The following is a 72,089-nucleotide window of genomic DNA, read 5'->3' on the forward strand; positions in this document are numbered from 1 at the left end:
ATCAAGTCCCGAAGGGTACTCTATTCCTCCTTACCTTTTGTGTCCATTTAAAAAAAAAATCTATTAGACATGGAAAGACAAGAAGGTTGCAGGCAGTGGTTCTCAGATGTAAGCATGCGCTGGAATCACAGGCAGGACTTGTGATGGTGGGCACACACCCAGGGTTTCCAAGGCAGCTGATCTGGGGTTGGGGCTGAGAACTTGCCTTTCTAATCACTTCCTAAGAGGTGTTGATGTTGTTGACCCCCAGGCTGCATTTTGGAAACCACTGATGTGAAGATGTGTCCACTCCTATTCCTTCCCAGTAGCCTCCGGACCCTGGAGCTTGCTTTGGGAGTGATGCAGTTTTCTCTAGAGACTTGCTCCTCCATACTGTTCTGTGCCCCTGCTACTCTATCTTACCTTCACTCAATCTCCGCAGCTGAGCTTTAGGGAACAGAAAAGGGGTACAGATGACTGACATGATGATTGGCATGGATTGATTTTTTTTGGGGGGGGGGGTACTGGGGATTGAACACAGGAATGCTTTGCCACTGAGATACATCCCCACACCTCTTTTTTCACTTTTTATTTTGAGACAAGTTCTCACTAAGTTGCTGAGTGCTTGCTAAATTGATCTCAATCTTGTGATCCTCCTGCCTCAGCCTCCTGAATCACTGAGATGATAGGCATGCACCACTGCACTCAGCTTGGATTGATTCTTGGTAAAGTGAATCTCACCACTTCTCCCAAGGGAGCCCAAAATCCCAAACCACAGTTCTGCTGGGAAAATAGGAATGAATTTTTGCTAATTAGCATTCTCAGAGTTGATTCTCCTTTTCAAGGACTTCCCCCTTAATTCAATTAAACATGAGCCCATGTAATCAATGCAGCAATTCAATTCCCTGGTGGGAGCCACTTTGGGAGCAATGAGACTCAGACTTCAGTATGAAGATTATTAGACTCGGACTCCAGGTCCTTCCTGATGCAGTAGATGGGGAAAAGAGGGAAGACTTACAAGGAAATTGCCTTTTAATCTACAAGTCGCAGATGCTTGCAAAGCACATGAGCCTACCTGTACTTTGAGAAATGCTCCAATAGAAGCCTAAAGTTTTTAGGTTTTCTCTCTTTTCCTTCAAGTATTTTCCAAAAGGAGGCTGTCGAAACCATTCTATGGAGAGTCTACAAAACCCAGGGAATTTTTTCTTAGTAGAGCCTTGCTTGCCCCCTCTAGAACTCAAGCTGGGACTTCACACAGGGTCCCTAAGAATAAACTATTCTTTTCAATATAGCAAACCTTCAATACTGACCTATGTATTGGTTAGAATTGCATTCTCTGCTAGTGACAGAACCTCATGGCGATGGTTTACACAAAGTCGTTGTTTATTCTACTGTGTGCAAGAAGCAGTTGATCAAGACTGGTATGGGAGCTCCATCCATCCATCAGAGATCAAGGCTCCTTCCATCTTTTTTCTCACGGTAATAAGTGACTGCTGGGATTCAGCCATCATGTCTGTATTCCAGAAAAATGGGAAATGAGAAAATGGAGGGAGGAGAACCCTGTTCCCAGCTCAATCATCTATTAAACATTTTCCTGGATGCCACACCAACAATTTCCCCTTATGTATCATGGCCATCCCAAGATGCAAGGGATGCTGGGTAAGTAGCTTGCTATCTAGCATACTGATGTCCCAAAGAATGTCAAAATTCTGTAACCAAGGAAGAGCCAAGAGTAAGAGTTGAGTAAGGTGACTGGCAGTCTCTGCCACAGCTTACTAAATGCCAGGTGGAGCGAGACAGGGTGAGGAGGAAGGAGACAGAGCTGTGTAACCCTTCGTCCATAAGGGAGGATACACAGAGCAAGCCCATAAACAGTGTCACTCGGGAAACACCAAGTGTGCTAAGAGAGTCACAGAACAAGTGCTGCAAGGCCTTTGGAGCAGAGGGCAATGGAGCTGCTCTTGGATGGTCAGGAGGAACTAAAATCCACAGATTATGAAGAGAGCCACTCTGGGTTGAGGACATATGTTTAGGGCACAATTGAGCTCAATCAGAAGAATCTGCACAGAAAAAGTTTTCAAGGTACAAAGACCTTGTTCTTTCCAATCTTTTCCCGCAGAACCTACCCATCAATTTGGCTCCCTTTACAAACCGGCCAGCTACAACCCAAATCCCTCCTTGCCTAATTCCCAACCTCCACACCCTACTACTCTGCACTGACTTGAGCATGCTGTTTCTTCCTCTCGTAATCACCCCTCCCTGATTCTCCTCTTTCCCCTAGATATGAAAAGCTAGGGAGTGATTTCCCCATCACTGGAAGTATTAAACATAGGCTACATAATCACCTAAGCGGAAATTATAAAAGAGCTTCGTATTAGTCAGTGCCTCAGTTGCAAACAACAGAAGCCAAGCATTAGATGCCACCCCAACCCGAGGTTCTAGGATTCCTTTTGACATGAATGTCTTTAGCGTTCCTCCAGGAAGTCCTCCTTGACCATGTCTATTCACCTTGGTCTCTTTTCTCTCTTTTAATGCTAACACCTTCTGCCTGGCATTTGCTTTTTAACCTGTTTTATAGTTTCTTTTTTTCCCCTTATGTATAGATCTAATGTCAAAAACATAGGTTATCACTAATTCAAGAACCAGAACTAGGTGCTGGGGTTGTGGCTCAGCAGTAGAGCACTCACCTAGCATGTAAGAGGCACTGGGTTCGATCCTCAGCACCACATAAAAATAAGTAAATAAAATAAAGGTATTGTATCCATCTACAACTAAAAAATATATATTAAAAAAAAAAAACAGAACTAAGCCTTCTTCTCTTGTACATACACTATGCCTTGCCTGTGAGGTGACTAACCACCCCAATGTGCCTGGGCCATGGGACTTTCAGTGCTAAAAGTGGGAAAATCCTAGGAAAACAAGGATGAATTAGTCATGCTACTTGCCTCCAAAATGGGAAAATGCACCTGCTTGTTGATTGCTAAGTATGATAGACGATTCTCCACACTCCCAATATCTCTGATTCTCTTCTCCTTGTGGGCACACATTGCACTTCCCTGTTTCCTTGAAGTTGGGCATGCCTGTGTGAAACTTGCTTTGACTTAATTAATGTCACTTCTGAGTGGAAGTATTTAAGACCCCATGCACTATTCTCCACAGGACTCTGGCAAACCCTGAAGCCATCATGGGATGAGATTGTACCTCTGAGAAGCAGAACCTTCTTTTTAGCTTTTTCTCAGATAGAAACTTCAAAACATCAGTCAAAATTTCAGTTGGAAAGTGGAAAATCAAACGTGCTCTCCCAGGAGGCTCAGAGAACTTAAGGCAAGGCTCAGGAGCACAAAGCATCCAGAACAGAACTTGCCTCCCTAATTCCTACCCCTAGGCCAAGTTGTTGATCTTATTAATTTGTTTGTTTGTTTTGTTTTGTTTATTTATTTATTTATTTATTGCAGTATTGGGGACTAAATCCAGAGGCTCCGCAGCGCTATTTATTTATTTATTTTAAATTTTGAGACAGGGTCTCATTAAATTGCAGAAGCTGGCCTAAAACGTGAGATCCTCCTGTCTCAGCCTCCTGTATCATTGAGATTACAGGTGTGTGCCACAAGATCCCTAACCAGCATTCTTATTTATCCACACTTCTTTTCTTGGATATTTAAATAGTGTGGGGTTGGTTGGTTGGTTGGTTTGAAATCCTGAGCACCCTTTCAATAAACATTGTTAATTGAAGTAGACACTCTTTCCTCATTACCTGTTAAGCACATCCGGCAGCAAAGGGTTCTCAAACTTCAGCCTGGGTCAGAATCACCCCCGGAGAGGGGGTGGGAAGGTCCAGGGTGGGCCTGAGAATTGGTGATGCCTTGGGAGGTGTGAAACAATGTGAACCACCACCCGTATTGCCTGTTTTCTTCATTTGCTTTCTTTCTTAATGGTTTGTTTGTGTCGGTTTGTTTTGTTTTGCTTGCTACCAGGGATGAAACCCAGGGAATCTCAACCACTGAGCCCCACATCCCAAGCCTTTTTTATTTTTTATTTTGAGACAGGGTCTCACTAAGTTGCTCAGGGACTCACTAAGTTGCTGAGGCTGGCTTTGAACTTGCAATCCTCCTGCCTGAGCCTCCTGAGCTGCTGGCAGTTGATTTTATACTCTGTAGAGGGAGAAAGTCTTTTGAGGGTGCATATTCTTCTTCTATTCAGGACTCTAAGTCCCTTTCATCTGTCCATCTTTTCAAAAGTTGGGAGGCCTAATTTTCTAATATTCACAGATATATACACACACAATGATTTTCAAAACTGGTATCTTTTTCCTGCATTGCCTCTCCCAGAAACCTTGACTAGTAATAAAGTGAGAAGAGATAAAAATTTGTTTTGCTAGACACTGACGTTTTATGTCCATTATTGCATCACGTCTGACCTATGATGGGCAGAGTAGCATGTAACAACGTTTTGCAAGCTAGAAAAAGCTATCACCCAGCAGCAAGGAGGCATTACAATTAAGCTCAGTATCATCATTTATATGTACGAAAGTGGTTCGAAGATTAGGTTCCGGGTTCTGGAGAAGGCTCTAACTGGGCTCTGCTGCTTAGCTTAATCACCATATGCAACTCACTTTTCATCTCTCACTTTGCATTTTCCTCACCTGTACAATTGAGGAAATAATATCTTTGTTGCAAGATATGTTCATGCCAAGGAATAAACATAAGATGTGTAAAAATCTTGGTCACAAACTGCCCTTGATATATGGTTATCTGTTGTGTTTACCAAGTAATTGTTAAAATTGTTTATTCCGTAGTCCTAACTCAGCCGAGGGCCAGAAAAAAAGTATCCATTTCCCCGTACAGATCCGTTCTGCCCTAACCTGAGGTTCCTGTCATTTAGAGAGATTCTGGTCACCTGCCTCCTGCGCGGAGCAGAAGCCCTGCTCTTCGGGTATTTACGGCGCGCGGTCGCCCCAGCTCAAGCTCAAGTCTGCGCTTCCAGGTTCAGTTTCAGGGTTGAGCCGGCAGCCCTAGCCGGCGGGCGTGGAGCGGGCAGCCGTGCCCGGGACCCCGGGGTCCTCTGGGGGCCCCGGAGTGGGGAGGCGGCGTCCGGGAGCCCCCGGAGGAGGATGGGCTGCGGACGTAGCAAACTGAGCTGCTGCACAACCCGCAAAAAGGTAAAGGGCGCGGGCGGAGAAGTTTGCCTTCCGAGGGGCGGGGGGTGCGGAACCGCTCCGCGGCGGGGGAACTTTGCGCCCCGGCTCCCTCGGGTCCGCGGGGCACGCCGGAGAACGGGGAGAGGCCGTGCGGAGACCGGGGAGGCTCTGCCGGGAGGAGCTAGCTCTCCGACCCGGCCAGGGCTGAGCCGCCCCGAGCTGCGGAGTTTACAAACACGGCCCCCGGGCCCGGGAACTGCAGCGGACTCCCGCTGACTCGGGTGTGTGTGTGGGGGGGGGGGGTATGTCTAGTGTCTGTGGCAGGTGTCCTCTCCCTTCGATCTGGGGCTGCTCACTGTGTGGCTATGGACCAGAGGCTGGACCTCTCTGAGCCTTCGGATTTCCCACCCGTTTAGAGAGTCAGATGATCTCTAGGTCCACTGCCCGGAGTGGTCCACGGACTTGCAGCATCGGCATCACCCCGGACCTGTTAGAAATAAATGCAGGATCTCAGGGCTTTGCCCAGAGGTGCTTCAACTAACCAGTCGGTTAACGAGGCGCCCAGGGGGTTACTACACACTTTAGAGGCTGAGAAGCGCTGGTCTAGGGCCTCTCGCAGGCCCTGGAGCCGGTGCATGTGGGCTGCCCTTGGGGTAGGTGGGAGGGGCCAAAGAGGGAGGGGATCTACCGCTTTTTGCATCCCTGTCCTCCCTTCCTGTCCCTCCCCCAAGGGGCCTGGAGCTGGGTTAGGGCTCAGGGGACTCCACTCAGGTTTCTTGCAGTGGGACCAGCTGCCCCTTGGGGTCTAACAAGCCCGGAAGGTCAGAGCCTGGAGCCAGAAGGACAATGTCCTCAGTGGACGACAGGAGGCACTGAGAAAGAAAGGAGGATTCCCCAAGTTCTGGCCCCTTTCCCTCCTGCTAACTGTCCCAATCCCCCCAGCCCCGTGGGAATACACGGTCCCTAAGCTTTACCATCAGAGACCCTGAGAAGCCCCAAACTGTGGCAATATTTAATGATTTTGCAACGAACTTTAGTCCTCTCTCTTCTGCTCTGCTTGTGCCTAGCTTTCCTGCCTGTCAGGTGCTCAGGACTGTCCCCAAGCTACACGATTCTCTTCCCTGCTCTGCACCTAGTCCAGGGAGACAAGTTCTGGTGCCAAATATAATGCCTTCTGGTTTTTCTTGCTTCACGTCTATTCTCAGATCAAAAACATCACCAATCTCTGACCCAAAAACCCTTGCGTTCTTCCTGGTTAAAGACTAAGGGAAGGGGCTTGATTGAGGTCACAGAGCAACATAAAGCAAAACCCAGACATCCACCTGGCCCCGTGTTTTTGTTCCTTTTTTTTTGTACTGGGGTTGAACCCAGGGCGCTTTACCACTGAATTGCATCTCCAGCCCTTTTTATTTCTTTATTTTGAGGCAGGGTCTCATGAAGTTTCTAAGACTGGCCTCAAACTTGGAATCCTCCTGCCTCAGCCTCCAGAGTCACTGGGATTACAAGGGTGTGCCACTGCATCCAGCTAGTCCAATGTCTGTTCCTTCTTTCTGATAATGGGGATTGAACCCAGAGGCGCTTTTCACTAAGCCACATCCCCAGTTCTTTTAAAATTATTTTTAAAAATTTTGATACAGGGTCTTGCTAAGTTGCTGAGGCTGGCCTTGAATTTGGGATCCTCTTGCCTCAGTCTTCAGAGTCGCTGGAATCACAGACCTACACTAATATGCCTGGCTTAGCTCGGTGTTTATTTTCACGCTCCCCTGCACTTCCAGTGACTTTTTTATGGCTACAAAGTTCTTTGTCAAAAAAGACCCTCAGAAGGGCCTGCTGTGGCTTCCCTGCCTCAGCAGCCCCAGGTCCCTGTCCCTGTGCAGTTTGCTGAGTTCTGTGGCCTGTGGTGCCTGATGCCAGGACTTATGGACTGGTTTTATTTAAAGTTCATGGCTGTTTCCATCTGTAGCTTGTGCTCTTGCCTAATTTCTCACCCATGTGTCAACCCCTGGCTGAGCTCCCAAGTCCATCCCCAGCAGGCTATCAGCCCATTGCAGGGAGGGGGATTTCAAGGATGAGATGTTCAAAACTGAACTCAGACTACAGAAGGGTCAGGTCACGATAATAATGATTCACCCTGAGTGGTACCTCTCAGAGAACATTCACATCCTGCCCAGGCTCCCAAAAGCCCTGGCAGCTGGGCCAAGCTGTGGGACGAACCTTTCCCACTTTACTGTTGAGGAAACTGAGACTCGGTGAGGAGCGGTGTATCCAAAGTCAGAAAGCCAGCTGGGAGCGAAACTGAACAGTTGAGCCCAGGCTGGCCTCAAACTTGCCATCCTCCTGCCTCAGCCTCACCAGTCACTGGGATTACAGGCGCACACCAACTTTGAGGGCTTAAACCTTTCTTCTTGGCAAGAGACCATTGCTTACATAGTCACTTCCCTCTGGAGAACTAGGGAGAATGGCAGGCAGGGGGTAGAGGCCAGGGAAGCAAACCTCTGTGGGTTTACTTGGGAGGTGATATGGGGTGGGAGGAATTTCCCTCCCAAGAGGTTACTGGCCTCCTTTGAGCAGCAAGACAAGTGGATGTGGGCTGGGAGGCAGCTAGTGGCCAACCCCCAGTGTGTGCCACTAAGGTATCCAGTCAGGATGGCATTCTCCACTCCCCAGGGCTCTGACTACCTCACCACAGCCCCAAGCAGGGCCTCTGAGGCTCTCCCCACTGCTACCAAAACCAGCCTCAGGCAACAGGTATGCGGTGGGTCAGTCCTGCAGAGAACATTCCTGATCCCTTCCATGTAGCAGGCCAGGTGAGAGGGAAAGAGAAAAGAAATGACCCTGAAGAGACTGGCAACTGGCATAGGCATCAGTAATTCTGAAATGGACCTACAGACCCTAAGGGCACAGGCTTAAGATCTGAGTTCACATTATTATTATTGTTATTATTATTATTATTATTATTATTATTATTATTTAATTTGGCAAACCTTTGTGTGTCAACCACACCAGATTCTGGGTGAGATGCTAGTTCAGTCCTAGCTTCAGTTGATCTTGATCTTGGCAATGACTTGGCTCCTCCATGCCTCGGTGTCTTCATCTGTAAGATAGGCATGATGTTCGCTCCTGGGTTACAGGAAGAGTCTGTGAAAGAATGCATGGACAGTCCCCTGGTGGCCAGACTTGGCAGGTGGTGTACACTTGAAAGGTAGTGAGGCACAGACTTAAAGTTAGACTTTAACGGAATCACTGCCTGGATTGTATCCAAGGAAAGCAAACAGGGATGTGGGAGACCTTATTCTTGGACAGGCACAGGAGATGCAGCCTAAAGTCAGGCCATCTGTTGTCAAGGTGCATGGGAAGCAGCCTGTTCTCTGTTGTTCTAGAAGGCAGGACTGTGGCTAGTTGGGGATGGGGGTGCTACTTCTTGTGAGGAAGAAGTGGCCAAAAAAAGACCTCAAAAGGTAGTGAGTTCCCCATCATTGGAGGGGTTCAAACAGAGGTCACATGACATTTTGGAAAATATAGTAAAAGGGACACAAGCCTAGGACTCGTAAATATTAGGATTCTTTTTCAGAAATATAATTATTCTGATTATTGTGCTTAAAGGCAAAATTTTTAAATTCAAAAAATTATCAAACTTACACATTACCAGGCTTGGTGGTGCCACAGTAGTTTATACCTGTAATCTTGCCTAATCCAGAGGCTGAGGCAGGAGGATTGCAAGTTCAAAGTTAGCCCGAGCAACATAGTGAGACCCTGTCTCAAAAAGAAAATAAAGGGCTGGGGTTGTAGCTCAGTGGTAGAGCACTCACCTAGCACAAGTGAGGCACTGGGTTCGATCCTCAGCACCATGTAAAAATAAAATAAAAAAGATATTGTGTCCACCTATAAATTAAAAATATATGTTAAAAAGAAAAGAAAAAGGGCTGGGGCTGTAGTTCAGTGGTAGAGCGCTTGCCTAGCACATTTTCTTAGCCCTGGGGTTCGATCTTCAGCATTGAAGAAGGAAAAAAAAAAAGACTTTTTTTAATTGCTTCTAACCTTACCACGAGGAGATAGCCACTGTGTACATTTCAGTGTCATTCTTTCTACTGTCTTTCCTAAGTATATTATATGCATGAGTATGAATATTTTATAAAAGTGGGAATGTGTGGTTATCTTCTAGTTACTTAGTATTCTCGGGCAGCATTTCCCATGTTAAACAGTCCATGGAAATGATGTTTTTTTAAATGGCTACCTGCGGTGCTCTGGCTGTTCCCCAGCTTCGTTAGCCCATTTGGTTGTTCATACTCTCCACTCCTACCTCTGAGCATCCTTGTGTTTTCTTCCTAACCTGGGACTAGAGTGACTCTGGGGTCAGGGAAAATCACCGTACTGATGGCATCTTGGCTGGGTTTTGGAGATGAGTGGGGGTGAGGCCGTCATGGTGGGGCAAGGATATGTGGGAGGGTGTCCTAGGCAGAAGGATATAGGAGCAGGCCCTTGACACCCCATCTGAACTTTTAGCTGGGTTTGCCAAGTGGGGGACAGTCAGGGACTATGGGAGGAGGCTGCCTGTTCAGTCATGCAGAGGCAGTGAGCCCTGTGCCCCAACCATCATGAACACATTGGCATGTGCATGACCTCTGAGCTAGTAGTTTTTGCCCAACCCAGAAAAATGCCCACAGTGAGGCTAGACTGGGGCTCAGTGGCAGAGCGCTTGCCCAGCATGTGTGAGGCACTGGGTTTGATTCTCAGCACCACATATAAATAAATGAATAAAATAAAGGTCTATCAGCATCTAAAAAAATTTTTTTTAAATGCCCCCAAATCATGCCAGCTAAAGCCAATAAAGGCTTCCTTACACATGGTACTCTGAAAGACAGGAGGTTTCGGCCACATGTCTTTGTTATAAGGGGACACCTTATAAATGCATTAGGAAAATTCCTAACTCTGATCATCTTTGAGACACAACATTGGTGACATACATTTTGCACAGTTATTTTCTCAGTGCTGAAGATTGGACCATGGTAGAAAAATACTTTGCCACTGAACTATACCCTCAGCCCAACAAGTTTGTATTTTTATTTTTGGTACTGGGAGTTGAGCCCAGGGGTACTCTACCCTGAGCTACATCACCAGCCCTTCTTTTAATATTGGATTTTGAGGTGGTTTTTATTAAGTTGCCCAGGCTGGCCTTGAACTTGCAATCTTCCTGCCTCAGCCTCCCGAGCAGCTATGATTACAGGGGTGTGCCATTGCACCTGGCTTCCTCCTGCTACCACCCTGATCTGGGCTCCTGAAGAACAGAGGGTAGTATGAAGGGATCCGCACCCAGGCCCTCCTAAGCAAGGGCCCCTCCTTTCCTGTCCTCCAGAGAAGCCTTCTCCATGACAGGAGCTGACAGCTGAGTGTGTCATGGCCAGCCCCTGCCCTGCCCAGAGCAAGGGAGCTTGACAGGTTGATAGAGGGTGAGATAACAAGATGACCTCACTCTGTCTCTTCTTCCCCATCTGTGGCCTGACAAAACCATAAGGGCTCTTACAGTCCCCATTGCCCAACACCATGCCACACAGAGGAGGAAACAGAAGCCCAGAGAGGGGAGGGTGCTCACCCAAGGTCACAGAGCAAGCAAGTGACAAGCCAGTGTTTCGACTCTGGATGCCTAGTTTGCCATTGGGTTGGGGAGAGAGATGGATATATGGCACTGTATCTGGGCCTTCAGCCTGTCTCTGCCCTGCCCGCCCCCACCCCAGCCACTGATACTATTTTCTCTCCAGTTCCTTCAGGGTGGGTCCCTCTGATGGCAGGGCTGACCCAAATGCAGAAATGGTATTTAGTACTTTTGCCAGCTCCAGGCCCCCTGTGGTGACCAGAACTGGCAGACCCCTGGGAGACTGATTTGGGACAAGAAAAGGTGAATTTGAAGAGGAAGAAAATAAATATCATATATTGGAAGGCCTTTCTGTAGGCCTCAGCATCCGGGAAGTGAGGCCCTGATTGGAGGCCTTCCCAGCTCCTATCTCTGTCTGGGGGTGGGACAGAAGCAACAGTTCTTTCCTCCCCTGAGGCCTAGTTCACTACTCTGTCAGATAGGAGCTCCAGAGACCACATCCGTCCTGTGCTTGTGATTTTCTGGGGGCCCTGGGGATCTTCAGCCCAGCGGTGCCAGCTGGCCCTTATAACTTTAAGTTGGTTGTATAGTCACCTAGGATCACACCCTCGGCAGGCCATGGGTGATGTTGACCACATACTGGAGAAAAAAGTGAAGGGACCCAACTAAACTTTTAGTGACCCTGGGAGTGTGGAAATGAAATCAAACTCAGGCATTACTTTGGCGATATATTTCTGCCCATCTCAGAGATGTAGAAGCTAAGGCTTGTATTTATGGTGTTCTTCCAACTGAGTCTCTCTAATTTGGTTGTGAATGGCTGAAATTTCTCAATAGCTCTCAACAGTTTAAACCCCACCCTTCCTCCCCCAAAGGCCCTGGAGGGGGCCTCTTGGGCCTCCACCCCCACTCCCTTCCTGCTTCTACCCTGGGCCAATGGGCTCTGCCTACAGTTGCTCAGATCTGAAACTAATGATGCTGGGGCCCCACCCAGACAGAGTCCAAATGCCAGGAAGGCTGCTCTGACGCTGTGGAGGACTGTGACCTGAGTCCCTGGAGACTGGGAATCACCTCTGCCCTTCAGGCCCAGCTATTTGGATAAATCTGATATATATGTGCCTGGGAGAAATGGAAGTGAGTGGCTCCTGGCTCAGCTGTGAATCTGGGTTCTCCTCAGGACTTTGTTCCCTGCTTTGTGGCCTCTGGCCAGGTATCTGCCCAGCCCCACCTGTAGGCCTTAGATTTTCCATCTGAAAAAAAAAAAAAGAAGTGGTTATTGAGATAAACCACCTCCAAGGTCCCTTCTAGCCCTTTTTTTCTGGTCTCCTATAACCCTTCTTCAACTAAGATAGGTGGCATAGAATTATGTGATCAAGGAGAGCCAAGACAGTGGTACATGGGACGAAGGAGGAGCCAGATGGAAGTCTTCAGGGCCGTTTGGATACTGAATTCTCTAATTAGGATGCAAAGCACTTGATCAGAAACACACAAAAGCCTCAAAGGCCCCCAAAAGGACGGGCCTCTTTGAAGCATGGAGTGGTGAAAGAAGGGCTGGGCCACGTGTCTGCAGGAAGGCTGTGGCCTCCCAGACCTCCCAAGGGGGGGAGTAGCTGGCCACCTTCTATCCAAATTGCTTCTGCTTGATTCAGCCTTGCCTTACAAGGATCAAAATTTGGGGGGAAAATTGAGACTACCCCAAAGGCTTGAGTATAACACTGTGCCCATTCACCCCAAAATACCACCTCCTGAATAGCATTCAGCAGAGTACTCTGAGGCTCTGGTGACACTGGTGGTCTTTATGTACCACCTACTGTAGCTGACCACTTTGTGTTTACCAGAGGGCCTTACTTGCTGAACATCAGGCACACTTTATAGAATTCCAGACAGTTAGGGTGGAATGTCCTCAAAGATCACTCAATCCAACCTGAAAAATAATTCTCTCCTTTCCAATTCTTCTTGCATGTGCCTAGTGACAGAGGGCTCATTATACCACCATACCCCACCCTCCAATGAGGCAACCTTGTTAGAGGGACAGTTTTGCAATTTTTCTATGGAACTGAAACTTTTCCTTGAAACCTCTGGTACTTGTCCACAGTTCTGAAATCTGAGGCTGTAGAGGGTACACTAGCAGCTTCTGTCCATGACAGTTCTGCTGAGATGAAGAGAGCAGTCAAGGTTTTTTTTTTTTTAATTATTTTTTTGTTTTTTTGCCTTTTTGTTTTGTTTTGTTCATTCATTTATAGTACTGGGGCCTCACACATGCCAGGCAAACTCTCTACTCCTGAGATGCAGCCCCAGTCTTTTTAAAAATTTTTTTCTTACATACATGACAATGATGGAATGCGTTACATTCATAATTATCCATTCACAGCATAATTTTTCATAACTATGTATATAAAGTATGTTCACGCCAAATTATGCCATTACATATGACTCTCTTATTGATTTTTTTTTTGCATTACAATTCTTAATACACTTTTATACCACAATTTATCGTATCCTGTTTGTATATAAGGTATGTTGACACCACATTCACATCTTCATACATGTATTTTGTATAATGATGACCGTCTCCTTCCACCATCCTTGCTATTCCCCTTCTCCCTTCCTTTCCCTCCCATCCCCCAGTTGTTTTTGAAGTTTTATTTTGAGATAAATTCTCACTAAATTGCCCAGGCTGGCCTCAACTTTGCAATCCTCCTGCCTCAGCCTCCTAAGTACCTGGGATTACCAGTGTGCACCACAGTGCCCAGTTTCTTACCTGCTCTTGAAGCTGACTGATTACTGTTCTGTTATAAGCCTCTCCTGTGATTTGGTTTTGAGTCTCCTTCCACATCCTATCAGGTTTTTTCCTTGGTGTGGGCGGGGAGGGGAGACCCCTCTCAACTGGTCCATTTTCTCTCCATAATGTGAGCCTATTCTAAGGGGTCTTACCAGGCCCATTCTGAGATTGTTGGTCTTCTTCCCTGCTCTGGGCGCTGCCCAGTCATTCTGCCTGATTCCTTGTCTGCTTTGGACAGTTGCACCCTGCTACAGACCAGAATTCTTCCATGAGAGGGCCCTGGTCTGTTCCACAAGCAGCTGGGCTCAGAGCCATGTGTGTACCTAGGTCCAGGAGCTTTTTATCAGTCATCATAGGAGAAAGGCTGAGGAAACCCTGACCCTCGCAGATAGGGAAACTGAGGTCTGAAGAAGGCAAATAACTTATTTAAGTCACACAGGCAAACTAGAACCAGATCCCCTGGGCTGCCTCCTTCCAGGGTTCCTCCCCCCCCCGCCCCGCCCCCGCCCCGCCCCCGCCAGCTGCCTCCTCTGCAGCTCTCTTGCTCCTAGGTTTCCGGTGACTCAGGAAGCTGCCATCCATCTTCAGAGCTCAGCCCGGATGCCCTACCCTAGTCCCCGGCCTCCCCACCCACCCCACTTTGGAAGGTGAAATTCTCCTGTTCCCCTCACAGCTCCGGTCCTCTCCCACCACAGAGTACACTCTGCTCCTCAGAGGAGGAAGTGGCCCGGTCCCCAACCTGAGGGGTTTTTCCACTCAGTAGTTGCTTAGTGAGTTCTATTTAGTTCAGGGCCATTTGTCCCTAGGCTTTTGAGAGCTTCAGAATCACCTGGATAGATTCCCAGCATGCACATGTCCCCTTGGATTCCACTGGTCTAGATCTGGGGCTGGGGATCACATGAAGCAGTGGTTCTCATCCAGGTCTTCCAAGGACCACATTCCTGGGCTGCGGCTGTAGCTCAGTGGCAGAGCACTTGCCTAGCATCTGTGAGGCACTGGGTTCAATCCTCAGCAGCACCATATACAAATAAATAAAATAAAAAGTATTTTTTTAAAAAAAGGACTACATTCCTGGAAATTCTGTTCCAGGCATCATACCAGATACTGGGCAAAACCAAAGGGGGCTTCAAAAGTGGTCCCCATCCTCAAGCAGCCCCTTGGGCAGACAGGAGAAACAGACTGCCAACCAGGTATAGGTCTCTTGTGGGAGCCTGGACTGACCCAGCCCTCAGGAAGGCCAAGAGAGAGCCCAGAAGCCTGAAAAAGAGTTGGTGTGTGTCATGGTGGGATGGATGGTCCTGAGCAGTTTGAAATGTCTTCCACACATGGATGTATGTGTTGGTCCAGGAGTTCCACAGGTAGCCCTGAGTTGTTTGGATTTGGTTTTGACCTAACAAATTCTCCAATGATTGTAAGTAAGTGATAATGTAACATTCCATGCTGGCAAAGTTGTAATGAAATTGGCTGACTGGTGTGTCATTTGTGGGTGAGTGGAGTGGTAGACTCTGAAGGGTAGAGCTGGTAATATTAGATATGTACAAAATTTTATTTACCTTGTGTGTGTGTGTTGGGGATTGAACTAGGTCTTCCTACATGCTAAGCACATGCTTTACCACTGAGCTGCATCCCTGGCCCTAGACAAAATTTTATTAATGAGTATGTTCATGAAAGCATAATTTGCAAATTAAAAATGGAAGTAATCTAAACACTCAACAGTAGATTAAATGACTAAATTTATCCATAAAGATATTCCACTTGAGTCATTAATTTAACGCATTTGCTGCAGTTTGATCAGAAGAGAGATTTAGATGTGGTGTAAGGAGACGGCACGGTTGAAATGCATACCCGTGCTTGCAGGCAGTTACTGCAGATTCAATAAGGGATGGCGAGGGGAACAGTCTTGTTGGTTCTAGGAAGTATGCATAGGAGATCAGAAATCCCTTCACTTTTTTCTTTCATTTTTTCTTCTCTTTTTTAATTTGCTTTTTGTAGCCCCAAGAACCCATGTTCACCTTTTCTTTTTTTCTTTTTCCACTTGTCAGCCTATGCCCAGACCAAAACTCAGGCTCAGGAATGAGACTGTGATACAAACCCACTGCAAACTCTAGGTTGTGACAGGTTGATAGCAGGTCTTTTGAAATTCGTGGTCTAGAACTATGCCAGCTCACACATACCACCTACAGTCCAGCATAGTTTATTCTGTCCAGATCTCAAGCACCAGGATAGAATTCTCATAGACTTTTCAGACCCACTTCAGCCATGCTGGAGATAGGGCTGGGGATGTAGCTCAGTTGGTAGAGTGCTTGTCTCGCATGCACAAGGCCCTGGGTTCAATCCCCAGCAACACACATACACACACACACAAAAAAAAAAAAAAAAGCCACAGAAACCCTGGAGCTTCCAGGTTAGTGCCAGAGGAGTTTGGGTTGAGGTCAGTGTGAAGAGGCACCAGAACATGAGTTGGGGGAAGCTTTGGCAGCAGAAGGCTAAGCTAGAGAGGTGAAGACCTAAATATAGAGCTCCCCTGTCCAGTGTGGAGACAGCTGGTGTGGTCATTACCTCCAGCCCAGAGACTCTCAAGAGTTCACAGTCAAGGCCTGGGCATTAACACTTCCCAGGATCTTATGTGATCCAAAACTGAAAGACCCAGTAAGAAATCCCTCCATCTCAATCAAATATCTGGGTAAGGAGTAACTTCAGACTCTTCCATGTTAGCTTTTTTTATTTCACTGATTTTACTTTCTTTGTGTTGATTTGACATGCCCCCCCCACACACACACACACACACTCTTTGACATTGCATACCTTAATCCAATTTTACACATATTTTTTCTTTACTGTTGTAAATTGTTAATTTGACTTATTCACTGTATTATTGTTCTCTTTTTTTTCTTTCCCTCATTTTTCTTTTTCTGACTCCCTTCCCTCCCCCATCCCTGTTTTGCTTAAACATATAAAATATTAATTGGATTTGTTCACTCTTTTTCTCCTTCCTCTTTTCCATACTCTCTCCTCCTTTTTTCTTTCTTTGATGTCTCTTTTTCTCTTTCTCCTTACTTCTCCCCCAGTTTTTTGAATGCAGAATGTGCTAATTGGATTTATTCATTCTTTTTCTTCTCTTTTTGGTTCTCTCTCCCTTTTTTTCTTCTCTTGCCTCTCTTCCCTCCTTGACTCCCTGTTTTTGTTTTTTGTTGTTGTTGTTGTTTGTTTGTTTGTTTGTTTGCTTATTTTTTTTCCTTTTCTGCTTCTTGTTTCTTATTTTTATGCTCTGTATAGTTTAATAAAAATTTTATTTTCTGTAAAAATATTTTTTTGGCCTTTGTGGAGTATTATTCTCCTTTCCACTTCTGAAATAGTGGAGTTATAGAGAACATTTTAAATATGTTTCATGGCTTATTAGTATATGATATGCTCTCACCATAGTTAGTTACAGGTGATCATCATCTCCTCTCATAGTACTGTGAACACCTTGAGTGGGTACTTTGACATGGACATATGTATACCCCTGACCCTAGACAGATAGTAAAGAGAAAGCAGCTCACTAAAATGACTCTCAGAGAAAAGGGAAGAGAAGGGTAGCATAACATAAAGGGAAGATCAGTGTAGAAGGAGTCAAGAGGCAAGAGTGCAGAGATAGGCAAGGGGATGCCATGCAGAATGAATTCTAGAAAATCATGTTTTGTGCATATATAAATATACCACAGGAAACCTCACCTTTATGCCCAGGTAGAAAGAGCCAATCAAATTAATAGATGAGCAAAAGGAAGTCTAGTAGAATAGAGAAAGGAGAATGGGAGAGGGGAGGGAAAAGAGGGTAAATTTGAACTGGAACTAAATTCCATTCATGTATGAGTTTATCAGGATGAGCCGAACTACTATGTATAATCATAAAGATCTAATAAAAAATAAAATTGAAAAAAGACCTTCACAGGGCTGAGGATGTAGCTCAGTAGTAGAGCATTTTCCTTGCAAGTAGGAGGCCCTGGGTTTCAGAACTACCAGCAAAAAAAATGTTAAATTTGCCCATTCTAGCAGATGGGCAAATATCAATATAGAAACCCAAGTAACATGAGAAAAAAGAAATTAAGATATATCTAATAGTCCATGACTCTCTAATGACTGAACTCATGAATATCAAAGAAGATGAAATGCTGGACCAAGAATTTTAAAAGATGTTTGTTAAAGTGATCAGTGAATTAAAATAAAATCTAAAGAACTAAGGAAGAAAAGAAAAGATATGAAAAAGCATTTCAATTAAGATACAGGTATTTTGGAAAAGAACCAAACAAATCCTGGAAATGAAAAACTCAAATACAAAATTCAGTTTAAAGTCTAATCACTTGATTAGCTCAAGCAGAAGATACAATTCAAGCCGTGAAGGCAAAAATATATGAATTGGAACATTCAGATGGCAATAAAGAAAAATAAGAAATCAAGATCAGTATATATAAGAACTCTGGGACATAATTAAGAGATCTAAGTTAAGGCTTACAGGTATTGAAGAAGAAGCAGATATACAGGCAAATGACATTGATAACCTATTCAGTGAAATAATAATAGAAAGTTCCCAAACCTGGGGAATGAGATGGACACTGTGGGGGCATTTACAATCTCAAATAGCCAGACCAGAAAAGAACCTCTCCAAAATGCCAAAACTGCCAAAATTTCAGAACAAAAAAAAAAATTAAGCTATTAGAGACAAATACCAGGTCACTTAAAAAGCAAACCAATCAGAATTAAAGCAGATTTCTCAACAGAACTGCTATCATTCAGGATGGCTCAGAATGATGTATTTTGAACAATGAAAGAAAATAACTGCCAACCTAGATTAGTAATTCAGCAAAGTTATGTTTCAGAATTGAAGTAGAAATAAAAACATTCCAAGACAAACTAAAGGAATTCATGACTACTAAACCAGCATTACAGAAGATGCTTAAGGCAATCCTACATACAGAATAAAAAGTTTAAAATAACCAAGAGATCTCAGAAAGGAATAAATATCATTAGAAGAGTAGATAGGCAAATGAGAATTAGGGTTGAACCAAACATTATAAGTAAAACAAAATGTCAGGAAGTAATTCATAACTCCATAATCACACTGAATTTAAATGTTCTAAGTTATCCAATTAAATGACATACTTCTCAGATTAGATTTAAAAACACCCAAATATATGTTGCCTACAGGAAACACACCTCATTGACAAAAATATGCACAGGCTGAAAGTAAAAGGATGGAAAATGATAGTCTATGCAAATGGAATCTTAAAGCAAGCAGGAGTAGCTACTCTCAAATTCAGCAAAGCAGAATTCAAGCCAAAGTTAGAAAAAAAAAAAAAGTCACTACATATTGGTAAAGGGAACAATTCAACAAGAAGATATAATGACTGTAAATGTTTATGCCCTAAATGTCAGTGTACCTAATTTCATAAAACAAGCACTATGCAATATAAAGGCTTAGATACGATCTAGTACAATATTAGTGAGTAACTTCCATACACTTCTCTCACTGATAGGTCTTCCAGATATATAATTAACATAAGTACTACAGAGTTAAAACATACTATAGAGCAAATGGATGCAACAGACATCTACAGAATATTTCATCTTACGACAGTTGAATATACTTTTTTTTTCCAACTCCTCATGGAACTTTTTCCAGAACAGATCATGTTACCGTAGGCCATAGAGCAGGTCTTGGCAAATACAAAAAAATAATAATAATAATTAAAATAATTCCTTGTATCTTGTCAGATCCTTAAAGGAATAACGTTAGAAATCAACAGCGAGAAAAACTACAGAAACTATACAAACACATGAAGATTGAATCTAATGAACTAAGGGAGAAAAGAAAAGATAATTCATAATTCAAAAGTGTACTATTCAATCTTCAAAAATTCTTAGAATCAAACAAAAATATAAATACGAGATACAAGAACCTATGGAATATAGCAAAGGCAGTTCTAAGAGGAAATCTTATGAGTGCCTATGTTAAAGATTAGATCTCAAATAAACAACCTAATAGTGCACCAAAGGTTCTTAGAAAACAAGAACAAACCAATCCCAAAACCAGTAGAAGTAAAAAAAAAAAATAATGAAGATCAGAGCTGAAATTAATGAAAAAGACAATTTAAAAATACAAAGTTTTAATAAAATAAAGAGTTGGTTCTTTGAAAAGATAAACAAGATTGATAAATCCTTAGTAAGAATAGCTAAGAGAGAAGAGCTGAATTAATAAAATTAAAGGCAAAAAGGGGGAATATTTCAAGAGATACCATTGAAATCAAAAAGTTTGAAGCCAGCCTGGGCAACTTAGTGATACCCTATCTCAAAATAAAACAAAAGGAAAGGTGTAGTTCAGTGGTAGAGTGATTCCCTAGCACACACAGGACCCTTGGTTCAAGCTCCAATACCACAGAAAAATAAAAATAAATAACCATATTACTAAAAGTGATCCATAGATTCAATGCAATGCAGTCTTACTGATTACTAGTGATATTCTTCACAGAACTAGAAAACAACAGTCCTAAGATTCATATGGAAGAGCAAAAGATATATAAAGATATAGATAGCCAAAGCAATTCTGAGTAAAAAGAACAATGCTAGAGGTATGACAACACCTTATTTCAAATTAAACTACAGAACTATGGTAATAAAAACATCAAGGTACTAGCATTAAAAAAAAAGACACATAGAATAGAATAGAAGTCACATCAATGGAATAGAATAGAAGTCACACCAACAACCTAACACAAATACAGTCATCTGATTCCTTACAAATGTGCCAAAACATACATTGGAGAAAAGACAACCTCTAAAATAAATGGTGCTGAGAAAACGGAATATCCATGTATAGAAGAATGAAACTAGATCCCTCTCTCTCACCCTGCACAAATGTCAACTCAGAATGGAGACCTAAGACAAAGATCATAAACTTTGCAACTGCTAGAAGAAAATAGGGAAATATAGGCACAGGCAACATCTTCCTCAATAGGAACACCTATAACTTAGGTGTTATATAATGCCAGGAATTAATGGTTTTAGCAGGATGGCATCAAGTGTAAAAGCTTCTGCACAGCAAAGGAAATAATTAGCAGCATGAAGAGAGAGCCTGCAGAATGGAAGAAAATCTTTGCTAGCAACAACAGAGGATTAATATCCAGAATATATAAAGAACTCAAAAACCTTAATATCAAAAGAACAAATAGCCCCAATTCAATAAATGGGAAAATGAACTAAAGAGACTCTTCTCAAAATAAGTATAAATGGCCACTAAATATATGAAAAAATGTTAGATACCTTTAGTTATAAGGGAAATACATATCAAAGCTACACTGAGATTCCATCTCCAATCAGAATGCCAATCATCAAGAACACAAATAACAAAATGCCAGTGGGAATGAGGGAGAAAAAGAACCCTCATACATTGTTGGTGTGAATGTAAATGAGTATAACCACTATGGAAATCAGTATGGAGGCCCCTCAGAAAACAAAACCACCATATGGTCCAGCTATCACACTCCCTGGATGTATTCAAAAGAATTAAAGACGGGCTGGGAATGTGGCTCAAGCAGTAACACGCTCGCCTGGCATGCGCGGGGTGCTGGGTTCGATCCTCAGCACCACATAAAATAAAATTAAGATGTTATGTCCACCGAAAACTGAAAAATAAATATTTTTTAAAAATCTCTCTCTCTCTCTCTCTCTCTCTCTCTCTCTCTCTTTAAAAAAAAAGAATTAAAAACACTTACTTTAGAGATACATGCATTGCCATGTTTTTAGCAGTACAGTTCACAAGGGCCACATTATGAATCCAGCCTAGGTGTTGTCAACAGATGCACGGGTAAAGAAAAGGTGGTATATATACACAATGTAGTTCCATTCAGCCATAAGGAAGGAATGAAATTTATCATTTGCAGGGAAATGGGTGGAACTGGAGAGCACCATGCTAAGTGTAATAAGCCAGATTCAGAAAGACAAGAGTCATGTTTTCTCTCAAAAGTGGAAGCTAGAAAGAAAAAAAAAGGGGGGATCTTGTGAGAGCAGAAGGGAGACTATTAGGGCAGAGGAAAGGGATCCGGAGACTAGAGGAGGGGATGGCAAGGGGAAGTACCAGAGTGAAATTGATCAAATTGCGTCACGTGCATATATGAATATGCCAGAATGAAACTCACTATTCTGTATAATTATTATGTACCAATAAAAAAATCAATAATTTACAGAATAGTTAAATCTGCGTAGTGAATGCACATAATATGTTTGAAAAAAGTAAGTTATAGAAAAGTAGATGTTAAATTCCAAAATTGAATATAGATACATAGGTAAAGAATAGATGCCACCCTTCTCTGGGATTATGTCTATGTATCGAGATTTTTATTTTTATATTTTTCTGTATTTTCCATACTTTCTACGACAAATGATGTGTGGAAATATTTACTTTTTAAGAAAAATTACAGGGGCAGTCAACTGAGGAAGGACTGTGATGAGTCTTGAATGTCATTCTGAGGGTGTTTTTCTGGGGAAGATTTGCTCAGCCTCTGGGGGATTAGAGCACAGGGCCTCATACTGCCTGTGGCCTAGAAACTGTTTGTGGGGAAGAGTTCTCCGCCATTCTGTGCTGGTTCTTATTTGAGAGAAGTTTCCTGGTTTATGATCTTATTTCAGATAATACAATGTGAGACCTGGTGGCAGCCCAAGAGATGTGCCAAAGCTCTGTGTGATCTTTGTTCTTGCCATGTTTATCAGAACCTTCAGCTATATTTAGAATGTGCTAGATGATACAGGTGCATTATTTAATTGGATCCTACCACAACCTCATAAGGAAACTGAGACCTCGAGAAGCAGTGCAGTCACATGGTGCTGGGTTAGGATTGATTCCAGATCTGCGTGATTCTAGAATTCCAGCATTCTGAACCACTCTGCTCTGTGTTCTCTTAGTATTCTCACACCTGGCTTGAGTACTCACTTGGACACAGAAGCACCAGGTGATAGTTTCTTCAGCCCCCACAGTCTCAGTTTCCTTGCTTATGATAAACTTTGCCTCCCAGTGCTGTTGAGAGGAACCCAGATCAGACCCTTAAGAGAAGTTTCCTGAGCTTATGATCTTATTTCAAACCTGAGTTAAACTACCAGATCTCCTCACCTCACTGAACAAAGTGGGGAAGCAGATGCCCTGGGGCAGGGGATGGGGAGGTGGTACTTGTCCTCATTTGTAGAAGAGCCAGGACTTGGATCCAGGTATTCCTCCCCTTGTAAAAACGCTCTCCAGGTTCAACATAAGCAGTGGTTGCAACAGGGAAGGGACAACCTCTGGACAACTCTTCCTCCAACCTAGGGTGGGGAGGCTGGCTCCTGTCACTTCCCCAGATTCCTGTGCTGACAGCCTCTCTGGCTGGTGCCTGGGCCAGCCTCTGCTTCCCCGGGAAGAGAGGGTGGAGTTTTCAGGGAGCTGCACAGTCAGACCTGCCCAACCAGAGCAAAGGAGGCAGCCAGGGCCTGGGGGAGGCGCCAGGCCTAGCTCAGTGGGCCCTGCCTGGTACTAGGGGAGGAGCACACAGTCCTGGAAGCTTCCCCTGATTACCATCCCTCCTCAGTCAGAAGTATGCTCCTCCCCACACCCCCCCCACCCCCCAGCAGTGTTGCAGTGGGCCTGACGTTCATGAAATTTCTAATAATTTTTATTCTAATCTCTACCTTTTACAAATCTGTTACCATGGTTGAAAAGTAATGTTTTTCTTTTATCGTGATCATTCACAATGGAATATTTCTGTAATGTTTTCATGGACTGCCTTTTTAAAGTGTTTCTTAAAATGGGGTCGAGAATATCTCCCTCCCTTTTCTTTTTAGACGGTCTTGAAAAGCTACAATAGGGCTCACACACATACCCCTCCGACGCCCCCATCTTGGTCCAGTGACCAGAGCCAGACCCTGACCAACTTTTCCCTTGTCTTGGCTGAAAGGAATGATTTAAAAGTGTGTGTGTGTGTGTGTGTGTGTGTGTGTGTGTGTGTGTGTGTGAGAGAGAGAGAGAGAGAGAGAGAGAGAGAGAGAGAGAGAGATCTTAAGACAGCATCATTTCCCCTTCCCCTACCCTGGAAGAATTATTCTCAATTTTCTCTTATTGTGTTTTGGAAGGTTAAAATGCCCTTCATTTTATAAAATGATAGTGACAATCTACAAATAATTTCTTTCAATCCTTGCTTGCCAACCCCTGTCAACTCTCCCATTTAAAAACTGCTTGGGGGCTGGGGGTGTGGCTCAACCGGTGACGTTTGCCGAAAACTAAAAATAAATATTAAAATTCTCTCTCTCTCTCTCTCTCTTAAAAAAAAAACTGCTTGGATTGGGGTGGAGCTCAGTGGTAGAGTGCTTCCCTTTCATGTACAAGGCCCAGGGTTCCATCCTCAGTACTGGAAGAAAGAAAAAATAAAGAAAAAAAAAAAAACTCATTCATGCCATCTGGGCCGCACTGGCACTGCAGTGTGATGTAGAGAACCCTTTTGCATCAAGAACTTCTTGATCTCAGATTCAGCCTCCAATTGCCAAGGGTGGCTAAAGTGTCTACTAGGTGAGGCTCAGACACTGGGACCTGCCAGCTGTCTCCTAAGCCACCTTGACCAAGTCATAACCTCACTCAGTCTCGGCCTCTCGTTTTTAAATTGGTGATATTCATACCCTTATGTTCTAAAAATTAAGAGAGGATAGGCAAGACAGCACAGCATCCTGAGTATCATATCTCACTCCCACACAGCAAGGTAAGTAGGATGCTCCCCATTTCATAGTGGCAGAAGCAGCCCCTTTGGATGGAGAATAAGCACAGGGTGTGGGTGTCTGATGCTCTGCCTACAATACCACATCACTCTGAAGGGAACTTGGATAGCAGCTGAAGTAGCCACAGACCCTGAGAGGATTGGAAGTTTTAGGACACCTTAAGACAATAGCTAGGAAACGGTAACAGCCAAATCCCAGGAGAGGGAGGACATGGGCAAGGCTGTGCCTCAGGACAGCAGCAGGACCCAGGCTGCAAGAATGAGGGAAGGTCAACCAGCATTCTCACGGAGGGCTGCCTGGGCAATGATGAGAAATCACACCCCAGAAACCCCTCCCGGGGCCAAGGGAGCACCACCTGAGGTTTGTGAGGAAGGAAGGAGCCTAAATGGACCAGGCATGGGCAGGGTCTACTGTAATTAGGATCCTGTCCTGTCCCTGAAAGACTCTCACTGCAGTATCCATCCTCACATTGACCTCCCACTCAAGACCCTCAGCACAGTGTCATCTCATTTCTTCCAGAGGCACCAAGAACCAGATCATCCACCCAAACCAGAACCACAAGAATTGGATCTCCTTAATAAGGACACAGGTGAGTCGCCAGCCCCATAAATGCTCCCACTGACACTCATGAGTTATCTACCTTATAATCAACAAAGCCGATCAAGCTACTTAAATAGCCCATGAGATCCTTGGTAGGTGATGTTAACAGGAGTATCCATCTAAAATCAGGGAGTGATAATTCTGATCTGTGTTTTCCTGTCCTTAATTGTTGGAACCACACCTAGCATGCTATGTGCATTTCTGGAAAATAAATTTTCAGAGGGATTCAGGTAAATTGGAGGGAATATAGTGGAGCAAAATTAGGCTGGTAAAGAATCTGGAAAATATGTCTTGTAAGGAACAGTTGAAGAAACCCAGAACATTCCACCCTTAAAGAAAACAATAGTTTTCCCAGTTGTCAGAAGTGCCCTGATAGAGAAGAAAGATAAGCTTTGTTTAGTGTGAGCAGAGGTCAGCACTGAGCCTCGAGACTGTAACATCATGCACAACAAAATCAGCCCAGTGTCAAAGAATTGTTTGTGTGGTTGTTGGTTTAAAACCCTCAGAGCTACCTGGTAATCTGATGAGCTCCCCATCTCTGAGGTGTTTAATTACAGCGTGGAGGTTGTTGGTGATACTGTGGATGAAGTTTGAGTACCAGATACACCACTGGACCAGACTTCAGAGGTTCTACGATCTGACTCTATAAAAATAAGCTGGAGAACATCAAAGAGAAAGATTCTGTGCACTCCCCACAAATGAATCAGAATCTTGGGGCTTGGAGCTGAAGAATCTTTAGTTTTAATAAGAGTATTTTTTTAAACTAAGTTTCTCTCCAGCTGGGGCCTAAGATTGAGCTCATGGACCAACATATGAGCCAGATGTTTCGAGGGAGTCTGAACTGTTTGACCTTGACCGTAGATTTCAGCTAACCCCTGTCTGTCTGCTCATGGTCCTTGCGGCTCAGGTCTGAGGGTCACCAGCTCCTCCTTCTGCCCTATTGGATGTGACCACAGCATTCGCTTCCCCCTGGTCCTCACATTTCTAGGCCTGCGCTTTGCCAGACCCTGCCTGTGAAGTTCTCAAAAAAACGGTGCTGCCAGGCACAGTGTCACATGCCTATTATCCCAGCAGCTCCGGAGGCTGAGGAAGATCGTGAGTTCAAAGCCAGCCTCAGCAACTGCGAGGCACTGAGCAATTCAGTGAGACCCCTATCCCTAAATAAAATACAAAAATAGAGCTGGGGATGTGGCTCAGTGGTTGAGTCCCCCTGAGTTCAATCCCTGGTACCCAAAAATAAAAAAAGCAGTGCTAATAATATTAACACTGACAACTTCAAATGCTTGTCATGAGCACTGATGAGCATTTAGGGAAAACATCTAATGAACAATAAATAACATTCATTGATCACCTCCAAAGGGCCTGGCAATTACATTTTTGTGTGTCTCAGCAGGCACAATGTGGTTGTAGTAGAAGCATTTGTGGTGCAATCAGATTTTGCAGGTTTGGACCCCTGCTTCCCTGAATGTGAACTGGCTGGTGTTGGGCAAGCTGCATGACTTCCATATGCCTCAGTGTCCACTGTGTAAAGTGGGGACAATAATTGTATCCACTACATCGGTTGTCATGAGAATTAAGTGAGTCGTACCTGTGAGATGCTTGGGATAGGCTGGGTTTGGTCAGCTCTGGGACTCCTTACCTGCTTTTATTATTTGGGTAGCCATTGTTTTATGACTTAAGGATCTCAATAGCTCCATGAGGTAGTTACCATTGTTATCCTGATTTCGTGTATTGGGTAGCTGAGGCAGGTGGTGGGCTCTGCCTTAGGTCGTGGCCAGCCTGTTGGACTCCAAGTGGCATTAGCAGCACCTGTTTAGGAGTTTCCCTGAGCACAGGATAGGCTTCCTGGTTATACCTCCTTCATGCTCAAAACTGGTCCACCTAGGGAGATGCCAAAGGTGGAGGGTCACACACTAAGATGCTCACAACCCCCAACAGGTAAACTGAATGACAAGGTAGCCCCTTACGTGCATCCTAAGTAGGGAAAGCTGAAGAACAGGGCAGGCTGCAGAGCCACAAGCTATCCAAAGGAAAGGACAGCCAACCTCGGCTCCAGCCCCCAACGGACATGAAGCCATGCATCGTCAGTTCTTTGGATTGTTCGGGGAAAGCTGGAGAAAAATATAAGATTTATATAATTTATATAAGATTCTATATAAATTATAAGAAAAAGCTTCCCAATTATTAAATCTTGGCAACTACTGATTTTCTACTTTAGGTATTAGTTGGAGCAAATGGAACACCTCTATGGGCCAAACTGTCCTGTGAGCTGTCATTATTATGGGGCAGATGACCACTGGCTGCTACTTTGAAGGAGGGTCTCCAAAGCCAGGCATCTTGAGGGGCTGCTGTGACTCCACTCTTGAGGTGGAAACTCTGGTTCTCATCATTTTGCCCCAGCTTTCCACACCTGCCCTGCTGGTCCTGACTCTCTCTACTTTGTGTGGACTTTTTTTTTTTTCTTCAGCTACAGCCACTGCTGTCCAGCCATGTGCATCTGAGGAGGCTAAGCAGCATCAGAAAGACATTACCAGAATTCTCCAGCAACACGAAGAGGAAAAGAAGAAATGGGCAGAACAGGTAAGTCCCAGGAACCCCAGCCCCACTCTTTCCTGCTCTAAATCCCAGGCCTACTTTTGGCATTTATCATTATAAGTGTCCTGTACTCTTTGCCAAGAAGGGAGTCCTCGGTCGCCTGAATACATGTTTATTTCAGCCACGACATGGCAGGCACATTGGCTACGGCAGTCAGAGCAGGCAGCTGCATTCACGAAGCTGACCATTAATTTGATGAGTCAAAGTCATTGGTGCTTCTGGATTATTTGCCCCTCTAGGACTGCCTCATGGTTGGACAGGGCCATTGAACTAGCTCTAGTCAATGAGTTGTGAAAGGATGAACCAGGCTGAGCATTTAACTGTGGGTTCAAGACCCTTGAGGTCTTTCTGTTTGACTAGTGGAAGGAACTGGCATTGTTTGAAATTGTGGCTCTCCGTGGACCTGGTTCTTTCATGCTGATCCCTGGATAGCAGAGCACTGGACCACCCAACATGGACAGAGACATGTGAGAAGTCAACCTTTTCTTTTCATCAGTTACGACTTCGCCCTGGTTTGTTATGGCAGCATAATTTTTTCTTGGACTGAGACCAAAAGTCAGATATGAAACACACTCCCCAGAATCATTTTACTCCAATTATAACTGCTATGAAAAGTTTAGAGGGTTGTGAATGTACATAATAGAAGCACTTAACCAAGTCTGGGCATCAGACTTTAAAAATTATTTGAAGGGCTGAGGTTGTAGCATAGCGGTAGAGCACTTGCATAGCACATGTGAGGCACTGGGTTCAATCCTCAGCACCATATAAAAATAAATAAATAAAGGTATTGTGTCCATCTACAACTAAAAATATTGTTTAAAAAAATGATGCCAGGCCAAGCACAGTGCCACACACCTATAATCAGGAGGCTAAGACAGGAGGACACAAATTCAAGACCAGCCTCCATAACTTAGTGAGAACCTACCTCAAAATAAAAAAATAAAAAGGGCTGGGGGTGTACCTGGGTTCAATCTCTGGTACCACAAGAAAAAAAAAAAATGGAAATGAAACTTGAAGGATTTCCTAAATAATTACAGGCGTATAATAGTCAACATGTTAAGGTCACAAAATATGAGGAAAGACTGAGGAACAATTCCAGGTTTAAAAAGACTGAAGAGATGTGACAACTCAATGCAACCACAGTCCAGGACTTCCCCTTCCTGGTTCCCATCTGGGCCACTAACCCTTCTCCTCTCTCTGCCTCAGTTTCCTCCTCAGTGGGAAGAGGTAGAGAAAGATCTTAGGATGGAGTATACATAAAGTTTTCTCTAAATCTCTCTACTGCTTATCTTTAATTATACATAGAAAACATGCCATGTACATACAAATCTTCCAAATTCTGAAACTTAAGTCTCTTTTTAAAAGTGGTTCTACATTTATGGACTAATTGCTCCATTAAATTATAAGATGATTTGTTTCTAAGAAATTTCCCTCTGGGCTTCACATTCATCCAGCAGACTCACTGGGGACGACCTCTGTGCAGGAAGGGGACTGCCTCAGGCAGTAGGAGAGGTATAGGGGGATCCAAGTCTGGAGCCTGTCCTGCAGGTGCTCCCTAGTTTGGGTGCAGTGAGCACTTGATTTATGAAAGTGGATTCACTTACATGTCTGTGGGTCTTTGGTTTGTTTTGGTAGAGTAACATCCTTAACCACAAGATTAGTAAGTGTCCCTAGGAATCATCAAGTTGGGTCTCCTCCTGATACACACAGTGAGCTAGTTAATGCCTGAGGGGAAAAGGATCTGGTCCCAAGGCACAGAGGAACTGCAGCAAGGCTGGGACTGGAAGCCCCTTTCAGCTAGGCCTTGCCTCAGGGTGTGTCCATCAGCTGTGCCCTTACAAAAGATAAACTGGAGAACATCTCAAGGACAGGACAGTGAGAATGGCCCAGAGTGTTCAAAGCCTGGAGAAGGGAAGCCTTGAGAACATGGCTATTGTGCTCAGATCTCTGAGGGGCTGCCTGGGCTCAGGAGCAGTCTGGTCCCGTGTAACCCCAGGTCTGGGACCTGATGGCAGAAGGTAGAGGTGACTTGTAACAGTGAGGCCTACCCATGGTCAGAGTATGTGGCCTGGAGAGTGAAGGAGCCCTCGCTTCATTATACCCAAGCTGAGGAAACAGCGAGGAGCTCCCCACATGGAGTAAGGATCAGGATTAGAAGCCTTCCAAGTCCGGTTTTTCCACCTAGATAATTCTCTGGGAATACTTTCTCAGCCCTAAAGAGGGCAAAATCTGCCCTGTCTCCAGCCCCGGAAGTCTTCTGCCTTCTCTGGCCGTCTTTTCCCACCTTTCCAAGGAGGGAGTGGGACTCTGATCACCAGCTCCATACAGCTGCAGGATGTGAGCGGCTCAGAGATGCAGAGTGAACCCGCTGGGTCTCACTCCTGCCCGGGACCCTCTGTCCCCAGGTGGAGAAGGAGCGGACACTAGAGCTTCAGGAGAGGCTGGAAGAGCAGCGAAGAGTCCTGGAAGGAAAACACGAGGAGGCCTTGCAAGGTGAGGATGGAGACGGTCCAGTGGGGAGGTGGCTGGGAGGCAACGCGTGGTCGTGGCCACGCCCACTGCCTTCACCTGGGGCCGCACTGGCCCCCTCTGCTCCTACCTAACAAGCAGTTAGGTTGTGGCAAAGCTGGAGTTTATGGGGTTCTTGGCCCTAAAGAGATAATGGAGTTTTCCTTTGGGGCGTGACTTTTAAAGCCTGGCCTTATGCTTTATGCTTTACTTTGCCTTATTTGAGAGGTTTTTTTTCCTTTCCATTTTAAAAGTGATGCATATTCATTAAAGGAAATTTTAAAAACCTAGGCAAATAGGAGGTTTTTAAAACATCCATGTTACATTTCCACACTGATGACATTTCTTACAATTTATGGTTAGCTTGAGTATTTTTTATAAATAACTCTTCTTATATAACTAAATGTGATCATCACAGAAAATTTAGAATCTATGAATTAAATGTAAAGGTCTTAGAACATAGAGATTAAGCTCTTATTCTCCAGAACCAGGGTGCTGGGTTTGAATCCCAGCCAGGTCTACCACTTACCACCTGTGTAACCTTGAAAAAAAGTACTTCACCTTCCGCACAAGGTCTTTGTGAGAATTAAATGGTTTAATGATAGACACAGAATTTAAATCAGTGCAAGATACTTGGTAAGTACTTATGAGCACTTATTATTTTATTACTAAAAAATTAAAAATTTGATTTTTTTTCCAGAGCTAGCTGTTGTTATCTCTTTGAGACAGATCTCTTTCATTTATTTTGCTGTACAATTTTGCATAGAATATACATATATACACACAGAGACTTGTATATCTGTTTTTTTCTTTCAATTGCATTAGCATCCTGTCGTTAAACTCTTCCATAAGTTTTAATAATTACATAGCATTCCAATTAATTCCCTTATTCACTTAATTGATTCCCTTTATAATATTCAGGTAATTTCCAAATTTTTGCCATTGTTTGTGATAGTAATGATACTTACACAGTGAACCTCATTTTGTAAAATCTTTGTAACCCCCTAGTAGAATTGGAGAGGAAAAGTGTGTGTGTGTGTGTGTGTGTGTGTGTGTGATGTTGGTAAAATAAACATAAGATTTACCATTACTGAATGCCATGCAAGCATCATGCTATCTAGTTCCAGAACATTCTTGTCACCCCAGAAGGGAACCCCACACCCACAAGCCCATTACGTCTTATCCTCCTGCCAGCCTCTGGCAAGCAATTGTCTCCTGTCTCCATGGCCTGGTCCATTCTGGGCACTCTTAAAATGGAATTGTGCAACTTGTAGCCTCTTACATCTGGCTTCTTTCGCTCAGCATGGGGTTTCCAAGGCTCATCCATGTTGCAGCAAGCATCTGCTCCCCATTGCTTTTCAGAGCTGAATGTTACTCCATTGAAAGGACACACCATACTTTGTTCATCCATTCATCAGTTGAAGGACATCTGGGCTGCCTCCACCCTCCAACCACTATAAATAGTGCCCTAGTGCAAGCACCTGCTTGAACGGCTATTCTCAGATCCCTTGGGTGTACACCCAGAAACAGAATTGCTGGGTCGTATGGTATTTCTACACTGAACTTTTTGAGAAACCACCAAACTGTTTTCCACAGTGGCTATACTACTTTTTGTTCCCACCAGCAAGGAGTGGGTTTCAATTGTTCTGTGTCCTTCCCAACATTTGTTATTTTCCATTGCTGACACCCTGATGAATGTGAAGTGGTATCTCATTGTGGCTTTGATTGGCATTTCCATAATGACTAATTTTGTTGGGCATCTTTTCATGTGCTTGTTGGCCATTCATATATCTTCTTGGAATTTTCCATTATTATTGCCATCCTAGGATGTCTGAAGTGGTATCTCATTGTGGTTTTGATTTGCATTTCCCAGAGGGCAATTTCATTGATCATCTTTTCATGTGCTTGTTGGCAATTTGTGTGTCTTCTTTGGAAACAGCTATCGATATTTTGACAATATTAAAATTGACCTTGAAAATGCCATACTGATTTTTTATTTTCATCATCAGTATTTGCATAACATTTCCCCAGAATTAGCTATCCTTTTCTTCTTTTGAGAAAGAGGGGTCCCAATTTTTTGACAAATTTCTTGACTGAGGTCTCCACATTTGATGGTATTAAGGTCAAAAAAATTTTTTATTGGTGCATATTAATTACCTAGAATAGTGGGTTTCATTGTGGCATATTTTATATATAACATAATTTGTTCAATCTTCTTCCTCAGTCCCTCCCCTTTCCTTCCCTTCTCCCTCCCAAATCCCCTTTTTCTCCTTAATGGTCTCCCTTCTATTTTCATGAGATAACTTCTTTTTCTTTCTTTCCCTCCAGCTTTCACATGTGAGAGAAAATATACAACACTTGTCTTTCTGATTCTGACTTATTTTACTTAAGATGATATTCTCTAGTCCCATCCATTTTCCTACAAATGACATGATTTCAAGTCCTTCTTTATGACTGACTAAAACTCTATTTTGTATATATACATTTGGGAATTGAATCCAATACCACTCCCCTACGGCAGAGCTATTTCTCCAGCCCTTTTTATTTTTTAATTTTGAGTCAGAGTCTCACTAAGTCACTGAGGCTGGCCTTGAACTTGCATTCCCCCTGCTTCCAGAGTCCCTAGGAATACAGGCATGTGCCACTACACCTGGCTATATATACATTTTATTTATCCATTGATCTGTTGACTGATACCCAGGCCAATTCCGTACAAGTACACTGCTTTGAGATCTTTTGAATAAATAATGAGGAATGTTTTATCTGAATTATATGGCAGTTGCATTTTTAGTTTTCTGAGGAGCCTACATACTGATTTCCATGTTGGCTGTACTAATTTACATGTACACCAACGGCATATCAGAGCTCCTTTTTCCTGCATTCTCACCAGCATATACTGTTATTTGTATTCTTGATGATTGTCGTTCTGACTAGAATGAGATGGGATCTCAGTATGGTTTTGATGTGCATTTCCCTGGTGGCTAAAGATGTTGAACTTTTTTTCACATATATTTGTTGGCCATTTGTATTTCCTTTTTTTTTTTTTTTTTTTTGAGAAATGTCTCTTTAGTTCATTTGCTCATTTATTGAATGGGTTATTTGTTCTTTGATTTTAGGGTATTTGAGTTCTTTATATATTCTGGATGTTAATCCTCTGTTGGGACAGTACCTAGCAAAGATTATTCTCCCATTCTGTAGGCTCTGTCTTCACAGTGTTAAGCTTTTTCATCTGATGCCATCCTATGTGTTACTTTCTAAGCTTGTAAGAGTCCTTTTGAGAAAGTTGTTGCCTGCATCCATGTGTTAGAATGTTTCTCCTGTGTTTTCTTCTAGCAGTTGAAAAATGTCTGGAAACATACACACACACACAAACACACTTTTTTTCCTGAGACCTAGGCTGGCCTCAAACATATGATCCTCCTTCCTGAGCCTCCTGAGTAACTGGCATTACAGGCGTGCAAACCACCATGCCTGACTAGAATCATTTATATGTAAATTTTACATCATGCTCTTTTCATTTAACATTGTATCAAATGTGTTTCCAAGCATGCTACTACTGAAATGTTTATAAAGCTTCTTCTCAGCAAAGGAAACAATTAATAACTGAGGAGAGAGCCTACAGATTGGGAGAAAATCTTTACCACATGCACCTCTGATAAAGCATTGGTCTCTAGAATATATAAAGAACTCAAAAAAGTTAACACCAAAAAAACAAATAACCCAGTCAATAAATGGGCTAAGGAACTGAATAGATACTTCATAGAAGAAGAAATACAATTGATCAATAAATATATGAAAAAGTGTTCAACATCTCTAGCAATTAGAGAAATACAAATCAAAACTACTCAAAGATTTCATCTCACTCCTGTCAGAACAGCAATCATCAAGAACACAGACAACAATAAATGTTGGCGAGGATGTGGGGAAAAATATACACTCATACATTGCTAGTTGGACTGCAAATTAGTGCAACAACTATGGAAAGCAGTATGGAGATTCCTCAGAAAACTTGGAATGGAACCACCATTTGACCCAGCTATCCCACTCCTTAGTTTATACCCAAAGGATCAGTATACTGTAGTGATGTAGCCACATCAATGTTTTTAGCAGCTCAATTCACAATAGCTAGACTATCAAACCAACCTAGGTGTCCTTCAATAGATGAATGGATAAAAAAAAATGTGGTATATATACTCAATGGAATATTACTCAGCTTTAAAGAAGAGTGAAATTATGGCATTTGCCAGTAAATGGTTAGAATTGGAGAATATTATGCTAAGCGAAATAAGCCAATCTCACAAAACCCAAAGGATGAATGTTTTCTCTAATATACAGATCCTAGTTCACAATAAGGCGGTGGGCACTAGGAAAAAGTAGCACTACCTTAGATTAGGTAGAGAGAAGTGATGGGAGGGGAGGAGAGGGGATGTGGGAATAGGAAAGATAGTAGGATGAAACAGACATTATTACTGTATGTTTATATGTGACTACATGACCAATATGATTCTATAACATGTACACTCAGAAAAATGAAATTATAACCATATATTTATGATATATCAAAATACATAAATGCATTCTATTGTCATGTATAACTACTTAAAACAAATTTAAAAATTAAAAAAAAAGATTAGACCATAGCACTCATGGTTTTGCTTATTTCCTGTGAGTCTGGACATCTAAATTTTAGCTATTATAAATAATACTGCTCTAAATATCTTTTACATAAAGACATGCCTTCATTTCACATTAAATCCTTAGATTTCCCCAAAATCAAGTAACTAGAACAGAAGTCGGAAGAATTTTAAGAATTTTGAAATATATTGCAACATTAGCGCAAAACATCTCAAAATGGGATTGAAGCCCTTTCTTGGGAATTCAAAGCATTTTGTTTCATTACTAACCCGGCGTGAAATAAACTGGGATTGTCACTCAGCTTCCTTGAATCTCAGTTCCATTATTCCCTAAAATTTACTTTCTCTGCCTTATAAGGTTTTATGGGAGAAACTTGTTCTCCAAACATTGCTTTGATATTAGTTTTATGACTATAAATCTGTGGAATAAAAATTTGCCTAGCTGAGCATATGGCACACACCTATAATCCCAGCAACTCAGGAGGCTGAGGCTAGAGGATTATGAGTTCAAAACCAGCCTCAGCAACTTAGCAAGGCCCTAATCAACTCTGTGAGACCCTGTCTGTAGATAAAATATACAAAAGGGCTGGGGATGGGGCTCAGTGATTAAGCACCCCGAGTTCAATCTCTGGTACCCACACACACCCCCCCCCCAAAAAAAAAATAGCCCACTCCAAAACTCAGAGGGAAAGGGATTTCCTGTCTTACATTCTTCCCATCAGTCAGAATTCATTAATAGTTATTTTTTTTAATATTTATTTTTTATGTGTAGATGGACACAACACAATGCCTTTATTTTTATGTGGTGCAGAGGATCGTACCCAGGTCCCAGCCATGCTAGGAGAGTGCTCTACCGCTAAGCCACAATCCCAGCCCCTAATCATTATTTTTAAATGGTTTGGCACATATTAAGTGCTACATAAGTGTATATTAAATGAATAAACAAAAGCATGGCTTGGGGAAGATATGTGGGAATTCATTTATTTGGGGGGAGGCAGAGACTAGTGATTTTCTACATTCAGTGATTCTTTTTTTTCTATTTTTGTAATTATCATACAAGAAATTTGACTTTTTTTGGTGTACAGTTCCATAAATTCTAATGCATATATTGATTCATGAAACCATCATCACAATTAGGATATAAAACAGTTCTATTACCCTGCCCCCAAGCTCTCTGGAACTACCCTTTCATATTCACATCCTCCCTGTCAGCACTGATCTGTTCTCCATCATTAGAGCTTTGTCTTTGGGGAGCTATTGTATAAATGAAATAATACTATATGACTGTTTTCATTGGTTTCTTTTGCCCATCACGATGCCCCTGAGGCTCACTCCAGTTGCTGTGCATTGTAATAATTCTTTATTTTTCTTTGCTGAGTTGTGATCCACTCTTCACACCTTCCCATTGCAGGACACTTGGGTTGTGGCCAGCCTGAGGTGATTAGGAATAGAGCTCTTTTAAACTTTCATGTCCAGGTCGTTGTATGGATGTCAGTATCCATTTCTCTGGGGTAAATACATAGGAGTGGGATTGGTAGTTCATATAGTAAATGTCTGCAGCTTTACAAGAAATGGCTGAGCTGGTTTTCAGAGTGGCCACCAGTTGACACTGCCCACCAGTGAAGGATCAGGTGCACTGTTCCTTCTTGCCAGCCTGTGTTGTTGTCACCGGCTTTTATTTAAGCTGTTGTAATGTTAGTGCAGTGACATCTCATCATGGCCTTAATTTGCATTTTAATAATAATTTTGCTGTCTGCATGTCTTCTTTGGTCAAATGTCTGCCCATGTCTTTTTCCCATGTTGTTAAATTTATTGGTTCTTACTGTTGAATTTTGAGAGACCTCCTTATATTTTGAATGCAAGTTCTTTGTATTTGCAAATATTTTCCCTTACTCTGTAGGGAGCATTATTCTTCTCTCAAAAATGTCTTTCAAAAAGCACAGCTTTCAATTTTGTTAAAGTTCGGTTTTTTATTAGTTTTTCTTTATTTTATTTTTGATGTCATGTCTGTGAACTCTGCTAAAATCCAGGTTAAAAGATTTTTTTTTCTATGTTCCTTCCAAAGTTTTATGGTCTTACATAGATCTATGACCTATAATAAGATCCTGTGCTTTTTCGCATTTAGACCATATTAGCATATAGTGATTGAATTGATTTTCAGATATTTAATTAGTCTTGCATAAATCCCATTTTCATATTGCTGAATTCGATTTGCTAATGTTTTATTGATGATGTCTGCTATATTCATGAGACAGATTTGTGTGTAGTTTCTTATTTTGTCTGTTTGATTTTGGTATCATGATAAAGCTTGCCTCATGGAATGAGTTGGGAAATACTCCCTTGTCTTCTGTTTCTAGAAGAGATTAGATAGAATGTGTTTTTAAAAACATGCAATTTGTGTTATGTTATTTTTAAATGTTTAGTAGAATTTGCCAGTGCTTGGACATTTCTTTTCCAGAATGCACTTAACTACAAATTCAGTTCTTTTAATGATTTCAGGAATGTCCACGTTATATATTTCACCTTGGGTGAGTTTTTAGTAGTTTGTAGCTTTAGAGGAATTGGTATATTTCATCCACGTTGTCAAATTTATGTGCAATAAATTGCCCACAGTATTCCCTTAACATCATTCCAAACGTCTGTTGTATCTGTAGTGATGTCCCCTCTTCTATTCCCAATGTTCATAATTTGTGTTCTTTTTCCTTTGCAGTCTTTCAAAGAAACTCTTTTGGCTTCATTGATATTTTCCCCCTCTTTGTCCATTTTCAATCTCATTGATTTCTGTTTTTATTTCTTTCTGCTAATGTTTAGTTAGCCCTTCTTTTTCTGATATCTTAAGCTAGAAGCTTAGATGATTTATTTGAAACCTCCTTCATGTTTACATTTAATACTATAAATTTCCTTTACATACCGTTTATCCACATCCCACAATCAATATTTTGTATTTTTATCTTTCAAAGTTCAAAACATTTTCTAATTTTTCTTGAGACTTCCTCTTTGGCTCATTGAATATTTAGAAGTACATTTCCAAGTCTGAAGATTTTTCAGGTTCTTGATGTGTTATTGAGTTCCATTTTTTTCCAGTACAGTCAGAGAATAAGAACATTGTTCTTATTTTTTCTACTTTTGTAATTTGTTAAGGTTTATTTTATGATTCAGGATATAGTTTATCTTATGAAGCTGTCATGTGTACTTAAAAAGAAATTATATTCTTCTATGTTTAGGGTGAATATTTTATAAATCAATCAAATAGATTAAGTTCAGTTGATGGTAGCATCCAGTTATATATTCTTGCTGATTTTCTGTCTGTTTTCTACTGGATACTGAGAAATGCTGAAGTCTCTAACTATAATGGTGTATTTGTCTATTACACCTTTCAGTTCTTTGTTTAAAATTAATACAGTTACTACATCTTTATTAGTAAATGCTTCTTTTTCCACTCTTTTAACCTGCCTATGACACGTATTTCACATATTTCCAGTGGGTTTATTTTAATTCTGCTTGGTTTGGCTCTTCAGTGTCCTCCTAAGGCCCATGTGATGAAGGGTTGGTTCCCAGCCCACTGAGCTACTGGGAGGTGGTAGAAACTTTAGGCCTACCAGAAGGAAGTGAGGTCATTGGGGTGTGCCCTGGAAGGGGATATTGGGATCCTGGCCCTTTTTCATGTATTTGCAAATACAAATTTACATCTTGGTACCATGCTTTCCAACCAAATTCTCCTCTACCAGATGCTCCTACCATGACATGCTGTGCCACCACAGGCACAAGGCATTGGGGCAAAGCTACCATGAACTGAAACCTCTGGAACCATGAGTCAAAGTAAACCTTTCTTTCTTTTAGGTTTAATATCTCAGGTATTTTGTAACAGTGATGGAAAGCTTACTAAGATAAGCATAGCACTTTTTTTTTGTTTTTAATCCATTCTGATATTCTCTTTTATTTGGTGTATTTAAACATTTAATGCTTGTAATTAGATCTTTCATTTTAATACTTGTTTTCTGTTTGTTTTCTTTGCTTTTAACCTGTTTCCTCTCCTGCTTCATTTTGGAGTATTTCAGCAACTTTTAGTACAGTATTCCATTTTAATTTATCTATTGCTTTTCTTACTCTGTCTCTTTGTGTGTTTTTTAAGTGATTGTTCTAATGATTACAATACATTTACTTGTCTACTTCAAATTCATATTTTACAACTTTAAATAGTATGTAGAAAACTTACCATCATGAAGTTTCCTCTGTCCTCTCCCTTTTTGTTGTAGTACCCCCTTATCCATGGGAGAGCTATTTCATGACCCCCAGTGATGCCTGAAACTATAGGAAGCATCAACCCTGTATGTACTGGTTTTTTCCTTATGTATATATTTGTGATAACATTTAATTTATAAGTTAGGCACAGTGAGATTAGCAACAATACCTATAAATAAAATAAAACAATTACAAAAATGTACTGTAATAAGAGTTACTTAAAATGTCTGAGTTGTTTGTTTCTGGAATTTTCCATTTAGTATTTTTGAACTGTGGCTGACTACAAGTAACTGAAACCATGAGAAGTGAGACCCTTATAAGGTGGGCCCACTGTTCCTGTCTTGCGCTTTACATCCACAACACCTGGAATACTCCATCACAAAAGCTTATCGTTTTTTGCTTTTAAATCATCAATCATATTTTTTAAAGGCTCAAAAGAAGAGAGTCTATTGTATTGACCCAGGTATTTACCAGTTCTGTTTTTCTGCCTATATTCCTGAAGTTCCAAGTTTCCCTCTGATATCATTTGAAGAATTTCCTTTAGTCATTCTTTTAAAGCAGGTCTATTGGTGATGAATAGCTTTTGTTTTGGTTTTTCCATCTGAGGATGTCTTTATTTCACTTCCTTTTCTGGAGTATATTTTCACTGAATATAGAATTCAGTGAAATTTTTTCATGTTCTTTTATTTCAGCAGTTCTAAAATCTTTCTTTTTCCTTATAGATTCCAAGGTCTTTGTTGTTGTTGTTTGGTTTTTGCTTTTGTTTTTAGTTTGTTTTTTTTTGGGGGGGGGAGGGTTGTTTTGTTTCAGTGCTCGACCCAGGGCCATGCTAGGCTCTAGGCAAGGGCTCTACCACTGAGCTACAACCCAGCCCCTACTTTCCAAGGTTTCTGATAAGAAATCCACATTCATTCAAACTGATGTTCCCTATAAGTAATGGACCATTTTTTGTGGTTCCGTTCCAGATTTACTCTTTGTCACTGGTTTTCAGAAATGTGTATGGATTTCTGTATCTGTGTGTGGGTTTCGCTTGGTTTACTCTGGGGTTCAGTGAGCTGCTTTCATCTGGAAAGGTCTATATTTTGCCAGATTGCTTCTTTCTTCAATAATCTTTCCATATCACACTCTTCTTCTTCGACTCAGGTGATATAAAATGTTAGACATTTTAGGATTATCTTACAGTTTCCTGAGTCTCTGTTCATTTTTTCCAATATTTTTTTTTCCTCTGTGTTGATCAGAAGGGATCATTTCTATTGATCTTTCTTGAAGTACACTGGCTCTTTTTTATATCATCTTCATTCAGTTATTGATTCTCCTCTTTGAGAATGAGTTCTTTCATTTATCACATTTTTTACTCCTAGAATTTTCTTTTGTTTTATTCTTCATCTTCTATTTTTTTCCTAAGAATTTCTTGTTTTCCATTCTTTTCAAGAGTGTATTCACGCTTGCTTCTTGGAGCATTATTATAAGGGCTGTCTTTTTTTTTTTAAAGAGAGAGGAGAGAGGGAGAGAGAGAGAGAGAGAAAGAATTTTTAATATTTATTATTTTTTTTTAGTTATCGGCGGACATAACATCTTTGTATGTGGTGCTGAGGATTGAACCCGGGCCGCACGCATGCCAGGCGAGCGTGCTACCGCTTGAGCCACATCCCCAGCCCATAAGGGCTGTCTTAAAGACTCCGTTAATAATTCTAACATTTATATCATCTCAATATAGGCATCTATGGAATGTCTTGTAGACAAGTTGGTATTTTTCTGTTTTTTAGTATGCTAAACAATTTTGGATTGTATTCTGGACATTTTCAGTATTTGAATACAAGAGATTCTGGATTTTGTTTAAATATGCCAGTTCATTGGTACTTCAAATTCTGATCTTTGGCCTAGTCGGCTATAGCCATTTGCTTTTTTTTTTCCTTTTTGCAGTACTAGAGATTGGACCCAGGGGTGCTATACCACTGGGCTACATCCCCAGCCATTTTATTTTTTATTTTTTTTTATTTTTAGACAGGGTTCTACTAAGTTGCCAAGGCTGGCCTGAAATTTGCAATCCTCCTGCCCCAGCCTCCCAAGCTGCTGGGACAGTGACTCAGTTGTGTGCCCACCATACCCAGCAACCATTTATTTTTCAGAGTCTGCAAATAAGTGCTCCATTCATTCTGTCCAGATTTTATGGCTACATAGTTGGACAGACTGGATGGAATGTGTTTCTTTGATCTTACTTTATCCTGTCTTAATAGGCAACTTAACAAATTAGGTCCATCAATTTAAAAAATTAAGGAATTAGTTCTTATACAACTGGTCTTACCAATTTTTGACAGCTCTATCACATTCATACTACTGATCAAACATTCTTTTTGATGTCGCTACCATCTTCTTTGGCCCCTTGGTTTATATTTGTGAACCCTATTCAACTGTGCATGCCAACTACACTGAGGCCAAGATCCAAAGTTCTTGCAGCAAGCTTGTCTCCTGGTACCATATCAGGCCATGAAAAATGCATAGGACCAATGTTTTGTAAGCTAGGTTAGCCAGATCACAAAGTCATTAAATTATTGCTTGTCAATCAAAGAACAAAGTATTAAACTTCCCATTCCTGTCTTCTCTGTTCTGTTCTTTTTTTTTTTTTCTGGCCATTTACCATTTCTCTGTTGTCTTCTTTCAGCTGAGACAGGTTGGAATTTTTCAAAATGAACTTTATAGGGAAGATGGATGATAAATATAACTGTACCGATTTTGAAAGTGATAACAAATCTAGATCTGTACAACCTTGCCCCACCTGGAAAGCTCTTACCTGTCCTTTTCTATGTGATCCTTGAGTCCGCCCCTGGAGACAACCAAGGCAGGCTTGTTGACCCATTTCACAGTTGAGGCAAAGGACTCTTAGATGTTTGATGTGATTTTCTCAAGGTCTCAGTTTTGAAGAAGCAGAGTAAGGACCAGGTAGACTTCCAGGCCACAAATCCAGTGTATGGGCCATAGCTTTTACTTTGATTGACAGGCAATCATTTAATGACTTTGTGATTTGGCTAACTCAGTTTACAAAGCATTGGCGCTCTGAATTTAACATGACATAGTACAAGGTAGACAAACTTGCTATGAGATCTTTGGATCATAGCCTCAGTGAGGTATGGTTGGCATGCACAGTCTGGTAGAGTTCAAGTCATGAACTAGGATATAATTTGTTTCCATTTCCATGAACTTTTATTAAATACCTATTATATTTCTGGCACAGCTCTCAAGTAAACCTAGAAAGTAGAAGGATGGATCAGGTCATTCCCCATTTCTGGCCCAAATGTGACCCAGGAGATCATTTGCATCTTCCTGACCCTAGGGACTTGCCAGAAGGCTTTGAGGAGAAGTATCTGAGCTTATAGAGATCTTCTTTCCCCACAGTCATCCAGGCCTCATTTGAAAAGGAAAAAGAAGCCCTTACCCACTCCTTCCAGGAGGCCAAAGCTGCCCTTCAGGTGAGAAGGGCTGGGCCATGTTAGTGTATAGTGGGGTTAGGGAAGGACCCAAACCAAAGGCTTCCAGGTATAAGGGAGCCAAAGTGACTATCTTCCATGTGTCCAGGCCCCTTAATGTGGTGACTAGATTCTTAGCTAAAGATGTGATTAGGGTTGTCCTGTTTTTCCAAGGACTGTTGGGAGGATCTTGGCAACTGAATGGACTATGGTTTGAGTAGAGCCCTGGTAAATGCCCAGGGACCTGTGAAATCTTCGAAGAAGACTCTCACTGACTGCTTAGGGAAGATTTCTTAGAGAAAATGAGATCTTTGCTGGAACTTGAAAGATAGGTTAGAATTCTTAAGTAAAGAAAGATAAGAAGTGAGTGTGCCTTACGTAGAATAAAGCAATTTTTTCAAAAAGCACAGAGGAAAAGGGAGAGAGTGTGGAACACCTGAGGAATTGTAGGAAGTACAGGATGCCTGGGGTGTAGAGTTTGGGAGAAAGGCTGAGGCTGAAGAGGAAGGAGAAGGCCAGGAGGTAGGAGCCTGTAAGCCATATAGGAGGCTATTCTATGCTGAAGGCAATGGTCAAAGTCTGGGGGGAAGAAATTCTTGGCAAGGGAAAAACTGGAGACAAGAATGTCCCTTGCGGTTGAAGGAATGATATGATGTGTGGCCACAGGAAAAGCAGAGATCGATAAGGCTGGAAAAACTAATTGAGCCTGGTTTGGATGGGCTTTGAATGCCAGGCTCACTGATCTTTGTCCCAAGGGTTTGTGGAGCCACAAAAGGCTATATAGCAAGAGTTGGGGGTGGGATGTTTCAGGCAGTGGTTGAAGAAGGTTACACCTGCATCATTGTATAGGTTAGGCCAAAGAACCCCAAACTTTTCTTTCTCCGGGGTCTGATGACATCCACTTTCATGAGCCCAACTTTGATCACCTCCTTCCTGCTCCTTTCTCCAGGAGACCGTAGCAGGACTGACCTCACAACTGGAGGTCTTTCAGGCCAAGATGAAGAGGGTAGAAGAGTCCATTCTGAGGCGAAACTATAAGAAACACATTCAGGTAGGTGTAATACACCTGGGGGCCTTTCCTTCTTGATTCTCCAGGGAGATTAGGATTGGACAACAGGACAGGTGAGCCCATCTTCAAGGGCAAGGCTCAGACCTGACATTCTCACTTTCACAAGGGCCTGGAAGCAAGAGGGTCCCCCCTTTCACTGAGGAGCTCAGAGAAAGGCATATGGCTCAGTAAAGGACACAGCTTATGGATCCAGACAGAACCAGGTAGACATAGGAAACCCACCACTTAGCACAGGCAACTCAACCTACTTGAACTACACAAGCCTCAAAGGGTGCTCTTAGAGTCAAATGAGATGAAACATATTGACCCATAACCACAGGCCAAGAGAGGGATGGGACTTACGAAAGTCAATCAGTGAGCCGGTGGCAGGATGGGAAGGAGGGAGGTAGTCCATGCCCTTCTCTACCTGATGGTCTGATGAGGTCATTCTATGTCCCTATCTAGGATTATGGGAGTCCCAGCCAGTTCTGGGAGCAGGAGCTGGAGAGCTTGCACTTTGTCATCGAGATGAAGAATGATCGGATTCATGAGCTAGACAAGAGGCTGATCCTCATGGAAACAGTGGTCTGTGGCTAGGAGATGTAGCCTCAGGCTGCTGTTTGCTGGGCACTTCCTTTGTGAAACAAGTAGGGGAAGCCCAGCCTGGTTCACACCGGCCTTGACCTGCCACCCACAGCTCACATCTTCAGCTGGTCTATGGCCAGTCCAGGCAGGGGCTCTTTGCCATCTGGGTCCTGCATTTTTCTTGGTTACTTAGGTTGCTGTAACTTGGGCAATGCTTTGGGACAGGCAGCCTGCTAATCAGGAGGAGCTAGCACATGTCATAGGCAGGGAGGGATTGAGGGAAGAGGAGAGGCTGAAAGGTCAGGCAGATGTGGGAGGCTAGGATCCACAAGGACAAGGCTGGAGAGCGGAGGGCATTGAGGACACAGGTGGTTCTGTTTCTGGAAGAACAGAGGCCTCAGAAACCTGGGGCTGAGGGGTTAGGAATGCAGCTCAGAGGTAGAGCATTTGCCCAGCATGCACTGGGTTCAATCCCCTGCACAGGAAGAGAGAAAGAGAGGCAGTAGAGGGGAAGGAAGGAAAAGGAAAAGAAACTTGGGGCTGAATCCAAACAGACAGTGCTGTTCCAGAGGAAGTCTCCCTGGCCTCCCCATATCTATACATCCTCAGACCATCTCACATGTTCCCTATAAATTCTGTTGAACCATTCTTATGATAAAACATACAGACTTAATTTTGTTTATATAGATCACGTCCTTCTGACTTTACGAGAACAAAAAAAAAAAATACCCTTTCTTCTATGAACTGATGGAGAAGTGAGATGGGAGTGACTGTACTTTGTTTTTAACATTTTCCTGTAGAAAAATTATAAGTTGTTAGCCATTTGTTAACTCTTTAGCTTTATTTTTGGTGAATTTATTGCTCCATGAAATGTAGCATCTTGTCTAGAATGAATGAGTGTTTTCAGGGACCACCGATAAGAAGGAGGTCATAGTATACACTGGACCATGTGATTTTGGGTAGCTTTCTGAGCCTGTTCTGGTTTGTTACAGAAAGAAAAAAATCTGAAGCTGGAGGAAAAAATCACAACCCTGCAACAGGAATATGAGGACCTCCAAGTTCGAGCCCGGAATCAGGTGGTGGTGTCAAGGTAACTATCCCCCTGCCTCTTCTCCTCCACCCACCCCTTTTGCCAAAATCTCCAGTTGGAAGGGTCTCAGAAGAGCCTAGGGAATGTATTGACAGGTGGGTGCGGGACCTGTCTAGGGAATGCGGCTCCCCTTTTCCATGTGAGTCAGGAAACCCAATGGACCAGCTCTGCTTAGAAACCTAAGTCCCAGTGCCCTGGTCACTATCTGCATGTCCCTGTCTTGGATGAGTAGACTCTATGGGAGAACCCAACATGGGAAACGGGAAATCCAGAGTTGAACAGGCCCACGTGGAATTAATCAATTCTAAGGACTTTGTAAACAAAAGCTCATATCATGTGTCAGACATACCTTGTTGAATACCTTCTATCTTCTGTCATGGGATCCTCATAATGATTCGAAGACCTGAGTCCTATTATTATTATTATTATTCCCATGTATTGAATGAGGAAACTGAAATTCAGTGAGAGTGAAGAACTCATCCAAGATCACATGGCTAGGTTCTGAAGCAGAGATTCAGAGCAACCAGAACTCTCTGCCCGTGAGGACTATGCACTTGGTCAACAGATTGAATTGCCTCTTGCAAATGACAGGGGCTGGGGGGTGTGGCCCTGGAGTGGGCTGGTGGCCTAGCTCAGGAAGGCCTCCCAGAGGGATAGGTTGGTCCCTGCAGCAGCTGCTCCTGGTAGCAACCCTGGGTTCTGTCTGCACCCACAGGCAGCTCTCAGAAGACCTGCTTCTGACCCATGAAGCTCTGGAGAAGGAGTCGCAGGTTCGGCGACAGCTGCAGCAGGAGAAGGAGGAGCTGCTGTACCGGGTCTTTGGGGCTGACGCCTCTTCTACCTTCGCCCTGGCCTCTGTTACCCCCACAGAGGTCTCTTTCCTTGCCACATAAGGGGCAGGGTCTGGGCCCACCATGATGCCTATGGTCATAGCTCCTGCCAAAGACTTTCTGGAAAAGACAACAAGAGCCTACCAGTTCTTTATCCAGGAAGGAAGAAGGGTAGGAGTGAGTTGGAGAGCCTGGGTCTATGCCCAGTGTGCCCTGGGGGGGCTTGGGTCACAAAGATCACCCATGGGGCATTGGAGGCCCCGAGTAGTGCCTCTCCTTGAGTTGGCCCAGGGAACAAGCAAGAAGAAGCCTTTCCTCCCTCTGCCTTCTGTCTGTCTATGTCAGGAAAGTTCTGAGGCTTTTCCCAGGGGCAGCCTGTGCCACTTTGGCCATCTGACAGAGGAGACAACCTCTGGCCCCAGCTCATCAGCTTTGCTGCCAACTCACTGACTTGCCAACTTCACCAGGTGTTCTACTTCTGCCCAGGCCTTCTCTTAGCCTCAGTTTACCCTGCCCCAAGATGATTGCAGTCACTATCAAATGACTGAAGTCACTTAATGTCCAATTCTAGGATTGTCTGATGGTCTGACTAAGGGCTGGGAGTTAGACACATCCTGTGGATCAGGGAAAAAGCCAATGACTGGAAGGGAGTCTCGGAAGGCCCTGAGGGCTAGCAGGACCAGGTTGCCACCCTGGCCAGCCTCACTCCTGGTATCAGACTCTGGTCGGCCCAGGACCAATGGCCAGAACTCCTCCATCTTTGACAGACATGGCTCATCCCCAACCCTCCTGGTCCTTCAGTCTCAGTGCCATTTTACTGGGTCTGAGGACCCTCAACAGGCAGAGATTCAACCTCATCCCTCTACAGATGAGGAAACCAGAAGGGGAGCAGACCTCACAGTCAGGACTGGGACCTCGCCTGTCTGTCTGGGAAGATCAGATCCATGACAGCCTTTCTCCTCCTTCCTCTACCTTCGCCTGCCCTTCCAGGCTTTCCTGCACTCCTCCTTCTGCCACCCCTGATCCAAGACCCCAGGCTTCCATGTGGTCCTCAGCTCCTCCATCAGTAAAGGGGTGGCTGGAGTGACTGACCTCAGCAGGATGACAGCATGTAGATTCTAGTCTTTTCTCAGGAAGCTTCAGGTCAGCTAGAGACTAATAATAACCCCTGCACCGAGCATGTTCATCAGAGTGCTTCCTCACACCCCTCCCTTGCCTGGTGTTCTCCCTCCTTAGCAGGCAGAGCAAACAGAACACAAGAGCCAAAGGATCTTGCCTGAGGCCCCCAGCTCCAGTCACAGACCCTGAACCAGATGGTGGGAAAAGTCAGTCCACATCTTCCATCAGATATTCTGTGGTGGCATCTTCCCCGACCACCTCTTTCATTCCCTTGGATACAATCTCCATCCAATTCCACTCTAGAAATTCAGATGTGTCTGTGTTTCTCCCTTTCCCTTGCTAGCAGGGAAGAGAGTGGGCTCGGGGAGTGTGGAGCTGTTTTCCCAGCCTTGGCAAATCAGGTTCTCTAGGGGCCCTGAGGCCAGCTCTGGAATGACATGCTCATGGAATTTTTCATGCAACTTTTTTCATAGTATGTCCATGTTACACTAATCTGTTGGACATTAATAGGCATGACTGAAAAAGAATCCGCTGCACAGAATATTGGGAAGCTCTAGGTTCAATCAAGTTAAACAAATCTGCACCCTGCAGGACTCTCAATAACTTAAACATGCTAGTGCATTGCAATTCTCCAAGAAGGGGACCAAGTCCCCAGCATCTTCCAAACTTCTTTGATGAAGCTTCTACTCTCCACCGTCACCCCGACCCCCTGAAAGCACTTGAGGCTGCAGAATGCACTTTAGAAAGCATCTTCTGAATCAAGAGGGGCAGGGCTGAGGAAGGGGTACATTGTGGTGAGCGGGGGCTTCCTTTGTGTACCCTGTAGTAGGTGTGAATGGAAATCAACTCTGGTCATACCTTTACCCTGGGGCCAACAAGCTATGGAAACTAAAACATGCAATAAGTTATTTATTTGGTCTCTGTGTTTTTCTGGAAGAGGAAGGAGGTAAATTCTCACTGAGGGCTTCTGCCAGTGGCAGGAATCTTTGAAGACTAAATCCCTGGGCCTGGGTAGCCTACAGATGATTCTGGGATCCTCCTTCAACTACTTACTTGAGCCCCCCCCCACCCCCACTGGTCCTAGCTTTGCCACTCCAGGTGTTTGCTGCTGCCCGCTGTACCTGGCCCTCCCGGCGTACCACATTGGACCACTCACTGACATAGGGGTACAGCTCAGCTGCAGGGGACAAAATGGAAATGTTCACTAGCTACCCCTGGTGCCATTTCTGACTCAGGCACCAGCAAGCCGGTAAGAGACACCGTGTATCTCTTCAGACAAAGGGAAAGTGATTGCTCAAAGCCACACTTGATGACACATGGTAGGTATCAGACCACCTAAAAGGCAGGTTCTCTAAGAAAACCTTTAAGTTTCTCAAGTTCCTAGAGAGGAGCTGAGTTCCCCTTTCCTGCTCAAGAAGCGTTCCAGCCAGGCATAGTGAGGTACATCTATAATCCCAGCAACTCGGGAGGCCGAGGCAAGAAGATGACAAGTTCGAGGCCAGTCTCAGCCACTTAGTGAGGCCTTAAACAACATAACAAGACCTTGACTCAAACTAAAAAATAATAAGGGCTGAAGATATATATATAGTTAAGTGGTAAATCACCTCTGAGTTCAATCCCTGGTACCAAAAAGAAAGGGGGAAAAAAGGAAGAAACAAAAATGTTCCAAAGTTAACATGGGTCACAGCATTTCCTGGTGGGTGTTCCTGGGTCCTCTGGTTCTATAGGGACGTTGTTGGGTGCTACCTCCATAAGGAGGGTAAAGTGCAGACTCCATCATCAGAAATGTTTGGGAAACACTGAGTCAAACAAAGGAAAATTAGAAACAGACCACTGAATCCGCCCTGTGCATGTATTTTGAATCTCCAGTGCCAGTGATACTTCGTAGAGGCGGTGTTTTCTTGAACACATTTTTGGGCAGTGGGGCAGGGTGGGACAGAACTTTGTGGCATGTTATCACCCTGAGGAACATGCTTAGGGAAATGCTCACTTATCAAGCCATGTAGCTCAAAACCACCTCTTCATTTTCCCTTCGTGGGTCTGTTTCTTCCTCTGACAAATTCCTCACCCTTTCTACCTCCTAAGGTCACTGTATGACATCTTAACTGGGACCAATCCTTGGCCTCTCACTGCAGGGAACACAGAGATCAACTCAGAGAGTTCATGATGTACTGGTTCAGACCGCTGAAGATTGGAGTAAGGTGCTGCTGGAGCACTTTACATTAAGGGGGAACTGAACACGCTGACTGGGTTCCACAGGCCTTCCTTTCAGGACTGCTAAAGATGGTGATCTTATGGAAAAGTCACAGCTTACAGAACACCTGGTTTCTCCATCCTGTACTTTGTGTACACTTACACTGGGTTCCAAATCCAGGGCCTTGTGCATGCCAGGCATGTGTTCTACCACTAAGCTATACCCCGGTTCTATTCTAAGTCACCTCTGGCGGGGGGACAGTTCCTCACAGGTTTTTCGGTTCCATTCTTCCCATTTTGATCTATACAAGGTCAGCTCACTGCTCAGGCCTTGTCGATGTCCTCAGAATCTGGAGAATGATTCTTGGGTCCCTTAGAATGGGCCATGCTGCTCCCCTGCATGTTCAGACCACCTTGGTGAGAGAGGTGGGTCTCTGGTCTTGTATGAGGGACATGTGCACCTTTGCTTTTACTGCCATGGGCCAGGAAGGCCTTCCACCTACCTAAACCCATACTTCCAAACTCCTGTTAAATTCCAGCTCTTCCAGAAAGGCTTTTTAAGAATTCTTCAAGTCCTTGGTGTTGGTAGCATACTACTATTTGGCACAGATGTCCTCCAATCACACACACAGCCACAGGACTGAGCACATGCTCCAGCCTCATCTTTGTGTGGTTGGGACCAGCCTGTTCATGCCCTTGAAGATGACTCCCTGACCACTCTATCCTAAGTAGACCCAATCACATCACTCTGCTTTATTGTCACTGTAGCTCTTGGCACTACCTACATGACTAGGTGTGTCTGTCTCCCTCTTCTCCTCCCTGCTTTGAGTATAAGCTTCCAGGTAGCAGAAGCCATAACTCTTTGACTCATCATTATAGTGTCAGCCCCTGGCACAATGTTTAGCATGTGGTGAGTGCTTAGTAATTATTGCATAAATTAACAAAGAAATTATACATTTTTTGGCAGTCAACCAAAAGGTAGCTCAATTTGACAAATGAGGAAACCAAAGCCCAGATAAAGGAAGTGACTTGCCCCATGTCACTCAGGAAGCAATGTCACAGTTGGGGCTAGGTTCATCGATTCCCAACAATGGTTCCATTTTGCAATGATCACTCTGGGCCTTCATTCCAATCCCTCACTCTCACCCCTCTGCCTCAACACACTTCCATGGCATATACACATGCACACAACCTCCTTCTGCCCTCTGCTTACCCCCTGTCCTGGATATTCCCAGTTAAAATCCACAGTAATCTCTGGTTCACCCAGAATAATACAGGTCTCAGTGAAGTCCTCTCCTAGCTGGATTGATGTTGTTGAAGCCTGGATGGTGGGTTGAGGGGAGAAAGATGTATCTTCCACAGATAAGAAGGGAGAAAAGGTGGGCGGGGGGGGGGGGCAAACTATGTTGACAGGTTGTTATGAGTGAATTATTGGCAGGTAAATGGATAGAGAAATGGATGAATGAAATGAATGAGTAGTACAGTTAAATTGAATTAAATGAATGGATGGAGAGGTTAGATTTATGAGTGGTTGAGGTGGTTGAATTGGCAAAGGATGTATGAGTGGATATAAAGAATTAATGGAGGGGCTGGGGTTGTATGGCTCAGAGGCAAGCATTTGTCGAGCACATGGAAGGCACTGGGTTTGGTCCTTAGCACAACATAACAAATAAAATAAAGGTATTCTGTCCATTTACAACTACAAAAAAAAAATGTTTTTTAAACAAAGAATTAATAGAGTGTAGATGGATGAAGGAATAGTTGACCTGATGGGGAATGGATGGATGGAATGGTTGATTTGAGAGAGGATGGAGGAATTGAATCCTTTGACTTGATTGACAATAGATGATGGACAGGCTGAACTGATGCAGCCTAGATTGATGGCTGGTTGGCTGTCTGTTATATGGGGCAATAAGGTGCTCTGGACAACATGGTTAATCACATGGAGCATTGTTAAAAGCCATTGGGTTGTTTAGAGCACCATAATTCACACCCTCTGGACCTGAGGTTTCTCAAGGTACAACAAGGGTTCTCTTTCCATATCCCTCCGTTCCCTGACCACTCGGGGACCTAAGTTCATGCACAGTTGATGTAGATTAGCATGTACTTGGTAGAGATTTGTTTCATGCCACCTAGGCTGGCCAAGCAGAAGAGAAAGCCAGCCAAGGAAGCTCAGAGCCAGTGGATGGTGAATCACTTCTTCACGTCAAAGGAGATGTCTGTCCCATCCACTGGGACCTCTTCAGGAGGGAACTCCCAGTACCGAGTCACCTGGGCCAGGAGGTTGGTCACCTGGCAGGGAAGCAGCGCTGGCTGATGGGTGTGCAGCTGCACCACCTGGTAGTAGTCTTCTGTGGGTACCAAGAGCTCCGCTGGGTCTCAGAATGAGGGAGAGAAAAAATAAGCCTAGGATAGATTTGCACTTCCACCACCCAGGAGCATGAGGTCCCTGTGGGGCCTGAAAACCTCACTTTCTCTACCTTTCCCCATTCTCCACGTTTCCTCTCTCATAAGGGGTCCTGGATTGAGAATGTAAAGACAAGCCTGCTAGTCCCAATGTTGTCTGTATATGTCTTAAACAAATCCTTTTCTTCTCCTGCATTCATTTTGGTTTTGTTTGTTTTATAGGGTCTTCTTTTTTTAAATTATTATTCATTTTTTGTGTGTGGTACTGGGAACCCAGGGATGCTCTCTCACTGAGCAACACCCCCAGGCCTTTTTTTTTTATTTTGAAAAAGGGTCATGCTAACTTGCCCAATATGGTCTCAAATTTGCAATCCTCCTGCCTCATCCTCCAGAGTTGCTGGGATTACAGGCATGTGCCACTGCACTAGGCCTGGTCTTCATTTGTACAACAAGGATTCAGACTTCCTGCTCTCTAAGGAGCCTTCTACGTGAAAATATTATAGGAAACACTGAACTTGAAGTGAAGGATTCTGCTGCCTATGGATCTTAAGCTACTCACTTTCTTTCTGGGAGACTTGTTTCTTCTTATATGTCAGTTGAGAGCAATAATCCCATTCTGGCCTATTTTGTGGAGCTGATAAGAAGCAAATGAGATATTGAATAACCATGGGAAGCAAAAATTCATCAGACTCTTTCAAAATACTTTTAACAACACAATCTTAGATCAGACTCTTGGAATCATAATGGTGCAACGTGCAGGAATTATCTGGAAACATTCTGTATTTGTATTGCCCAATATGATCAACTTGCCACATGTGGCTACTGGGCCCTTGAAATATAGCTAGTGCAACTGAAGAACTTGATTTTTAATTTTATTTCATTTTCATTCATTTAAAACAGTGGCTGTTTAGTGGCTTCTGTTTGGGCTCCAAAATTAGACAAATACAATGATTCTTAACTTTGGCTGCACATAAGAATCACTTGAGCTGGTTTTTAAATGACCCATTCCTGGGCCTCACCCCCAGACCAAGAGAATCAAGAGCCTGCCTCTGAGTGGGGGTGGGGGGAAGCTCTGCAAATGAGGCTAACATGCAGCCAGAGTTGGGAAGCGCTGGCTACTATTTCTGACATCTGCTTGAAGATTTCAGATGCCCAACAGAGCTTGTCCACACACCATTCAGTCAGTCCTAATGGAAGTGGGGCCCAGGAATCTGTTTTTAACATGCTGGTGGTCAGTGAGGGACAGGAACCTCTAGGTTGGATAATTACCCTAAGACTGGATTTAAGTAAGAGTCACTGCCGACTCTACATGAGTCTTGCATTTCTTCAGCTGGACAAAGTTGGACTCTTCCTCCCTCGATGAAAATAGTCTCAGAATCTCAGAACGTCACAAGGATCTTAGAAAATGACTAGCACTCCCCTCATTTTACAGGCAGTCTAGAAGGAAAGCCTTGAGAGAGAGAGATGTTTGGAGGACTTCCCCTGACACACATTCTTGGAAACCCTGACTCTAGGGCACCTATGAAGAAGACTCAGGTCTTTCCCTGGTGGTCCTCTCCTTCTGCGCACGTCTGGTCCAGCAGCTGTACTCCCCGGTGTCCTGAGCTCACCAGCAGCCCCGCGACGGTGCGGGCTAAAGAGCTTGATTCTGAAAGACAGTCGTGGGGGCGGGCGCAGCATTTAGTTAGCTCAGGGTCCTCCACACCCTCCGGACTTTCACCACCTCGCCCGCCCAATCTTTTCTATTCTTTCCAAGAACTGTTAGGATTTATATTGGCCCCACCCACGGTTTTTGATTGGCTTGCCGAATGCCCTGGCTTCAAGCACAACTTCTGATTGGGCCGTCTGCTCCCCACTGATCTTGGCCACATCAGGCAAATGTAATCCCTAATGCCCTTGAGCTCCTTGGCACCTTCTCTATGCACTCTTTTTTGGACCATCAGATGCCTTCTTCATACAAAGAAGGTGGTGCAATAGTTCCCAGATGCATCCCTTTTTCTCCAACATCATTACCAACAACACTAAGCACCTCTGGACCCTCACAGTTGCCCCAACTTGTCACCACATCTCTTAATTTGCCTGACACACAACATCAGAAACATCTTCTTAAACCTTCATGCTACCATCATGAAAGCCTTGGGCTACCCCATCATTGGTGAGGATGACATCATTGTTCTCCCTGATTGGAGCAAGGGCACTGTTTGGTCAACAATAAGAGAAATTATAGCAACTGTCCTTCTCATGGCCCAAACTGTAGCCAGGAATGTCTGCAGATCAGCTAAATTAAATCAGTCCAAGCCACTGCTTTCAAACCCAAGTCCTCTGATCTTCACAATTCAAAAGGTCTCCCCAAAGAGCCTGCTGGAGACCTCTATCCTGAAATCCATACCTGGCTTTAGAGGGAAAAAAAAAAAAAGATGTCACAATCATTTTAGGAAATTTTTAATAGTTTGGATAAAAATTTATTCTGAATCTCTCACATGGAGAGAGCACTTCACAATTCACAAAGCCTCTTCCCACCCACATTCTGGTTTAGTCCTTCTCATAGCCCCAAAATGGCACCCAGTGCACACCATTACCAGCTTCTTGCAGGTTGAAAAATTAAGCCTCCCACAGAACAACTGGACTCACAATATTAATGAGGTGACCAAGAACACTAGTGTCTGACCTCTAAAAATAGAAATTCTCTAAGGAGGTAGCTAGAGAAGGGCAGGTGAGCCCAGTGAATGGATGGATCATGGGTTTTAAGCTGTGGCTGCCAGACTTTGAATCTCTGCTCCATCACAAACTAGCTACATAACCTCAGCCAAATCACAAATTTCCCTGATCCCCGTTTTCTTCAGTCACAAATGAGAGTGAGAGCACTTGCCTCGTAGGACCATTATGAGTATTAAAAGAGATAATAAAGTACATGAAGCCTTTAGAACACAGTGCCCTGCATATAATAGAAACTCAATAAATAGTTGTCATCATGAACAGTGTTATTAGTTTCTTGTTGCTACTGTAGCAAATTACCACAAACTTGGTGGCTAAAACAACATTAATTTACTATCTTACAGTTGTGGAAGTGAGATGTCTGAAATGGGACTCCTGGGCTAAAAATCAAGATCAGCAGAGCTTTATTCCCTCTAGAGGCCTAAGGAAAATGTTTTCTTGCCTTTTCCAGCTTCTAGAAAGCCCCCATTTTCCTTGACTCATGGCCCTATTTCTCCATCTTCAAAGCCAGCAACACTGAACAAATGCTGTCATCTCTGGTTTTCCCTTCTAGGTCCCTGTTCTACTTGTCATTATACTGGGCCCATCTGAATGAATAACCCAGTACATGCTCCCAAATTTAAGGTCAGTAGACCTTAAGCAAGTTAATTCTGTCTTTAGCCTTAACTGTTACAAGCCACATAAGGCTCTGAGGATTAGGATGTGCACACCTTGGGGAAGCCATTATACTGCCTGCCACAAATAGTATATTTTTTTAAAAATAGAAATATAAAACCTCAGGGGCAGTGGCACATGCCTGTAATCTCAGCAGCTTGGGAGGCTGAGGCAGGAGGATCACAAGTTCAAGACCAGCTTCAGCAACTAAGAGAGGCCCTAAGCAACTCATCGAGACTGTGTCTCAAAATAAGAAATAAAAAGGGCTGGGGATGTGGCACAGTGCTTAAGTGCCCCTGTGTTCAATCCCTGGTACCAAAAACAAAACAAAAACAAACAAAATATAAAACCAAGTCTTTAATAGCCAAACCTTCATGGATAGGGGCTTTTCATGAAATAAAAGCAAGTCAATCAGAGGGAAGGAAAAGGGAGGGGTTGGGAGCACTGGCTGGCTTTCTGATTGCCCAAATGGGAAGGCTGAATTCAAGAAGCTGGCCGGGAAGGAAGTCTCTGGATTCTGGACATCTTCCTGTTTGGGTTTGAGTTGAAATCTGACCAGGGTTTGTGTTGAGTGGGGCCCAGAGCTGGGTCTGTGCTGCCTTGGTTCTGACAGGTCCCACAACAAGCCCCAATTATAGGGTGACTGCAAATGCATCTTCATTAGCAGAGACTCCACCTCCTGGGGCTGAGCGGGCTGAGCGGGCTGAGCGGGCTGAGCGGGCTGAGCGGGCTGAGCGGGCTGCCGGGCCTCAGGAAAGGGCCTCTCAGGGTACATCACAGGATTTCTTTTTTTTTTTCTTTCCAACTATTACTTTATTTATATTACTATGCTTAAGTTACATGGAAAAAAACAACCAAGCAATTCTGTCCCATTTCAGAAAAAGGTTCCAATCATAAACCACCAGTTATGTGGTGACAAGTAACTAGGAATAGTGACATCTTTGGGTGAGATTGACAAGGAAGAATGGGCTCTGGTGCTACAGTTTGTCTCCAACAAGAATATGGCACACCACATGGGCTAGCACAAGCCATGCTAACACTGAGCCTTTAGCGCTGGGCACAGACTCGGATCTCTTCTCTGAAGCTAGCAAATCAAGTGAAATAACTGGGTTTTTTGTTTGTTTGTTTGTTTGTTTTAAGAAAAGCCTTTAAAATGAAGCCCAAATAAGTTTAAAAACCATACTCTTGACATATTCGCCATTCAAAATTTACATAAAACACACTTTTTCACTCTAATAGCCCAGATTTTTTTTTCCCTCCCATAGCCCACCATTTAGCTGCAGACTCTTCTGCCTCAAAATGTAAACATAGGGGAAAAAAAATTAACAGCAACTGCATAATATTCTCTCTACACACTGCTGTTGGATGGAAAATACAAAATTAAAAAAAAAAAAAGAAAGAAAAGAAAGGTTCCATCTTAGATTCTCACAACCTTTTGTTCCGCAGTTCATGAATCCAACTCTGATGCTAAGGTGACAGTGTATGTAAGTATATTTTTGTTTTCAGTGAAGGAGACCTGGGAAAAGATGGATTTATCTCCTTTTCTTCAAGAGTTATCAGATGGTATGTGCTCAAAGACCTCACTCTCTCGAACTAGAGCACGTCCCAGGATCACACGGCCTTCCTTATAACGCTGGCTGTCTTCAGTAGCAAACTCATAGATCCATCCCAGTTTGCTATTGCAGTTTTTGCACTCACATCTTGAACTATGTGGTGGCCAGTGAGCATGACCGGATCTTGAACTTCACTCTATTATAGGTTAACTATCTTATTAAAAAGAAATGTTCTACCGGTGGCACCTGTGAACCGAGTGGAGATGAGTTCTGAGCTGTTAGTCAGGATCGTGTCACAGTTTGCACAAGAAAACAGACAGGTACCACCAATATGATCAAGGAAAATTCTGCCCATTTTGATAGCTGAAGTTCTAAAAAACTCTGAACAGCGTGGCAGCGGCTCTTCGCTCTTCAGCTGGGACGAAGCCCCTCAGGTACCTGCCTCTTCCCTTCCACGTGAAGCCCCTTAAGGAGCATCTGAGAGCATGAGATAGAAATATTGCCAATGACCACACCGTATCTACAGAGGAAATTAGGTTAACAACATCTCTAAATCCTATTCCAAACACAACCCCGCCTCTTCCTTCGATGGCTGGAAGCTGAGAGATGGAGGAGATATGTCTCTGAGGCCTTGACCTCTCCTAGGAATCTAATCTACTATCAATTTCTAGGCTACAAGTCCTCAGGCCCTGCCCCAGATGGAAAGTTAAAACTATTGTTCTTTATAAGCAAAACTGTAGATGCTTAAAGAACCTAAGAGGGGACACACAGACTCTAGGGATTACATAATTTAGTGTGATGGGTTTTTAAAATTAAAATAATATTGCTACCACTTATTTAGAGTGTATGCACTAGCTCTAGACTAAACATATATGAATATATCATTTAATCAAAGTGACCCTATAATTTTGAAATTATAATCTCCCCATTTTATTTTTAAGTACATGGAGTCTTAGAGACTTGTCTTGTTAAATCTTCCAGTGAGCAAAAGATCAAGTATTTGTTCTATCAGTTTCCTCACTCTGAACCACCGAATGAGGGACAGATTTTTGCAAGAATTAAAATGAGAACCTCTGAGTTTCAGATCAAAGAGGCCTGTTAGGTTTAGAAAGGCTTCAAAAAGCAGCCAGCCCATCCTTGTCAAGTACAGAAACTGACCTCAGAGAGGTAATGGGACCTGGCCAGCACCTCACAGTGAGTGAAGGTGCTGAGCTTGGAACTCAGAAGTGGGTTCCAGGGCTCCTCACCCTTCCCATGATGTCAATAGTGCACTCCTGGGAAAATCAGAAACAAGGGATCTCAGGATGTCCAGGAAGCAAAAAGATTTACCAAGATGGAAAGAGATGTTCATACCTGACACAGATGAGTAGGCAACAGGCCAGGAACATGGCTCTGGGGTCCGTGCTGGTGCAGCCTGGTGCTGAGATGCTGGTGTAGTAGCAGAGATTGCCAGAGACAAAGACTGTTGGGTCCAGCAGGGTGTGAGCAGGGGAGTGACCAGGGACCCCTGGAATGGGAGGAGAGGGGGCAAATCAAAGTCCTGAGTCCTGGCTTCTCTAGGACTCCAAATGAAATTCCTTTTTCTGAGTTCCCCCTGCCAAGGTGAATAGAGCTATTCAAATCCCTGCTTAGAAAAACAACAGTTCTGCAGCAGGAAAGGAGGGTCCCCAAGGACAGATGGGGTATGTGAGAGAGAGCTGGAGGGGCCATTGAGGGTCACAGGAAGGTCATTTGGGAGCCTGGGGACAAAATATGTGTGTGTGGCTAGGTGGGAGGTGGGGCTTGAACCAGCTTTGAGGCTGGGGTAGGCTGATGCCCATGGACCAAATACAGCCAGCTAGCAAGCTGCTTTGACATAACCTATATGATTGGGAAAAAAAAAATCGGTGCACGTTAAAATTATATGCAGGCACAGTGGCACATACCTGCCAACACCTCAGGAGGCTGAGACAGGAGGATTGATAGTTCAAGCCTCAGCAATTTAGTGAGATCCTGCCTCAAAATAAGAAATAAAAAGGGCGGGGGATGTGGTTTAGTGGTAGAGCACTCCTGGGTGCAATCTCTAGTACCGAAAACAAATAATAATAATGTTTCAATTTTAAAATTTCAGTGTCCATAAATAAAGTTTTATGGGAGCAGAGCCACAGTCATTCTTGACATGTTGACTGTGTCTGCTTTGTGCACTCCAGCAACAGAATAGTTGCAAAAGAACTTGTGGCCTCCTGAGCCTAAAATACTTACTGTCTGGCTCCTTACAGAAAGTTTGTTGAACCTTGCACTAAAAGATGGTATTTCTAAAACATAAATTCACTTAAACAAATAAAATTCATTCTCAAAAAAAAGAAAAGCTGATAAAGCTTAACTTCCACTGGACCAACCCACCTCCTACCCACATGAGGCCCTCCTCTTTTCTCATTGCCTTGGGATGTCTTCCAGAACTTTTTCTGCACTATCCCCACCCCCACGTACTGGACATTGAACCCAAGGGTGCTTTACCACCGAGTCACACCCCCAGCCCTTTTCATTTTTATTTTTAATATATATATATTTTTTTAATTTTGAGACAAGCTCTCACTTACTTGTCCTGGCTAAACTTAAACTTGAAATCCTCCTGCTTTGGGCTCCCAAGTAGCAGGGGTTACAGGTGTGCAACACTGCACCCAGCTCTTTTTCTGCATTTATATATACGTATGTGTATATGTGTATGCTGGGAGCCATTAGCCAAGTAGGTCTGACAATTTCCTTGCCAGCGTACCCCATGTTGCAGTGACATTGAATGTAGGTGACCTTGCTCAAGGACCAGGGCGGATTAGGGTGTTCCCAGTTTAGGGCGTTCCAGGTTTAAGATTATTCCTGCTGGGAATAGGGCGTATCCTGCTGCCTGAGTTCCCCTGAGTTCTCACGGGATTCAGACAGTATATTTTGGAGATAGAAGCCCAGTGGAGGTGGATTTGGGCAGAGAACGTGGATTTGGGCAGAGAACGTGGATTTCCCCAGAACGTGTTTGTATACGGCTGGTGTGAGTTCGGGAATAAAGAGTTGCTGTTTGAATCTACAAGCTGTGTGGTGGCTCATGATTGTGTGCCCAGCCAGACTGCGGCATGTGTACAGTATTATAAGTTCTTTTTCTTTTCTGTAAATGGTTTGATGCCGTACATATTTTTCTTAAACTTGCTTTTTTTCTCCCACTCAACAGGGAGTTTTGGCTTCTGCATGAAGCTATACCACTTTTCTTTTGTAAGTGCTCCATAGTATTCTGTGGTTTAGCTGTGCCACAGTCTGTCCACTCCTTATCAAAGGGAACTGAGGTTGCTTTAATATTTTGGAGTTGAAAACAATGTGGCAATGAGAATGAACTAGCATCTCAAGGTTCAAATGGCTACAGTTTTCTTGAAAAAAAAAAAGTTAAAAGAAAGAATGCTATTCAAGGAGACATGCCTCTAGACCAACTTTCCCTCCTGTGTGTTTATGACCTAAGTAAACACCACAGCTCAACTCCCTTAAATGTAGCCTTGAGCCTCTTGCTCTCCTGCAGTTTTGCTGCATCCTAACTACGGCCTGTAGCAAGAAGAAAACCTCCAGTGTCCCGGTGGAAGTGGGATCCCACCCTATGAAATCAGCGGGCATTTTTGGAATAAGGTAGAAAGCAGGAGATAATTGGGAGTTGGGCTTGGGCTCCGGTTCTTGCTTTGCCACTCGCTGGGTGAACATGTGCAGCCTCCTCTCTTGGCCCCATGTCCCCCAGGAGTTCAGACAGGTGTTGAACACCCTGGCTTTCCAGGGCTTTCACATTCTTCAGTGTCTGAGTCCCACAAGGAGGGGAAGGACCCTGAGAGGTTGAGCTTCTGGCCACACCGGCTCTACAGGCTCAAGAGAAGTGCTGGGAGCTTGGCTTTGAACCCAAGTTCTAGCTGATGGTTTCCCAGGGGAGAGATTTCACAAGAAAAGTGTCCATGAATCCCTGATAAGAGTGATGCAGGGCATGCTGAAGGCCCTGGAGAACACACCATTATGCCCCCGAACCCAAGTTCTGGGTCTAGACCATGGGCTGTTGTCCTAGACCCTTGGTCCTGCTGTGTTTGTTAAAGTTTGAAATTGTACAACAACTTAGGTGATCACATCCTGAATGCCTGTCTGCAGCCCTTCTAGGAAGTAACGATGAGAGCTCTCTGAAAGCTGGGATCAAGTCTACTTTGCTTAAGCTTTATCCCAAATGTCCCCAGTGCCTTAGCACAGTGCCTGGCACCTTGAGGACACTGGGCAAATATTTGCTGAGAAGATTAATGAGCGGCTGGACATAGCTCAGACTTTTCTTCTAATCCAAGGGCTCCCAAAGGGGCCAAATAACAGGCAAGTGGGGAACACAGCAGCTGGACATAAATGGTCCAGGCAACTTCATGAAATTGAAAGGTCATATCCTTCCAGGTATCAACGCTGGGGTAAGTCAGTGGGTGAGGAGTGTCTGGAATAGAAGGCCTTGGGAATAAACTGTCATTTTATCATTTGGTTTTCTTTCTTTTCTTTTTTTCAGTACTAAGAATTGAACCCAGAAATGCTCTACCACTGAGCTACACTCTTAGCCCTTTTATATTTTTTATGTTGAGGCAGGGTCTCACTAAATTGCCCGGGCTGGAATTGAACTTGCAATCCTCCTGCATCAGTCTTTCAAGTTGCTGGGATTATAGGCATGTGCAACCATGCGTGGCCGTCATTTAGCTTTTATCCATTAAATATTTATTATTGTCTATATCTTACCAAGGACTGGAGATATGAAGAAGACTAAAGTCATTAACTAAAGTCATAAATAAAAATATAATTACCAATTGGGATCTATGTTATGATGTAAAAGAAAAAAGATGTGGCATATCTATTTTCCCTGTACCTCAGGAGACTGAGGCAGAAGGATTAGGACTATCACAAGTTCAAGGCCAGCCTCAGCAACATAGTGAGATCCTGTCTCAAAATAAAAAATAAAAAGGACAGGGGATGTAGCACAGTGGTAGAGCACACCTGAGTTCAAATCCAGCATCACACATACACAAAAAGATAATAATTTAAAAAAAAAAGAATTAAAAGAGAAAAACAATGAGAAGGAGTGTGTAAAATGTGTTGGAGGATGGATTAGAAAGGAATTCCTTTCTAATCCTTGCTATTTAAGAAGAAACCCACTTCAAGAGCTAGTGAGGCAGGCTGCTCCCACCCAGGCTTGGAAGAACTTTGATTCCATGCAGAGTGAATGTCTTATGCAAACAGAATATTTCAACAGGATTTTGGGTGAGTCTTGGCATCTTGGAATCCAAGAAAGAGGATCTCAGAGTCAGAATCTGAATCTCATAGAGACTTGAAATAAACAGAACTTCAAGAAGTCAATGGAATCTTGGAATGTTGAACACCTGCGTCTTTACATATGACAATGCAAGGAATCAGAAGGTGATTCGTTCCCATTCCCCTCTCTCCTATTTATAGTACAGATAAAAACAACGCTAAAGTGGAAGGTCACCCAGCCAGAACTAACTCCCACCTCTTATTATTAATAGACCAGGCCTCTAGCCATTTAGTGAACAGAAATAGCAATGCGTATACTTATTTTCATGACTATGTGGTAGTTCCTGCTAAATGAGTTGGAATTCATTGTATCAGTAAATTCCAACAATCTTGGGACATAAATACTTTTTGTATGGCCCATGTATTATAACTGAGACAACAAAAACTCAGACAAAAAATAAATAAATGGTTCGTGGTCACTCGGCTAGAATGTAGAAGAACTAGATCCCAGGGCTTTTTTGTTTATTTGCTTTTTAATTTAAAGACTGTGCTTTAAAGCACTGTGCTGCCCTATTCTAATTACAGCTACTTTCAGGCCTACCCTTCTCACAGTGAGCTTTACCTTTCTAGACATTTCCTCTTGGAGGTCACAGTAAACTCTGGAACTGGTATTCAGCCTGACCCTCCCCAGTTCAAAGAAGGCTTCTGAAGACCCAAGTTCTGTTAAATCAAAAGAAGTGAGTTTGTTTATGGTACCCAAGAAACAGTATGGGATCAAAGAAAGAGTCTTGCACATTAGAGAATTCAGGCATTCAACAGTTGTGTTGGGGCCAGGGTTGTGGCTCAGTGGCAGAGCGCTTGCCTAGCAAGAGTGAGTGAGGCACTGGGTTAGATCCCTGGCTGTTGAGAGCCACAGTGGAGTCGGGATGGTGCCTGAAGGAGTGGTTGAGAGGTGACGCCAGTGAGCCATTAAGATGATGCTAATTAAGTTAAGCTGTGTATAATTGCTGTGACTGGATGATGCTGGATTGAAACAGGCTGTGTATTCAGTTGTATATGGACCCCTGCTGTCCTGCAATAGGGCGGCTCCTGCTGCCTCGGGCCCACTACTTTGAGTTCCGGTTGAGTTTTCCCGGGATTCCGGTAGAGTTCTGTGGGAGCCTGGTGGAGAGCTGTGAGAGTTCCCCGGGAGTGCCCGTGGAGTGCCAGTGGAGTTCAGGCAATAAAGTAGTTCCTGTTTGAACCTACAAGTGCCTTGTGGCGGCTCGGTTATTTTGTGCCCAGCCAGACTGCGGCAACTGGCACCACATAAAAATAAATTTTAAAAAAGGCATTGCGTCCATCTACAACTAAAAAAATAAATAAATAAAATTTTTTAAAAATTTAAAAAATAGTTGTGTTATCCAGGGTAAGTTCTAGAGTTTCCTGGGGATCTGATTCAATATCTTTTAGATAGGACTATTGAGCCGGTCCTATCCACCTCAATTGTGAAGAGATAATAGACACAAACACGTTTCCTAACTTAAGAATACAGTCATTCTCTGCATAGCAAAGGTTTAGTTAACAGCAGAGGGTGTATGCAATTGTGGTCGCGTAATTTTTTTTTTTTTTTTTTTTTTTAGAGAGAGAGAGAGAATTTTTTTTTTAATATTTATTTTTTAGCTTTCAGCAGACACAACATCTTTGTTTGTATGTGGTGCTGAGGATCGATCCCGGGCCGCACACATGCCAGGCGAGCGCGCTACCATTGAGCCACATCCCCAGCCCCTCACATAAAATTTTAATAGGGCTGACAAATTCTTATCACCTAGTGATGTCGTAGTTATTATAACCTCATGGTGCAAAGCATTCCCCACACATCTGTTGGTGGTGCGGGTGTACACAAATCTACTGTTTCACCAGTCATCTAAAAGCATAGCATATACTATTGAATACAGTTTGTAATGCTCTACAATGACAATAAAAGACTATTTTATTGGTTTATATATTTGCTATACTTTCTTATCATTGTTTTACAGTGTATTCTTTCTACTTATTAAAAAAAAAAAAAAAAAGCCAGGCATGGTGGCCCATGCCTGTAATCCCAGCAGTTATGGAGGCTGAGGCAGGAGGATTGGTATAATTCAAAGCCAGCCTCAGCAGAAGCAAGATGCTAAGCAAGTCAGTGAGACCCTGTCTCTAAATAAAATACAAAATAGGGCTACGGATGTGCCTCAGTGGTTGAGTGCTCCTGAGTTCAATCCAAAGGAAGGAAGGAAGGAAGGAAGGGAGGGAGGGAGGGAGGGAGGAAGAGAGAAAGAAAAAGAGAAGGGAGAAAGAAAGAAGAGAGAAAAAGAGAGAGAAAGAGAAGAAAGAAAGAAAGAAAGGAAAGGAAGGAAGGAAGGAAGGAAGGAAGGAAGGAAGGAAGGAAGGAAGGAAAGAAAAATTTACTGAAAAACCATATGCTATGTTATACCAGAGCAGGCTCATCTTGGATTTGCCAATATCTCTATATTGTATCATTTTTCTATTTTGCTTGATTTAAATATTTATTTATTTTTTTTTTTTGGTGCAGATGGACACAACCCAATGCCTTTATTTTTATGTGGTGCTGAGGATCAAACCCGGGTCTCGCCCTGCTAGGCAAGCACTCTACAGCTGAGCCACAATCCCAGCCCTATTTTACTTGATTTAAACTTGTATTGTTTTGTTCATTATGACCCCTATGTGTACAAAATTCATAGTGTTGCTAGTAAGCGGCCAGATGGAAACAAATTTAAAAGTGATTAAGCCCAAAGAACTTAAAATCAGCATACTACAGTGATGTAGCCACATCAATGTTTATAGCAGCTCAGTTCACAACAGTTAAGCTATAGAACCAACCTAGGTATCCTTCCACAGATGAATGGATAAAGAAAACGAAAATGTGGTATATATACACAATGGAATAATACTCAGCCATAAAGAAGAATGAAATTATGACATTTGCCAGTAAATGCCTAGAAGTGGAGACTATCCTGCTAAGTGAAATAAGCCAATCCAAAAAAAACAAAGGCTGAATGTCCTCTCTGATATGCGGATGCTGACTCACAATAAGCAGGGTGGGGAGAGAAGAATAGAAGTTCACTGGATTAGACAAAGGGGAATAAAGGGAAGGGAGGAAGGATGGGAATAGGAAACACAGTAGAATGAATCAGACATAACTTGCCTGTGTTCATATATGAATAAACAGCCAGTGTCATTGCTGTTCAGCCAAGCATGTCCTGTTCCAACACAGCTACAAACCCGAAGAACAAGAACAAAGTGGCAGAAGCTATGAAGGGATCTGCTTCATTGGAGGCGACAAGATGAACAAAAATTTGAGAAGTGCCAAAAATTCGAAAAGACACAAAGAGACTTCCAGTGACCCATATGAAAGACAGAGAAACACCTCTTAGCACCAGGAGAGTTGGGGGTCAACGCAAAAACCCTGCTGAAAAAAGGCTGGTCGCAACTGCAGATGTTGAATTGACTTCTAGCTCTGGGCAGTTTCGACAATTCAAGAATCGTTGCTCATTACACAATGTGAAGGTGAGAGTGTAAAGGCACCTGAAGAACTTTGGAAACCCCTAGATAAGCTGAGAGTAGAAGCAAGTTGCCTTCCAGAACAGACCTAATGAATGGAACCTCCCTCTTCTGGATATAGACTTTGATCCACAAGAAGACCAGGTTCATGCCAGATTCCAAGGCTTTTGGTAACAGGATAAGTCTTGCTTGGGGGCAATGTTGCAGGCTCCATACTGAAACCCTTAGTGATCAAGGGTAGTGAGAACCCCAGGGACACAAAGCATATCAATAAGCACTTGCTATCAGGTGGCACGCAGAAGGCATGCAGGAACCAGGGTGCTTTACTACTGAGCTACATCCCCAACCCTTTTTTCTTTTTTATTTAAGACAAGGTCTCCCTAAGTTGCCAAGACTGGCCTTGAACTTGCAGTCCTCCTGCCATGGGGCATGCACCACAAAACCCAACTCAAACACCATCTCTTTGATCCAAACAATGGATCAAGTAGTTATAGCCACTTTTAAGACCTAATACCTGAGGAGGACCTTTGCCCAGGCTATTGCTGCAACTGAGGAAGATACTGAGAACTCACTCATGCAATTCTGGAAGGATTGCAACATCTGTGACTGCATCAAGAATCTCGCTTGGGCTTGGGGTGATGTCACTGAGGAGCATACGAATGGCATCTGGAAGAGGACTCCCCAGAGGTTTGTTGATGATATCAGAGAGTTTGTCAAGGATGAATATGTTGCAAAGATCCACAAGGCTGTGGTGGAGATGGCAAACAACTTTAACCTGGGTGTGGATGCCGAGACGACATCGGGAACTCCTAGAGGTGTTTCCCGAGGAACTAGCCAGTGCGGAGTTGTTAAAACTACAACACAACAATGCATAGCTAAAGAAGAGGCAAGAGAAAAGGAAACTGCAAAAGAAAGAGAACCTTCAAGAAAATCCACAGTGAAGGGTTTGGCAGAAGCTTTTTACAGACCTCAACAAGCTCCTCAATAAGTTGGGAAACAAGGACCCCAACACTGAAAGGTTGGAGAGGAATGCTCATGGTACATTAAGTGCTGATAGGCAAATCTATGATGAGAAAATGAACAAACCAAGCAAATCACCACGAACATACTTCTGAAAAGAGTAAACCTATTGAAGATGACCCTAGGGCAGGTCCTTCAGGAATGTTCCAGAAGGATGCCTTGTTAGCACAGTTCCATGCATGATACTGAAGCCAGACTTAAAATTAGGTAGTCAGTGTAGTTAGGTAAATCGGGTCTAATATCGAGTGAAATCTAAAATGGAGGCCATGTTGAGAATGAATTTCTGGAAAAGCTGAGCAACTCTCGGAATGTTAATGAAGCCCAGGAAACAGCCCCAACAGATTTGAAGACAGCCCATCCCAAATAAATGTTAATGAACAGCAAACTTGACTCGGAAATGCCCAGATTACTTCTTTGGCACACCTGTGTCCCAACCCTTCCCACCTACATTCCATCACCAAAAACTATAAAAAGGGGAACACATTCACCCTTCAACGGATTCCACCTCTTGGGTTCCCTTCTTCTTCCTTTTTTCTGCTGTCCTTTAATAAACTTCTAATTTTCCACTCTGACCTTGCCTCGGCGTGCTTCTCTGGTGTTATTCTTCAACATTGGGGAAGCAAGGACTCGTCACCGGTCAACAGCGGTAACAATACTGCCCCAGAAGACCTTCCAGTGGGACAAAATGAGGGGATAAAAGAGTTCTTGACCCTATGTAGGCCTCGGCTAATGTGTATGTGTGTGTGTGTGTGTCTGTGTCCTAGTTTTTAACAAAAGCAGTTTTTTAAATATTTATTTTTTAGTTATAGGTGGACACAATATCTTTATTTTATATTTATGTGGTGCTGAGGATCAAACCTAGTACCTCAGGCATGCTAGGCAAGCACTCTACCTCTGAGCCATGACCCCAGCCCAACAAAAACATTTAAAAAAAAAAATTTTTTTTAATTTGGATTGGGGATTGAACCCAGGGGCATTTAACCACTGAGTCACACATCCTCCACCCTTTTTATTTTTTTTGTTTTGATACAGAGTCTCACTAAGTTGCTTAGAGCCTTGCTAAATTGCTGAGGCTAGCTCTGAACTTGAGATACCCCTGCCTTAGCCTCCAGAGCCACTGTTTTTAAAAAAATTTTTTAATTAATAATAGAAAAAAAACGCGAAAAACATTTTTATACCATTGTACATGTTTGTGTCTTAAGCTGTGTTATTAAAAAAGAATCAAAGAGTTTTAAAAAGCAATAAATGTTACAATTTCCTAAAAGTATACATCTTACTGTAACTTTTCTAATTTTTTAGATTGACTTGACCTTATATTTAAGATGATTTTATTACTAAAGAAAGAAAATAATTTTATAAATTTAAGGTAGCCTATATAGAGAGTGTTTATAAAATCCCCAGCCTGGACAGTAATGTCCTAAGTCTTCACATTCTCTCTCTAATCCCTCACTGACTCGCCCACAGCACTTCTGATTCTGCAAGCTCCATTCATGGTAAATATCATATATACGCATACCATTTATTTTTATTACCATATGTTTACTGTACCTTTTCTTTTTTTTTTTTTTTTTAAAGAGAGAGGGAGAGAGAGAGGAGAGAGAGAGAATTTTTTGATATTTATTTTTTAGTTTTCGGCGGACACAACATCTTTGTTTGTATGTGGTGCTGAGGATCGAACCCGGGCGGCACGCTACCACTAGAGCCACATCCCCAGCCCTACTGTACCTTTTCTATGTTTAGATGCCTAAATACTAGTGTGATTCAACTGCCTTTGTATTTGGCACAATAACATACCCTACAACTTTGTAGCCTGGGAGCAATAGGCTATATTCCACACAGCCTAGGTATGTAGCAGGCTATCCCATCTAGGTTTATGGAAATACACTCTATGCTGTTCACACATGTCGAGATCACCAAAGGCACATTTCTCAGAATATATCCCCTTTTTAAAGTATTGCATGACCTACATAGGTAGATTCTAAGATTCAACAGTTTTGAAACAGAGCCCCTTTAACATTAAAAGCAATTTCCTGATCATTGGTTTTCTGCACCCTGCGTTTCCTCCTGCTGAGAATGGAAATTGAGAAGCTAAGCCCTGGCCCAAGTGGACTTGAAGGAAACTGAAACTGAGACATTTCTGACTAGTACAGCCAAGCTAAATCTACCTTTGTAATTTCCTGGGTTTTGTTTCTATAAAATAACTGCTTATAAAGCACTGGTGGACATAATTCAGCTGTTCTCCCCTGTTCTGGCTAAAAGTGCAAATAAATACCTTTTTTTTAGAGAGAGAGAGAATTTTTTTTAATATTTATTTTTAAGTTTTCGGTGGACACAACATCTTTTATTTTATTTTTATGTGGTGCTGAGGATGGAACCCAGCGCTCAGCGCATGCCAGGCAAGCCGTAACGGCTTGAGCCACATCCCCAGCCCCAACTTTTTCCATCATTTGTTTGTTTTCTTTTGTAGGCAACTAAATTCAGCCAACTGGAATCCAAACTGGTCCCTTGACTTGGCAGCCAGTAAGAGTTTCTCATCTACATAACAATTAAAAGCATGAACTGATCTCTCAACGGAAAGCAAGTTTATAATATTTATCAAAAATTTTAGGGCTGGGGATGTGGCTCAAGCGGTAGCGTGCTCGCCTGGCATGCATGCGGCCCGGGTTCGATCCTCAGCACCACATACAAACAAAGATGTTGTGTCCGCCGAAAACTAAAATAAATAAATATTTAAAAAAAAAAAAAATTTTAAAAATCTGCATCACTATTTAATCTGGAGTTTAAGTTTTAGAAAACAATCTCAATGCTCTGCTGTAAAGATTAGAAACAACCTAAATGTCGAACAATAGGTAATTAGATAAGCAAATTATACTATTGTCATGTAATGAATTTGATGATGAAGTTATTTTAAAATGACTTAAGAATATTTAATTGCATAGAAAGATATTCATAATAAATTAAGTTTTGATAAAATAATAGTTGCAATAAGTTTCCATTTATTGCAAATAAAGTATATGTTGGGTTGAGGGTATGGCTCAGTGACAGGGTGTCATGTGTTTAGCATGTGCAAAACCATGGTTTCCACCCCAGCACCAAAAAAAAAAGCAAAGAAACACAAGTATAAGTGTTCCATATAAGTTCTCTATAAATATTATTGTTGCTGGTGTTATATAATGAAAGAATGATGTATTAGAATAATGTTAATGTAGGCTATCTTTGGATGGTAAGATTATGGCTTTTTTAATCTCTCGATTATCTTTAATGAACAACTATTATTTTTGCTGTAAGAAAAACAAAAATAATGAGAAAGTAATCTGTGGGTTTTGAGTGGGCAGGAGATGCTAGGGATTGAAACCAGGATTTGGGTTTGTTTTTTTTGTTTGTTTGTTTGTTTGTTTGTTTTTTAACCTTTTGATTTTTAAACACACACACTTTTTTTTCCTAGTAGATGGACACAATGCCTTTATTTTGTTTATTTATTTTTATGTGGTGCTAAGGATTGAACCCAGTGCCTCACACATGCTAGGCAAGAGCTCTACCACTGAGTCACAACCCCAGCCCATGAAACCAGGATGTTGTACATGCTAAGCACGTCCTTTACCACTGAGCTCCACCCCTGACCCCTACTCTGTTTTTAAGCCTGCCTTCGATATGCTCACTGCTTCTCTCTCTAAAGTGACCTTTCTGCCCAAATCAGATGTCCTCATATTGCTGAAACTCCCTAGCAGAAAATAACCTGTTTCATGCCAAGTGGTTAGAAACTCCTTATTTCCTCTCCTATGGAGAGAAGCCATCCTTAATTCTAGTGGAGGAATGCCAGGCACTGAGAGAGGCCTTAGGAGCATTGCTATGGAGGAAGAGTGGTTGTCATTACAGCAGTATTCCTGGCAGTAAGCTTAAAGTGCGACTACTCTCTGGGAAGGCAACACTGCATACCTCTCCTTGACCCAGGCCAGGCAGAGCTGGAACATGCCAGCAGGTGGCAGTATCTGACCATTCCAGCTCCCCTGGGGGGCAGCCTGGAGATCTTGAATTTTCTCTTCCTATAACCAGAGTTTAAATCAAGACCCAGAGAAGGGAGGTAAGGAGGTCTGGAATCTTAATCCACTGTTCAGGTCTGAATCACAGTATCATGCTGTCTCCCACACAGACACCTTTGGATGGGCCAATGTGAGGAGGAAAGGGCCTGGAAGAGTGCCCAAAAGATGAAGTCACCTTTATGTTTGCTTCCTTCCAGGGTTTGTTTCCATTAGCAGGTGAGGCTGTGTGCTATTCCTCAATATAGGGTTTTTTATTTGTTTTTTGCACATAAAACACAGTGTTGGGCTTCAAGCTGCCTCTGTATTTCAAATTATTTTCTTGGGACTGATTCCTAGAAGTGAGATAATCAGCTCAAAGAGAATGAGCAGTAACTACATTTCTACTTGCTGTTGAAGCTCAGAAATTTACAGTCAAGAAAACCTGAATTTTTTTGGGGGGGGGTGCTACTGGGGATTGAACACAGAGTGCTTAACCACTAACTCATATCCCCAACCCTTTTTGAGTTTTATTTAGAGACAGGGTCTCATCAAATTGCTTAGGGACTTGCTAAGTTCCTGAGGCTGGCTTTGAACTTGCAAACTGCCTGCCTCAGCCTCCTGAATCACTGAGATTACAGGCATGCACCACCATGCTCAGTGGGAACCTGATTTTTAACTCTGACTCAGTCACTTGGACTGAATTTGCACAAAGGTGATAATTCCTTTGAACTTCACTTATTTTTACAGCAAATTAAAAATACTGATACAGCTGGGCATGGTGGCTTTAATCCCAGTAACTTGGGAGGCCCAGGCAGGAGGATCCCAAGTTCAAGATCAGCCTGAGCAACTTAACAAGACTCTCAGCAACTTAGTGAGACCCTGTCTCAAGATGAAAAATAAAAGTGTACTGGGGATATAGCTCAATGGTAGAGTGCCCCAGGATTCAATTTCCAGTACCACAAACAAATAAAAAGGAACAATGATATGGGCTGAGGGTGTAGCTCAGTGGTAGAGGGCTTGCCTAGCATGCATAAAGCCCTCAGTTTGATCCCCAGCACTGTTAATAATAATAATAATAATAACCCCTTCAGTTACAATAGATTCCATTCTCTCTCTAAATATTGTTCCAGTAATTCTCCCTTTTCAATTTTCTACCCTCAATCTGAACATTCCAATTAACATACAAATGTGCTGTCTTCAATCTTAAAAAAAAAAGAAAGAAAGAAAGAAAGAAAAGCCTTCTCTTGACACCAATTCCCATTGTTCCTTTTTCTTGCTAGCCTTTGCAGCAAAGCTCCTGAAATAAGTAGTTTATGCTTGTTATATTAAATCAGTTCCTATTCAGCCTTTGCCCCCAGCATTTCACCACTCACTCTTCACAGCAAGAGAAATATCGACCTTCTCACTGCTAAATCCAATGATGGACTCTTGGGTCTTGTCCTGCTTGACCTTAAGGCAGCACTGATATAACTACCATACCCTCATCCTTCAAGAACATTTTTTCATTTGCCTTCAATGCTCTCCTGAAGTAGTTTCCTCCCATCTCACTCTTTCCCACTCACCTTTGATGAACCCTTCCCTCCGCCCCAGCTCTTAATGAAAGAGTGTCTCAGATTTGGTTCTTAGTTCTCTTCTCCCACGAGGATCTCATTTCCTAAACTCCAGACTTATCTATCCAACTGCCTGCTTGACATCTCCTCATGTCTAACAGAAATCTTAAACTGGTCAAAAACTGAACTCCTGATCTTTCCCAT

At 43.0% G+C, this 72,089-nt stretch overlaps 1 protein-coding gene and 1 pseudogene across 1 annotated transcript; one reads left to right on the top strand and one right to left on the bottom strand.

The window, feature by feature from the left end:
- The first annotated feature begins 4,860 nt into the window (after window positions 1–4,860).
- Window positions 4,861–47,875, top strand: Ccdc69 (coiled-coil domain containing 69). The gene is made up of 9 exons (XM_015492712.2): window positions 4,861–5,137; window positions 24,772–24,841; window positions 27,320–27,432; window positions 29,853–29,940; window positions 42,225–42,298; window positions 43,245–43,346; window positions 43,809–43,928; window positions 44,921–45,018; window positions 45,734–47,875. Exons 1-9 carry the CDS (start codon window positions 5,090–5,092, stop codon window positions 45,909–45,911), a joined length of 891 nt encoding a protein of 296 aa, XP_015348198.1. The 5' UTR covers window positions 4,861–5,089; the 3' UTR covers window positions 45,912–47,875.
- Window positions 47,876–55,721: 7,846 nt separating this feature from the next.
- LOC107148175 lies at window positions 55,722–57,327 on the bottom strand (annotated as a pseudogene).
- Window positions 57,328–72,089: the final 14,762 nt, after the last annotated feature.

The sequence above is a fragment of the Marmota marmota genome, unplaced genomic scaffold (assembly GCF_001458135.2).
Source record: "Marmota marmota marmota unplaced genomic scaffold, marMar, whole genome shotgun sequence".
Lineage (NCBI taxonomy): Eukaryota > Metazoa > Chordata > Mammalia > Rodentia > Sciuridae > Marmota > Marmota marmota.

Bases quoted from the DNA above. Each gene is read 5' to 3' on its own strand.
- Ccdc69 (XM_015492712.2), top strand. From the start codon at position 5,090: ATGGGCTGCGGACGTAGCAAACTGAGCTGCTGCACAACCCGCAAAAAG. The intron at 29,941-42,224 runs GTGAGGATGGAG...CTTTCCCCACAG, and splicing joins ACACGAGGAGGCCTTGCAAG to TCATCCAGGCCTCATTTGAA. The intron at 43,347-43,808 runs GTAGGTGTAATA...GTCCCTATCTAG, and splicing joins ACTATAAGAAACACATTCAG to GATTATGGGAGTCCCAGCCA.